Source organism: Hydra vulgaris, chromosome 05 (genome assembly GCF_038396675.1).
Source record: "Hydra vulgaris chromosome 05, alternate assembly HydraT2T_AEP".
Taxonomy (NCBI): domain Eukaryota; kingdom Metazoa; phylum Cnidaria; class Hydrozoa; order Anthoathecata; family Hydridae; genus Hydra; species Hydra vulgaris.
Window position 1 is genome coordinate 6,270,329 of NC_088924.1, and position 68,618 is coordinate 6,338,946.

Here is a 68,618-nt window from a genome sequence, read left to right on the forward strand (position 1 = left end):
ACGGCTGATTAATAAAAAATATATATAGTTATATATATTTTTTAGCTTGATACCTACCAGTAATGTCAATTATATAAATGACATTACTGCTAGTTATCAAGCTTTAGGCAACATCAATCAGTTGTAGTTTTTGTGGAAAAAATGTTGCTAATATTATAATTGACATCATGCAAAATCTATACTAAAAAAATATATTTACATATACAAACATCACAACAGCAATATTTCAAAACTATGCTAGCAGTTTGTAATTCACTAAGCCAATCATATGTTTTTATAATATAACAAAAAGAGAAAGACAATTATTGTTTACTTTTCGCAAGCTCTAAAACTGCAGATAAAGCAACAAATAATCTCCAATGAAGATAATTCCTCGCTTTATTGCATAATAGCATAAAGTAAATATATAATAGCATAAATAAATATATAATAGCATAAATATATAATAGCATAAAGTAAATATATAATAGCAGCATAAATGGTTAATAGCTTTCTGAATGGGTACAAGTATATCTAATTTCGAGCTTTTGATGTATGGTTCTGAACAGAAATTTTGCTTAAAATGAATGCAGGTTTTCTTTATACAAAAAACATAAAAAATCTACTTCATAAGACAACTTCTTTCAAATTATGAAACTACGTCGTTTTTCTCTAAAACAATTCGTATATTATAACAAATGTTAGACATCATTAGTCAAAATTATTATTTAGTTTACCGGCTTGTTTATCCACTTTTTTGATAAACAAGCCGGTAAACTAAAAAAAAGTTGCACAATTAATTTCCAGACTTTTTATACCTAGATTCTGATCAGATTAGGCTGATTGACCACTTAGTTCCATACTACATTAAGCATAATTTAACTTTCGTTAATTAGAGTCAATTGAATCCATACCTAGTACCAAGATCAGATTAGGCAAAGCTTATTTCGCCTAATGCATGAAATAGCCAATATGTCTAATCATAATCACCTTGATGAAGATCCCCAAGTTAGAATGATAAACAAAATTACTAATTCGCCATTACATATATTTATGGGTTTTAATATATTCTCAACAACCTAGTCACCACATTGTTCCTTTTGGTGAAAAAATTCAAGGTGACCTAACCAGGTTTGCAGAACAAACTGGAGAAGCCACTCACACTAAGTTTTAACCAACTTAGACAAGATATAAAAGAAATGTAAGTTACTAAGACAATAAAGAAAACATGCATAAGCCAGTTTCAGACGACTCATCAAAATGAAAATAACTTTGAATAACTATAAAATAATTTTGAAAAAAATTATTTATAAATAATAAGTAGCAGTTTAGTTATATAAAAATTTTTATTTTAGCATTATCGAAGTTTTAATATTTAGATTTATAAAAATTGTCATAAAACTTTTCTTCTTCTGCCCGCAAACCACTGAGAGCCTAATAATATACCATTGGATGCACTTCTAGTGATAACTTATTAGGATTTGATGAAATTAATATTTGAAAAAAAGGTAAAAGATTAAACATTTTCTTGTAGGAAAAGCGTAAAGATATTCTAAAAAGTTTCCCTTAGGCCTAAAAGTGCACCCCAGGATTTTTAAAAAGGTCTAATTTTAAATTTCGAACCAAATATCTAAATGATGGCTGATTTTATTTTAAGTTGGTTAAAATAAAGCTTGTGGGTCAATTTAAGACGCAGTAAAAATCACATATCAATAAATTTCTCAAAAAACAATGGAGTACAAAATGAATTTTTAACAAATAACAGGATGCTGAAATTGCTTCTTGCTTTTGCCATTTTTTACCATCATTTTTTAAAATGATCCAATTTTTAAAAAACTTGCAGATGCATTTATCTATGTAATCGAAACCAAAACAAAATAAAGTAAATAAACACGATTATCAAATATCAAATGTTATTCAATACTTTGTTTTTTTCTTTTAAGGGTTTTTATAGAAGAGGTTAGCTCGCTTTTTGGTTCGCTTTGAAATGCTGCAAGTTGCTTTCATAGGATTGTTTTTCTCTATTTCAGGTAAAAACAAAAATTATATAAAAATATATTAATTTTTTTTGGCTAATTAATATTGTATTTTACTTTGACTTCGGTATATATTTATTTTACTACCGTTAGCATATTGCTTTGGTAAATTTTTAGTGGTTACAATAAATTAATAGATTGATGGTTATTCTTTTTTACTTATGATCGCAACTAAACAAAGTAAGTTATTTCACAACTAAATCCAGTGAGTTATTTCATAACTAAATCCAGTGAGTTGTATCGCAAATTACTAAGAACATTTTGTAAAAAATGAAAAAAAAATTATTTTTTTTATAAAATTAACTCTTATTAGCTGCCGCCAGATCTTTTTAATTTAAGTTTGTGTGTAAAGCATTTATTAAATTTTATATATAAGATAAACAAAAATGGCAGAAACATATTTAAAAATTTTTGCTAGTTATACTATGTAACATATAATGCAGACTCGCAGACCTAGACCTTGACGTCAATTTGTGTTAAATATATAAAGAATATTATTGTTTACCTTTGAGCTTAAAAATGTTTGTTGATTTTTTCAAGTATTTTTCATACACACACGCAGATACAAATACACAAACACACACTTATACACACACTTACATATATTCATTTTTTAAAACTGATTTAAAGTTTACGCAATTATGCAAAACGTTACTGCATTAAATAAAATTTAAGTTTAGATTTGGGGGATATATGATGCTGTTATTGAATTAATTTATTTATAAGTGTGTGAAATATCAATAAAAATCTTTGTAACCATAGGGTATTTTGGGGGTATTCAGCTGAAAAATGCCCAAAAGCAAAAATGGCCTTACGTCAACGACGTAGTTATTTAATTTTTTTTTTTTAAAAAACGTCAACGACGTGGTTAATTAGTTGTAGTTTTTTTTTTAACCGTTCATTTAATTCTACTTTACAGCTGTAGAGTTTTGTTAAAAAAAGTGAAAATCGGTTGTATGCAAATCTTTATGAGAAGTCATTTGTATCATGAGGCATCTAAATCTACTCTGTTTTATATAACATACCCAGTTATGTAAATAAGAATCGCTTGACACATATAGGTAATATACATTGTAAGAGCTGGAATGATAATATAGATTTCTAGCTAATACCAAAATTTTTTTCTTAGTTTAAATAAACACTACACCTTTCATGCTCTGCTGTGATATTGTAAAGTCAAGACTGTTACCATTTTTACCTTGTTGAAAAAGTAGTTTTGTCTTAACAACACCAAATTTCCTTAGTTTTAATTGTATAGTAATAAAAAATACCACCTCACCATTCACTGAGTTTTCCAAACTACTTTAGGATTAGTGGTAAATGTTTGTGAAAAGCATATATGAATTGTTGACCAGAAAAACTCCACAAGAGCCATTATAAGTATGACGCTTTTAAAAGTACCTTTTGTGAATCTTTAAAAAAAAACATTTTAAGAGTTAATAATGTTCATAGCACTTATGTTTGTGTACGAAAGAATATTCTCGTCAACATCTTTTATGTCTGCCGACTCTGAATTTTTTCTATTCCCTAAAAGATTCTTATCAAATATTTTTAAAAAAGTAATTTTAAGTTCACGTCTAATAAGAGGTGTCATAAAAATGGCTTTTTATGTGCACCCAGAAGCCTAAAAGGGTGGAGTGGGTGTGTGCTAGATAAAATATTTTTCATATTTTTATTTTTTGGAATCTTATTGAATATATTCATAAGAATCATATGTAAAACATTTACTGGTACCCCCTAAATTTTCTGGAACTTTAACAACTTTTTTCGTTTTGGTTTTGGTTTGGTTTAGGTTAGAAAGTTTAACCTTTTTAAACTTTAAAATACTTTCAGAATCAAGATTTCTACGAGTTGTTTTAAATGATACTTTGTTTTCAAACAAAATCTGTCAATATGTTTAACTATATAACTTTTTATTACTTTTACTATTCGATTAACTATATATATATATATATATATATATATATATATATATATATATATATATATATATATATATATATATATATATATATATATATATATATATATATATTCTGTGTATTATGTATATGTAACATAACTCTTACTATAATATGGTTAAACATACTTTGTTGTTTTATCTTTTCTCTTGAAATGTTTAATTGTTTAAAAATCTACGTTAATTTACTGAAAGAGAAGATAAGATAAAGCCTTATTTAATTATTTATCCTAATAATTATTATTCTTATACTATTAAAAACTCGCATACACAACTAATCAATTTTTTAATAATTTATACTCATGTTCTTAAACATATAGGCCTATTAGTGCCAGTTCAAAATTATGAGAATCATGGCCAAGAAAAGTTACAAATATTACTAAAAGTTTAGATTTGTGTTTGTGCTGGGCTTGTTCCAGAAATGTTTTGTAATAGACTTTCACCAGTATTTAATGAACTTAACTAAGGTTATATTATTTACATATATAATCAAATTACAAAAAAAATGTTGCATAAAATATATTTTTACCACACACCCACCCCACCCTTTTTAGAGATTTGTGTGAACATAAAATGCAACTTTTCAGACGCTTCTTGATAGATGTGAATTTGAATTTTTATTTCTCTACAAACATTTGGTAGGTATCTTCATAGGAAGCAAAAAAAATTCAGAGTTGGCGGACAAAAAATCTGGTGGTCAATTTAGCACACTGTGTCAAGATGGTATTTTCAGGCACATTATTCTATTAAGCGGGACTATTTTTGGTAATAGTCGCGCTTTACAGAAGTATTACAAGCTTTTGGAGAACCGGCAGTCAGCTCAGATTGCCGCTAAAAAACTAGTTGCGAAACGGCTGCAGGAAATCACAGCTGACCTAAAGCTTTGATTTAACATAAACTAAAACATCGACCCATGATGAGCAGATGACTTAACTTGGCTATGAAATAGAATTTTTGGCAAAGCGTATGATAATTGTAAAATCACGATGAACTTTTAACATTAAGTAAAACTAAAAAATGATTAAAAAAATAATAGTTATTAAAAAAATCCTTTATTAAAAAAGTTCTTCAACTGGACTAAAAAGGAAAAAAATAATTTTTACTTAAGATTTTATTCATTTGAGCATAATTTTATAAAACTGTTCCTTGAAATGTCTAAAATTTTAACTTCTTTTAAATTTATTGAAACCCAAAAACACTGAAATGGTCGGGCTTACAGGTTTGCTGTGGAAAAAATATAACAAATTAGGACGTAAAACAATTTATAGGAAAAAAGCCCCACCTTGACAGTGTTCTTGCGTTTCAATAAATTTAGAAGATTTAAAAATAATTTTCTCCTTTATAGTCCAATTGAAGAAAAGGTGTATTTTTTTAAAACATCTTTTTAATAATTTTTGTTTTCTACTCTTTAGTTCAAATGAAGAAAAGCTGTACTTTTTAAAAAAGATTTTTTGATAATTATTATTTTTTTAGAAAGCTTTACATTCTTAGAGATCTCATGAGGGTGGTAAGGTGAAAAAAAAGCTTTACATTTCTACTTTCTCTAGCTTATTAATTTTTCACTTTACTCATTTTATTATCAAATTAATTCACGATATTTCCGTATAATGTTATTTTCTTAATCAGTTAGCCAAAATTTCTTAAACAAGTTTAGTTTTGAAATGATTTGTTTAGTTGCAAAGTATTATAATGCTATATTGTAACGCGCATTTTTAAAACACAATTTGTCAATATTTTAAATTTGCTAATAGCTAATCTATTTACAATTATCAAATCGCTTTGAGTATATTTAATGAAACACTTTAATATATAAGTTTATTTAATCTAGACAGAATGAAAAAAAAAGTTTATTAAATTATTTCTTGTGATCCAAGTACTCGAGTAGATCAAATAATGAAAACAAAAGTTTATTAAATTATTTCTTCTGATCCAAGTACTCTAGTAGCTTATAAATCGCATTTACACAAAATGTTAGGCGGATCAAGTAATGAAAAAAAAAATTCAGGTCTCTACGATCGGTATGAAGGTGCTCAAATAAGCCTTTGAATCTGAAAACATTTTTGTCATTGCAGTTTGGACATATTTACAACGCAGTGAAATAAGCAAAGGTTTAAAAAAAGATTGTAGGACAACTTGGCACGTGACCTAAAAGAGACATCTTTTGAACACTCAAAAGACTGTGCCATAGAATATCTATCAGACGCTTATTTTGAAAACGAACCGGACACACTCTGTCGATGATAGACGACGTAATAGTAATAATATAAAAATAATAGTAATATTTACGATGATAATAATATAATAACATTATAACAATTTGCTTTAAAAAACCAAAACAAGAAAAGAGTATTTTCAATATTAATTTAGAAGAATCTGTTTATTAATCCTAATCAGTAAATGTTAGGTTTGTTGCATAATTGTTATTTAAATCTGACCCGATCATGAAATTATGTAAAATAACAGTATTAGAAATAAAAAAGTGGGTATTAGCTTACACACTTGTGCATGCTTTTAATTTAAATTCGTTTTTAAAAACACGGATGATAATAGGGGCGCCTAATTGCTGCTATGCCCCGGATGTCATTAAACTCTTGGCGGCACTGTCTGGTTTACCCTGTTATCATCATAAACTATAAATGCAACATGGCCACCGGCTGCTTTTATGGCAGACAAAAGAAAGTTAAACTGTTTAAAAATAAAATTTGCATATATTTCCCACACAGGAAGCTAAATAGGAAGCATCCTAAATGAAAATTAACCAAACAAAGTAACTAATAAAAGAATTTCTTATGTTTAATAACTTAAAAACTAGAAAAAAGCTTTCTGTAGATTCTTACAAATAGATTTCACTTTTTATTTTAGTCTTGGAAATATTGTAGAGTCTGAAGAGAGTACTGGTGAGATTCTCTGAGCCTCTGAGATTATTATGTGTAGGACAATTATATGTAGAATGTGACATTGCATATTACTCATGCACGCAAAGTATGCTGTAATCATTGCTTAAACAAAATACATTTTTTAAATTACAAATTTATCATTCATTGAAAAAAAATTTTAATAAAAAATAAAAAAGTTTAATAACACTTTTTAATTTTTTTTCTAATTAGTATTTAAAAACTGAACTGCTTCTCCAAACTATTTGCTTACCGAAAAGTACTATTTGCTAACCGTATGGTGCGATTCGTTTTCTTGAGACATTGTTTTTTTTTTTTTTATCGCAAAACTTTCGTACAATAGGTTTGCTTTATTGTCACTTTTTTGAGGTTGATATGGGTAAAAACCGTTCAAACTTTAATTTAAAAGCACATGTTTAAGATATTTGGAAACTGAAAAGTTTTTGCATTGCATTTTAATTTTAGATTGTCGTTCCTGAGATATTAAAAAAAAGTACCCCAAATTAATTTTTTTTAGGGTTAATAATAAGTTCAGTTGAAAAACTAAGAGATTCCACTAGAAAACATGGTAATTTTAACATTTTCTGATTGATAGGTGTACAGTGGGTTGCCAAATTGTTAGGGACACTTTACTTTTTAAGTAATTGTAAAGTTTAAATGATTTTTGCTAGCAAATAAGTTGTTTTTAAATAATTTTTTTTTTGTATTTTAGTTGTTAATATAATTATCTTTGTTTTTAAATTGTGGCGATTGTGTCAGTCCGCCCTATCTGTCAAAAAGTTAGCCTATTACTCAATTAGCTATCAATTGTTAAAAAGTGTGTTTGGAGCAAGTTCAAAATTGATTTCAATTATTTATTTTTGGAACAATTTTTTAGAAGTTTTTCGAATTCAGAACTATTGAAAACTAAGTATTGGTTAATAGTTTAATTAGTTACGGTTAATAATTTATAATTTTTGATGACTTTACTGCATAATGACTTGTAGACACCTCTTATTGATTTTTTTAGTATGGGCAAGTCTTCAGACTTAACCCCAAGAAAAAATATATAGGGAAGTAAAAACCATATTTCTTCATTCTACACATTCTCAGAGAGAGAGAGATAGCAGCAATTGTAAGTGTTTCAAATTCAGTAGTGAGCCAAATTTAAAAATAAACCGATACAAATATGATGGAAATGTAGATCAAAATGTGTATTTAAACATTCTGAAAAATAATCTGGAAGAAAGTGCCCACAAATTGGGACTTACTAGGTCATTTATTTTTCAGCAGACAACCTCGAGACCTCGAGAACCAAAAAAATTGTTGGCAAAAGTGGCAGAAAAAGATTCGCTACTTCACGTTGTGACATCAATTCGGAACATCTGTCTTAAAAACAGAAAAAAATGCGTGGCTCAACTGCCTACAATGATAAATTATAAAGGAATTAACGTCTCCAAAAGGATGGTTCAGAGAAGGGTGACTGAAGAGAATTTAATGGTTTGTCGTCCAACCAAAACCCACATTTAACTGAAGTCATGAATAAAACGCGACTGGAATGGGCTAGAAAATACCAGGATATGGTGTTTGGATTAGATTGGAGTAGAGTAAATAACATTTATAAACTGTAAGAAACCAGAAAATTTATAGGTTTATAATTTAAAATATCTTTGTAATGTTTTACAGGTCTGCTTCTCGGACGAATTAACATTTTAAATTTTGATGGGTAAAAGCTCATTTGTTTGACGACGCCCAGGAGAAAAATTTCACCAGGACTGCCTTTTGGAAAAGGTTAAACCTCCTGTGAATGTAACGGTGTGGCCTGTGATCTCAGCCAAAGGCTGCCTCTACATAGTGGAAAAGGATCATGAGACAGGATTAGTACAAACGAGTACTGGAAAACAGACTCCTGCTGTCATTAAAGTCAGAAATGGCAAAAGCTATTAAGCGACTTGTAAACAATTACATCTACCAGTCAAATTTACACACATTAATGATGTTTGTTTTGCTGTGATTTCATATATTAATATTTACAGAAGACTTTATTTAAGATATATAGTTGTTAAAATATTACCAAGGTCATATGTATATATATATATATATATATATATATATATATATATATATATATATATATATATATATATATATATATATATATATATATATATATATATATATATATATATATGTACATTATGTTAGTGTATTTTACAAATAGAGTGCTCAATGTTCTTAAAGAACAGAGCAATAATAAATTAGTAAAAAACACTTATCTAACTTTTATCTTCGACTTGAAGTTTCACCATTGCTGGATCATCAGGAAGAGTTCCTGATGATCTCCTGAGGAACTCTTCCTGATGATCCAGCAATGGTGAAACTTCAAGTCGAAGATAAAAGTTAGATAAGTGTTTTTTACTAATTTATATATATATATATATATATATATATATACACATTTGTTTTATTTTTTTATTTTGTACCAAATAATGTTTATATAACATTTGTAGTTATAAAAATAACCATTTTTTTGTTTAAGATTTTATAATGATTTTTTTAATTTTTATTATTGGTTTGAAAGTTCAGTGGTTCCTTATTGCATTATACCTAATATTATTTAAAAATGGGTTACCCTTTCTCCTTCCTATGGCTCGATAGTAATCATCTAATGAATCTTGTCATAGTTATTGTCACAGTTAGAATGAGATAATGCCTCAGGTCCCTGGTTGTGAAGAGTTTATGTTCATGCATGACTCACCACCGTGCCATCAAGCTAGAAGTGTTACAGCTTTCCTAACTGAAAAAAATATGCGTGTTTTTTCATGGCCGGAGAATTCCCATTATAAACCCATAAAAAATCTACGGGAGTTCACAAAACGGGAAATTGCCAAAAAAATCATCATTATCAAGCAGCAATTGATAGAAACCCTTATAAGAGAGTGGCATAGCAACCCCAGTCTCCAGCACAATGCAAACGTCTTTAACAATAAAAACTATAAAAAAATAACAAGATACGCATTTATTCATTAACGTAGTTTAACGTTTAAAATTACTAAAAATGTAAAGTGTCCCTAATAATTTGGCAACCAATTGATGTATGTGAAAGAATAAAAAAAAAAACTCGCCCATACTTGCCCCTTTTTACTATATTTAACTTTTTTTTTTAATAATTTTCAATACTTATTCTTTATTTACTTTAATATTTTTAGTTAACGGTAGAAAAACAACTCATTAAAAAAAACTGCTTTTATCGGAAAAAAAATTAACATATGCTGCTTTTCGCATGAATTCCTTTTGACACCCACTCACGCATGAGAGATTAATAATTTTTAAAATAGTATTAAATAAAACCTGTTAAAATCTCAGTAATAATGTTAATCATTTCTTGTGGATTATTAGGTTGTGATTGTATCCTTCAGAATAAATTTTTCATCACACCAAAAAACTCCTCGATAGGATTAAGTTGAGGGCTGTAAGGTGGTAAAAAACTGGATAGTAAAATTGCTTTCTCGAAATGGGGATTCTACAGTTGATGAAGGTGGAATCGCGCATTGTCCGTTATTACAGCATCTCTTCGATCACTTAAAGCTGGATAACTTAAATCTTGTTCAATCCACTCGTTCATGCTAGCAGTATTAAAGGCCCCAACATTTATTTTAAAACCAATACATCTCGTGACTGAAATGGCGCATATTAAGCTAACATTCCTTCCTCTCTGTGCGGGGACTGTAATAATATAAATTAAAACTGGTTTCATCAGTATAAATCAGAATAGAATTTTGCAGAAAAGAAACATGATTGCAAAACGTGAACCTTGTTGCTTTTACATGAGCTGAACTTCTCGCAACAACAACTGATTTATGCCTTTTACGGGTATATCCCAATTGTTTTAATTCTCTTTTAGTTGTAGTTGTTGAGCATTTATGTTCTTCGGGCATTAATTCTTCAATGTCGATTGTAGTTAATGCATTATTTGCATTAATTAATAATTCAATTTCTCTCTTTCAATATTATCTCGTGCCACACTGCCACGCTTTTTAGACACTGTATTTTGATCTTGTTCAAGTTTTCGTATCCAGTTTTGAATCGTCCTAATTGAAAGACCTGTTGCATTTGCAATAGATCAACTTGATTCGTTGCTATTCATCATTCTTTTTATTGTAGAAATATTTTCTTCGGTTGCAGTTTTGTTTTTTGTTTGTTCTTCTGTTTCGACATTCAAATGATTGATGATTGTATTGTTTTCGTTTGCCATTATATATTTCGTGATAAAAATGCTTAGGTTTTTTTATTACGAAAAAAATTATGGACGCGACGAAAATGATTATGGACGATACTGTAATAAACGAAAGACTTTATAAACGACAAATAAGTTTTTCTTTCTTTCGTTTCTTTCGTTTTTCTCTGTCTTTAGTTTATTACAATATATGATATCTTTATATATTTTATGTACATAATACCTGCAGAACTTTAAAAGTGTTTTATTTTGTATTTTAAAAAATTTAAAAAGATTTTTAAAAAGAGTGCAAATGGTGGGATTCGAAACACGGTGCTTTACATCAGAAGCGCTGCGACCTATCCACTTTGGCTATATAGGTATATTTAGCCCTTTCGCGAATGAGTTAAAAACAGCAATATGACTACGCGTAAAACAACGATCTAGGATCATGATCAATTAAAAAAGTATAAGACAAAAGCTACTTGTCAGAATTTTACAAATAAGACCTTGTTTTTTTTGTCAAAGAATTGGCTTTCAGAAAATTAAAAAACTTAAAAAATTTTTTTATTATCTTAGTAACGTGATCAAAATACTTAATGTTGAAATTAACTAAAATATATAGAATCTCTATGTAACCTTAAACAAATAAAGAAGAAATACATAAACATTTTTGATATTAAATAATAGAGACATTTATAGTGGTGATCACACAAAAAAATCTTTACCACTATCATTGAAAAAAATATCAAAGATCTCATTTATGACAGTATATTTTTTATCTATTTTTGTCATTTTTTAAAATTGATTTTTGAGCGATCTATAAATGCAATTAACAAACGGTTTGAAGTATTAACTTAAGAAACTATTCACATTTCAAAGATAAGTTGAAAGTTTTCCCCAATTGCTATAGATGATTTGAAATATTCAAAATTGTTTATGAACCGCCATGCGGGTCACTCGTCATTTAGAAACAAATTTTATGAACCGCCATACGGGTCATTCGTTACAAAAGAGTTAGGGATTGCAATCCCGCGGGATCCCGGGCGGGATTAGTAGATTTCTTATCCACATTATAAAAGGCAAATTGACAATTTTATTTTTCATTCAAGTATTTCAGAAAAAATATACTCAACTTATTAAATAAAGCCAAAAAACACAATTCATTTGTAAAGCAATATAATTCTTAACATTTAATGAACAAAAAGATAAGCCAAAACACTAAGAACATCTTTTAGCTTTACGTAGAACGCCTATTAGGTTCATTTTTTTAAATATCAAATATGAGAAAATCATTGTAAGAAATGCGCTCTTAAGAAACAGACCCTACTTAAAGTATCATCACTTAATCTACTCCTCAAAGGACTGCATATATAACCACCAGCTGAAAAGGCTCGCTCGGCCTCTACGCTTGTTGGTGGTATGGTCATCAAACAACTATGCGCTATATCTAGAATATCTTGCCGTTTACTCCGTTACTTTCATAGGCAGACGTTTCCTGCTTCAATAATTTATCAAAGTCTAAAGAATCTAAATTTGGTATCTCCTTTACATTTTCTGTCCAGCTTTTCTTGTCTTTCTGTATTTGATTTTCTAATTCTTTTTTCAGCGATAGAATTGTAGGAGTAAGTATTTGGGAATTAATAACACAATCTACAGCTACTTTTTCTTCGAGTTAATTTTCTTCGTCTTCATTTCTTTCAATTGTATAAACTCTTATCAATATTTTTTTAACTTCTTGACGCATAACGGTTCTTTTTGGCATTGAAAAAGTATTTTTTATTTTTTAATTTCTTGTTAATTTTTTATAGGATTTTGTAAGTAAACTAGTAGTCCATCTAAGTTCTTATTACAACATTGTGTAAACCTCTCACGTTGTGCCGCGGCTAAATCTATGCTCAAAACGGACATTCTTCTTGGGTGAAACGAATATCTGACCCAACATCAATTAAGGCTTTTTCAATACACACTTTTAGTCTATAAAATTTTTCTAACATATTGAACATACTGTTCTACCTAGTTTTACAATCAAGAATCGACTGAAGCTTTTTCCCGTGTTCTTGTAGGATATACTACTGTAAATATGTATCATTTTTGACAGGAGAGTTTTTAAATATTTTCACAACCTTTCTCACTTTTTTCATGAGATTTTTGTAATTGCTAACCAATTTAGCAGATGGTCGGTCCAAAATTATTTATAACTTCATCTTCATTAGTGTTACCATATTTATCTTCTTCTTCACAATTTTCATATGTAGTAAACGATTCTTCGACTTCTCCGTTGTTTTTCTTGTATAAGATATCAATAACTGCAAGTTGTATTTCATGAGCATAACATAGTTGTTGATAGCAAGACACAATTTTACCGACTTTCACCATCACACTTGCTCCATCAGTGGTCATGGCGATAATGTCTTTTTGGGGGTCAATATCGAAGCTATTTAGCCTTCCTGCAACTAAATTGACGCATAATCTGCATTACATAATCCATGGATTCGAATCAATCCAAGATTAAAGTGTTTTGCCTCCATATGTACATTTAAGTTTAAGTATCTCTGACTATTTTGTGATGTCCATTCGTCAAACGTTATTGAAAACTTTTGATTTTGCTTTTTTAGTGATATGAATTATTGCATTATATCGGCTTTTACAGAATCTGAGAATGTAACTACGGTCGATCTTATAGTATTAGGTGAAGTAGGGAGCCGTAAACCACTTTGTAAAAATAAATAACGCAAATCTAAAGATGTGCAAAAACTATTAAATGTACAGCCATTTTTAGCAACCATGCGCGATACCATTTATTCCATAGAAATTTCTTTTACGAACAACGTGTCAATTGTTCTGACCTTTTTCGATTGAATTACTTCTTCGTCTTCGCAGTCAAGGTATATTTTAGGCTCTAGTTTAACTGATTCATGCTGTTTTGTAGTTGAAGCTCCGTCTTGTTGTAAAACGTTTGATTTTAAATCGGTGCCACGTTTAGTTTTTAAATGGATTAATAATCCTTTAGATGATCTTTGACTAATTTTTAAAATAGCCGAACATAACATTTACTCGGAATTTTCTTCTTTAACACTTTTTTTTTAAATAAATCCATATAGTTTTTAATTTGCGACATGCTTAGTTGGTACTTTTGTTGATGTAAATAATTTTTAAAGTCTTTTTAAAAAGTAGTTTTTAAAAGTATATTTTTTTAGTATTATGCACGCACGTTTTCAGTTTCACGTTTTCAACATACTCATTAACAAACTCATTAGCGAAAATTTCAACGTAATCGCTAACCAAACAAAAAAAAAAATTTGAACGAGTTCGACTAATGCTTTGCTAAATAATCGTTTATAATTGAATGATTTTTTTATATTTATAGCTAAGAAAAATGTTTTAATAGCTGAAGATATACAGTATCGGACAAAACGAGGGCAACCAAATAATGCTAATTTAGTTTCTTTATATAAAAGTGCTGCATTTTTTCAATTTAGAGAAATGACTATGTAACTGTTTAGAGACAAAGTTCTTCAAGTTTTATTCATCACAACTAGTTCACTACTTGCACACGAAAATTAATAAATTAATCAAAAGCATTAAAAAAAGTTAGTTTCCTTCTGTACAAAACAAGTGCAACTCGACAAAATGTTGACCAAGCTGTATTTCGCTATCAATATTTCGTGGCGAATCCTTTGTTGTCGATCGCAGCCTTGTATCTTCGAGGCATAGATTCGATTAGGTGATCAATGAAACTTTGTGGAATCGCTGCCAAGGTCTTTTGGATTTGTTCAAACAGTTGATCCTTATTACGAACACCTTCACGATTAATTCTGCGGTTGACGATCTCCCACAGGTTCTCGATAGGGTTGAGATCCGGAGATTGAGGGGGCCATCATCATCGATAGGTGGTTGTCTTGAAACCACTGCTTGACTACTTTTGCAGTGTGTTTCGGATCGTTGTCTTGCTCAAAAATCCATTTTATTGGCATATTCCATTCAGCATGAGGTAACATAACATCTTTCAGGATATTTTTATACATGAAACGGTCCATTATTCTATCGTTTCGATGTATTGGACCTAGACCGTTAGCAGAAAAACACCCCCAGACCATTACATTGCCTCCACCATGCTTCACCGTCTTATGGCAGTAACGTAAATCGAAGCGTTTTCCGGCCGGTCGACGTAAACGACAAATGCCATCGCTGCCAATGATGTTGAACTTCGATTCATAACTGAACAGGACAGTTCGCCATTTCTGCACATTCCAATCAATATGAGATGTAGCAAACAGGAGTCTTTTCTTCTGGTTTTTTAGTGAAATCAACGGTTTCTTTGCAGGACGTCGAGAAAAAAATCCGACTTCAACAGCACGTCGTCTGATTGTTCGGTCCGATACAGGCAGCTCTAATTGCTTTTGTATCTCGACTGATGATATCCAGGGATCCTTCTTGACGGATCTGACGATCATGAAATCCTCTCTAGAAGTGGTGGAACGCGGTATTCCACCTTTGTTATCTGCTGCCAACTTCCCCGTAGAACGATATTTGAAACATAGTCTTGATACGGTCCATTTTTTCACGCATTTATCACAAATACTTTTTTGTGACATTCCACTTACGTAATCGCCAATAATTTTCTTTCTTAGTTTCAATCCAAGACTGTCGGGAGCCACTTTTGCACTTGAAGTCAAAAAAATGAAATCATACCGTGTTACATTTACCTTGTGATGAATCAATAATGCTCTGTGGAACACAACGTCTTGGTTGGATGTGGACTGTATTGATGTAATGAAACACTTGTTGTATTTCACTTCTTGTATTGATGTTCTTTGATAAAACACTTTGATTAAACTCACTTCGATAAACTGTCTTGATAATACTGATGATTGACTTCCATATACTGTCTGAATTACATGTGTAAACCTGTTCTGGAAGATTCTAGATGCTTCTTTTCGATGCTTCTGGAAGCTTCTGGATGCGTCTGGATGCTTCTGAATGTTTCTGGATATTTCTGGATGCTACTGGATGCTTCCAGATGCTTCTTCTGGAAACTTCTGGAAGCTTCTGCATGCTTCTGGAAACTTCTGGAAACTTCTGGATACTTCCTTTAATTATTAAAAAACTTCCGTTAACGGAAGTTTTTTAATAATTAAAGAAACGTTAACACACCCAGACTTAACGGAACGTTAACACACCCAGACTTAAGGAAATTAAACAAACCAAAAAAGTTGCACTTGTTTTGTCCGCTGCAATATGGCATTTGTCAACGAAATTCTGCCTGTGTGCAGTCACCTGTCAGCTGATTGCTCATGTCATGGCATGCTATGACTCCAGACTCGTGAACTGTTTGCTGTGGTAGCATAGTTCGTTTCGTTTTTAAGACATGTAAAATTAGGAACACTTTTTAGCATTGTTCGATGTTGGTTGCAAATGTTTTGTCCAATACTGTATATATAGTAGAAGTAAAAATAAAAATGTTGACAAACTTAGACAGTTTCTGATAAATTGCTATTACTTATTTAATAAATAGCACATTGTTTCTCAGACATTTAATAAAACATTTTAAGTAATCCTGACTCAGTATCGTCGTATCCTCATACAGTATAGAAGTTCCTCAGTGTACACTTCATTGTGCATTGTACGACTAGTAAGTTTTTAAATGGATTTGTTTCGCAAATACATTAAACACTTTTAATTTGATATCTTTTTTGTCTTTTTTGTTTAAAAGAATTGACTTTTTTTGATTAGAAGCAATAATTTGAAAATCCCGCAAATCCCGCGAATCCCGCAGTAGTTTTTGCGGGGTCTCGCATGCGCTAAATTAATGCGGGATCCCGCGGGATTGCAAGATCCCGCTATGTAGGATTGCAATCCCTAGGTATATTGTCCTACAAACGATTCAATAGTACTTAATAAACAAAAGACTTTATAAAACAAAAATTAAATGCTATAGGACTTTTTATGTAACAGTTAAAATATTTGTAAAACTTGATATATTTTGTAATGTATGCAGTTCAAATATGTGCATTACCTAGTAAAGCATAAAAAATTATTGGGTGCTGTGAGTACAATGTCAGTCACTCACGAATGAGGATTGGCATGTTGCTCAATATATCACATGATAAAAAATAATATAATAAACTAAATTAAAAAAAAAATTTAAATTTTTTGATCCCAAAAACGCTGATATTGATGTATCTCATGATTATTATTTCTATTATTATTTCTTTTATTATTGTTATTATTATTGTTATTTCTTTTACGAATAAATACAATAAATAGGTATTTATGAGAGTTTAAAAAAACTCTCAAAAGTTTTACTATTCGAGTTGATTTTGGAAGCAGAAATTGCAGCTTATGCAAATTCCTGATATTTCGCACTATAAGTCTAGCTAAAAACAATGCTCAAAAAATGTGATCATTCAATTTTCCTTATTTGAGGTAATTGCCTTCAAGACGCTTTGAGGATTGGTTTGAACTTGGACACTTGTTACATATGATTTCTGCGCGTCTTTCTATGGTCGAAAGGTTTATGAATTAAGAGCTAGAGATACTGCCAAGCGTAAGCCATATGCGAAAAGACAAAGTCAAGATAAGTTTTTGCATATTAAATCTGATGACATTCATATAATGATCCCAGGCGATATAATATAATATAACATCATATAATGATGCCAGGCAATAAATAGCAGACATTCTAGCGCAACATTTCTGATGGATGTTTTTGAAATAAGTTCTCCACTAAAGGTCATTTTGAAATGTTACACCATGGAGTTTAAGCAAGGGTTTGCTTTCTAACTTACTGTCAGCAAGAAATATTGTCAACCACTTAAAATCTTCAAAGGAGAAAACAATCAATTAAGTTTATATTTGATGGTTATATAATTTTTGCCATCTTTTACGTTTTGACTCACAGTGCAGTGCTTAGTTGTGATTTATTATTTATAATTAATTGTGGTCAAATACTTTTACTTACTACCTTATATCTCTTGAATAAAATGTCATATAGACGACATCAAAAGATAATTATTACAAAAGATATAAGTTTTTGCGTAGCGTAAAACTGCTGAACACGTAGGCAAATTGCCTTTTCGCAGGTAAAATACAAGAATGTGTAATGTTTCTTAACTGATTTCGGCCTGATTTTATTGTTATTGGGATTTATCGACTGCTTTTGTTAGTTTATTTATTTGACACTTTTAATATCATTTTTTTGTTGCTTAAATATATTTAAGAACCATTTTGTAATAATATTACAAAATTACTTATTTTATTAAAATATTGTAATACAAGTGTAATATAAATCAAATACAAACAAATAATATACATATAATTTTTGTAATAGTATATAATAGCAGAGGAAGTTAGGTTATTGAGTTACCTTAAGTTAAGTCATAATTCTTTTCTATTTTTTCAGTTTAAGAAGACCTAATGTTTTTTAATTACTATTTTAGGTTTTTTGTCTCCTGTTAACGGCAGTAAAGGTTGTACTTTATTTAATATTTTAGTAATATTTAATTTGTCTTTATATATAATTTATTTATTTTAATTTAAATGCTTTATTTAAAAAAATTTAGTAGTTAAACGCAATCCATGTGATGGAAAACCAAATGGAAATTATTCACTACACGACGTATTTAAATACGTAGTTTGCAAAGATGGGGCATCAAGTTACGTGAAATGTCAAGATAACTTTGTATTTTCTCCTGATGAAAAATATTGTGTTAATATGTCTACTCAATCTCAAAAAAGTTTCTGTAAGTCTAGATCGAATGGCGATTATAATGATCCTTGGAACTGTCATAAGTTTATTAAATGCTCTCATGGTTTGAGTTATCCGTATGAATGTCAAAACCTGGTTTTTAATCCATATATTGACCAATGTGTTTATGAAGATGATTACCCCTGTCATCAAATATTAGGTATTGTTAACTTCTTTATATATATATATATATATATATATATATATATATATATATATATATATATATATATATATATATATATATATATATATACATATATATATATATATATATATATACATATATATATATATATATATATATATTTATATATATATATATATATACATATATATATATATATATATATATATATATATATATATATATATATATATATATACATATATATATATACATATATATATATATATATATATATATATATATACATATATATATATATATATATATATATATATATATATATATATATATATACATATATATATATATATATATTTATATATATATATATATATACATATATATATATATATACATATATATATATATACATATATATATATATATATATATATATATATATATATATATATATATATATATATATATATATATATATACACATATGCTTATATGCATACATATGTTTATAATATATATGCATACATATGTTTAATATATGTATATACTTTTTAATATAAATCTAATAAAAACCAACAAGGCTACAATCAATATTTATTTGAAAATAATAATAAAAAAAAAATAATAAAAATAAAAACAGAAATAAAGCTGGCTTAACTATTTTTATGAGACAACTTTAATAGTTGATTTTGCAACGGATTTATATGTTCTAAATTTCTGAAGATATCAATAGCAACAATATTTGGGTAACGAGTAAAGAGTATAATTGCACAGCGAAATTCTCAAAAAAGTTAGAGACAAATAAGTGGCTTACAAATAAGTTCTATTTAATAATTATTGTTAATAATAAAACCATGAATGTGAAGTTGGATTCTGGAGTCTAAAAGTACCTGTTTTACTTGGATTTTTTTAGTTTTATATCAGCATTCAAATGTTTCCTGAAGAGCTCTTGTTAACTTTTATAAGTTTAATAATTTAAATTTGTTTAGCCAAAGATACGTAACTTTAAATCAGTAAAAGCATGAACACATTAAGTTACGCTGCGAATGGGAAACCCTGCGGCATATAAATTATTTAAAAATGTGTAGCATGTTTATGGCATACATTGCCTATAGCATACCGTATTTAAAGAATATAAGAGGCGAACCACAGCATATGTGGTGTACAAAACCTTTGGTGTGTACTGATAACTAGATGTTGAACTGTGCTTAGGATAGAACTGTCATTGCCCCGGTTTTTCCGTAGTAAAAACCAGGATAATCGCAATCCTAGCTTAGGCATAAATATTTATACACTCAAATCTGCATCGATGCCAAAGTATAAAATAGTATTTTTCTAACGCGTTTTTCTAATGATATTGTTTAAATTAGGAAATATATTTTTACTTATAAAAAAGTTTGATAAAGTCATATTTTTAAATCATCCATAAACTACGTCACGCTCTTGGGGAGAAGGGGGCTAGTGGTTTTGTATAGAGTCGTACAGGATTTGTTACTAAAGAGTTACAGCATATTTGAAACTTTATATAGTCTACTCTAGCATTTCAGGGACTATTTTAACCCTAAAGACTCTGGTTACTTCTCTCAAAAAAGTTATTTATATAAAAAATAAATTTGAAACCCGGAGTCCCTTTATTTGATCCCGGAGTCGAGAGTTCAAGAGGCCCATAAAATCAACAAGAATTTGCATCCCTGAATACAACACGTATTTAAGCAGTGTTTAATGTGAATATTTGAGGTTTGTAAAAAAATGTAAATTGTTTTTTAATTTGTAAAAAGTTAGTTTGATTACATGATAAAAAAACGGGATTGATTCATTGTTGTGCTTCTTGCGAGTAAAACTACAAGCTAACCAGGTTTAGAAAATCAGGCTAAAAAATGTAGATTGTAAAACGAAGATTGTAAAACAAAAATTGTAGAAAGGATACAAAGATTGTTGAACGAAGACCATTGAACATAGAATGAAGATCAAAGATCGAAAAATAAATAACAAAGATCATAACGTCTAGGCAAAGAATGTTAGAAAGAACAGAATGTTAGAAAGAACATTTATAAATCTGAAATGGTAGGTAAAGCTTAAATAGTTATGACTGATGAGTTTAAATAAATGGTGATGCAGACAAAATGAAAGATGTAGAGAAATGTGGAGAAAACGAAAAAAAGTTAATAAATGGGCAATAATGTTTTGATAAAATTGATAATAAATAAATAATAATAATAATAATAATAATAATAATATATGATATATGATAATAAATGATATAATTGATAAACCTTGATCAATATTTGTGTTATCTTTGAAGATCAAGGAGTGCAATTATATTGCAGGAACCTTAAAAATGCTCATGGATTTGCAAAAGAACTAGAAAGAGATTTTATTATAAAAAATAATAAGAGTAAATCTGTGTCAGACGATAGACAACAAGAAAGAATGGAACAAAAGATGATAATCAAAAGTAAATATACGAGTAGTTAAAATATTTAGTTAAACCTTTCACGACAAAGATATTTAAAAAAACAATTATTTAAGTCCTTTGTGTAATGATCGAGTTGATTAAGCCTTGTATTTTTTTAAAGCTAATTTTCTGATGGAATTGTCATCCATTTTTTCAAGCAATACATAATCCTGCTTTCTAATATGTCATCATTTTACTTATTAATTTTTTTTTTTTTTTTAATTTTTATTTTAGGTGCTCCAAGAAGTCCTAACGGTCTTGTCACAGAGCACCGCGGAAATGCATTTAACCAGGAAGTTCACGCCTCCTTCCTTACCGTGACGCGAAAATTTGTCCAGAGCTCGTTTCGAACCTGGATCTCCTGCTTACAAAGCAAGCGCTCTAACCACTGCGCCACGGCCGCACGATTAATTAAGATTTTTTATTTAGGAATTCCGCAAAATCAATAGGATATACTTTGATACAAGTGATATCTTTTGCGTCTCTAGCTAACTTGTGACAGATATTGCATATTGTGATTTAGCTTAATTAAACCAAAATATATTTTTACATTACTGCCATGTTATTGAATGAATAGGACCAACCACCTAATTAAAGACCTGCTAAGGTACATGTTTTAGTTAATGGTCTATTCATTTAATCTAATATGGATTTTACTTACACCATTAAATGAAATATAAAAAGCCAAACATGTTTTGTAGTTCGCGACAAAATTAGAACCTTTTATATTTCAAGTATAAAATATTTCCCAGTTAATTTTGTGGTTACCGTCAAACCTTTATTAGGACTTTCATTATTGGGACATTATTAAACTCTTTAATTTGTGATTAAACATTTTTGAAAGTTAACCCCTATTCTTTATAGTTTTAATTTTCATAAAAATCTGCACAAAAAGGAAGTAGGTGAAGTTAACTATTTTCTTTTTGTCTCTAAACTGGCTTAAAATATGTATACCGAAAAATTACTTGGAAGATCAATAATACTGAACAAAGAGTATTTATTATATATTTGTGTTTTTTTTTCAGCCTCTCTGAGAATAGTCTTTCCTAGAATGTTTGCCTATAAAGTCTTATACAATACAGTAGCTGGAGGTAGTTTATATTAGATCAAAAATTATTAATTTTTATCAAATTACCTTCTCTACCCTTCCCAAACAACAGTATGGTCTTATATCAAAGTTTACTTTAAAGAAAACTTTGATATAAAACTTTTCTAATGATATTGGGGAGAAGGGGGCTAGTGGTTTTGTATGGGGTTGTACAGGATTTGTTACTAAAGAGTTACAGCATATTTGAAACTTTATATAGTCTACTCTAGCATTTCAGGGACTATTTTAACCCTAAAGACTCTGGCTAGTTCTCTCAAAAAAGTTATTTATATAAAAAATAGATTTGAAGCCCGGAGTCCCTTAGCTTTTGCTTTAAACAAAATCTTATTATACAGCAATAATATTTCTAACCAATCTAATTTTTTAACAATCATCATTTAATACAGAAAATATATTCTAGGCCTAAATCCAATTTGTATTCCTCGCATTGCAGGTTAAAACCATTTTATAAATTATGTCGTATAGTAAACACGCAAGTGCAGTACATAAGCTTCTAGCAAAATTTTTTTCAAAAACTAAGGATGACAAGGTAAAAAAAGTTAATGAAGCTGAGATACCATTTTTTTTTATTGCATTATTACACATTTTTAATCATTTGTAATAATGTAATTTGTAATAATGTGTACCTCTACACAAAAAACCATTTCCAAACAATCTTAACATTCAAAGGTTTAAAAATAATGTCATTGGTACCACTAAGTGATTATTAATGTTCCAGTTCAGTTTCTATTGCTGTTAATGAAATTAACTAGTGTTTTATTTTAGAGTTTGAATAAGTGACACGTGAACAATCATATTTCAAAATAATTTTATTAGTTCTTCAATACTTTTCATTATCGGGAACACTATAAAGGTTATAATGTATTGGTATAACACAGGTGAAGTTATATAAAGGTTTTAATACAATTATATATAAGAGGGTTAAATTACTTAAACTCTGAGTATTAAAAAAAGGTTAAATGTTCACAATTAACGTTTTTTAATACACAGGGTAAATGTTAAATGTTCATAACGCATGTTATGTATATAAAGGTTAAATATCTCAAACTCTGAAATAAAAAAATAAAAAAATGCATGAAAACAAAAGACTGAATCTTGTTCAAGTTTGAAACCATATCCTTTAAGATGTTAATTTGTATTTAAGAAGTTGTATGGCATTTACCAGAAATAAAGCTAATGTCTTTTTCTGTAATCATATGAGACCATATGATTACAGAATAAAACATTAGATGTGCGAGGTTGTTAACCAAGTAGGTTAACAACCTCGCAACCTTACAAAGTTAACAACCTTACGATCTTACAAAGTTAAAATTAAAATGCAATGCATAATATTCCAAAAAAAGTTTTTTTGGAATATCATTCATTGGATTGTATTGTACTATTGTAATGTAATATTAGTTTTTCAGCCCTTGTAACTAGAAAAAATAAGATTTTTTCAACTATTCTTTGTCGACATCAAGTTGACACAAATTTTTAACACAAAGGTTTCACCATAATAACATAGAAGAAGGTTGGCAAAAAATCAGGCTTAAGGCACTTTTAGATCAGCATTGCTAATGCCAACCCTATTTCTGAGGGCTATTGTTTTTAAGTAAAAAAATGTATAGTTAAAAAGTTTAAAACAAATAAATGTGCTTATATTATATGTAGATATTAAATATAATAAACAAAGTTAAATTATGTTAAAAATTACTGTTGAAGTTTAAAATTATGGTTGAACAAAATCATTTAATTTAAACTCGTTTTTTGTTTTATAAACTGTAGCAAAGCAAGATCCTTGTACTGGAAAAAGAGATGGAAATTATCCTATTCAAGATGTTTTTAAATACATATTTTGCAAAGATGGTGTGTCATATAGCCAAACATGCCAAGATAATTTTGTATACTGGCCTGGCGCAAATCAATGTGTCAATATATCAAGTCTATCTAAAAGTAATTTTTGTAAATCTCGAGCAGATGGTGATTATAATAATCCTTGGGATTGTCATAAATTTTTTAAATGTTTTCAAGAATATAGTTATCAGTTTGATTGTCAAAATCTGGTTTTTAATCCATATACTGACCAATGTGTTTATAAAAGTGATTATGTTTGCCGTGAAGTATCAGGTACTTGTTATTTATTCTTTAAATATATTTGTGTTTGAGAAAAACTTATACATCATCTATAAGTCCTAGTAAATAGTTACTCTAAGATTTTTAAAAATCATTTAAGTTTTAAAACAACTTGAAAAATAAATAGTATAAAAACTTTATAGTCAGAGGTCCCAAAAGAGGTATTTGTCCCAAAACCATCAGTCTCAGCAATTACTTAACAATATTCGATGAAAATCAGTATTTACAGTGTTATACTATTTTAAATTTTATTCAAAATTTATTTTTATACCCTGCAATACTATAAAAAATACTATAGTAACTTAATACTAAAGTATAAAGATACCGAAACTCTCTATTTCATTAAAATACTGCTGAACGAATAAGTAATAAGCAAAAAATTTTAAAGTAATTTAAAAAACTTTTTATTGGATATTGAAAATCCGCATGAAAAAAAAAAAAAAGAAAAATTGCTTTTAAACTGTAATTTGCACTGAACAGCAATAATCTTAAAATTGGATTTTTCAAAAGATTTATTCAAAGCAGTCATTTTATTATTGATAATAGTAAAACAATGCTAAGACAAGATAACAAATAATTTCTTAGTATATAACATTGATATACTAAATGTAGACACAATACATTATATAAACCGCTGTAAAAAAATGAATTTTGCTTGATGTCATGACCCAGAAAAATCCTTTAAGGGTGTGATTGCACTATCATTCGTGGTTACTGGGATATAAGTCCTTAAATCTGGTTACACCGTCCGTGAATAAATATCCATTCTCAAATTTGCATAAAACCGCATTTAAAAAACTGCAATAGATTCAACTCTAGAGCAATAAAACTTAATTTTTTATAACTTTTACTTTCATTCACTTTATTTAATTTTGATAGATTGTGTTAACTAAGTTGAAGAAAATTAAAAAAATTGGAGATTTTCTTTAATTTAAAAAAGAATATACGAGTTATTTATACTAAAAAAAGTTATAAAAAAGAAAAATCAAAATTGCTTATTATCAACTATTATAACAAAATTCTCAGAAAAAGCTTGAGCATTAGTTATACAACCCATTTTTTTCGTAGATTTAGTATCTAAATTAACAAAATATATGCCAAATCAAGCAAAAATTCACAAGGAAAACATAAAGACTGTTTGCTTCTTGTGTCATGGCAAGGCTAGTCTCATTTTTACCAGCTTCATGACAGAATAAATGCAACAAATTCTGAAGCAGCCAATTGACTTTAATGATCCGAAAATCCCAACTGACATTTGTGAGTGCTGCAGCTCCAACCTTAGAGTCTTCTGATTGTTTGATTTGCGCAGTTGGCAAAGCAAAGCACAATTCTTCACATCCAATCTTGGCAACCCAAAAACCTAAAGCAAACCAGAACTTAGTTGAAAGAAGATGTTCTCAATGATTTTCAATATTTAGCAAGGGTCTCCCACACAGTTACTCTAAGTCTACCTTGCGAAAGAATTTAGCAGAAGTTGTGTCAAAGGACTCTGTTGCAGCTTAAAGAGTTGCAGCGTCTGTCATTGCCAGCAAGGAAGTTTCACTCCATGGTACAGTTCATTTTAGTAGACCAGAGGGAATAGGAGGCCACTCTATTCCAGTTCAGGTAACATTGTATTAGATATTTAAAATTTTAGCTTCATATTTTAAGTCTATGTAATGCATAATAATGCAAAATTTCTCCAATTTTGATCAATTGAGCAAAAACTTGAAAGTCACTTTACCAAAACTTGGATCAAAGTTGCAACTGACAAGGGCACAAATTAGGTGGAAAAACTTTTCATTAACTGCAAAGAACTGAAAGCTCTTTGTCAGCAAGTTCTTGAAACTAGAAACCTTTCTGATGACTACATTATGAAGCTGGGAGTGGATGGCGGTGGTGGTTTTCTAAAAGTAAGCTTTGGAATCCTGCAAAAAGTTTCAGCTTTATAATCTCCGCCATCAAAACGACTAATCACCAATTATCTCGCCAAAGATTCTTGTGTTAAGCGTCAGTTACTAATTGCCATTTTTTAAGATCTCCAGGAAAACTATAGCAATGTCAAGCAAGTTTTTGATCTGCTGAATATTGAAAAATTTCCATTTATTTTGTCCTGTCATATGAAGCTGGAAATTATCATTTGTGGTCTACAAGCACATTCTAGTGCACACCCACGCTCTTAGTATGAAATTTCATCAAAAAAACTTGCTAAGTATGGATCTCTAAGAACTTTTGGATCAATCAGAAGAGATTATAAGGCATTTAATTTGGAAGGTGCTAACATCAAGAAAGCAAGTTCATTCAGAAACTCTGTTCATGAACCTATCATCAATTCCTCAGATAAATCTTTTGTCCTTGATGTTCTTCCACCCATGGAGCTTCATCTGTTGCTTGGTGTCGTAAATCATCGTCTAAAATCTCTCTCAAAGATTTGGACCCACGCTCCTGGATCGCTGGCATTACTTCATATTCAACAGCAGCCATTTCATGATGGACAAGTGGCTGGAAATGAGTGCAGGAAGCTCTATAAGAATGTGTATGTTTAGGAGAGATTGGCCAAGCAGTACTCCTTCTTTCCAGCTGTTCCCTTTATTGACAAACTAAGAAAATTCAATGGTGTTGTCCATGCTTGTTTTGGCAATGCTCTTGATTACGGCTATGCAGAAAAAAATTGAGCAGAGTCTCCTATTTACAGGACACCACCATCACTCGCTAGTTTCATGCTGTCATTCACTATGTACCACAGTTCATCCAATGGCACAATAGATCTTCGGGAATTTATTCAGAGCAAGCAACTGAAACACTCCATTATCTTTTCAGTAACAATTGGCAAAGGTACAAGAGACCAAGCAACCACCTAGAATATGAAGACAGGTTGCAAAGATGCATTACAGACTTCAACAGCAAAAAATGTGTTCAGGAATATAACAAACCAGTTTAGACGTTTATCTCAAGAAATAAAAATTAGAATTGAAATTTACTTTAAAAGAATTGAAGAAAATTATCCGTGAACTTACTGCATAAATATTTTTGCTATGTTTTTGGGATGAATAAAAATTTTTAAAACTAACTTTGTTAGTTACTTATCAGCTATGTATTTAATGGGATTTTATACAAAATCTGAAAATGGATTTTCTTCCACGGATGGTATAACCAGATTTAGGGACTTCTTACTTAGTATCCACCAATGATACAATCATACCCCTAAGGGTAGGATTTTTCTGGGTCATGACATCAAGCAATATTTCATTTTTTTACAACAGCGATAATTGTATAGAGTTTTAGTACTTGCAGATCTGCAAATACTAGAACTCCATAAAATTTATTGTGTCAAAATTTAATATATCAATGTGAATCTGATATATATTTATATATATATATATATATATATATATATATATATATATATATATATATTTATATATATATATATATATATATATATATATATATATATATATATATATATATATATATATATATATATATGCATATATACAGTGCCGGTTTTAGCACAATTAGCGCCCTGGGCGAGATTTCTACGGCGCCCCTAGCTCAATTTAACCCCATTCAAAAAATAGGCAAAGGGTAAAATAACCAATTAGTTTCGCCCCTTTATATTCGGCGCCCTGGGCCATCGCCCAACCAGGTCCTACCCTAACGCCGCCACTGCATATATATATATATATATGCAGTGGCGGCGTTATACATTATGCATTATACATTTTTCAATTGTACGAGTTTTGCAAAACTAAAGACAAATCAATTACATTTTTATAATTTCTACAAACTTTGTCTCTACATTTGTTACTTATATTAGCTGACAACTTGCATTTGCATCTGATAAAAGATTGTCAGAAGCAACATCTGTATTGGTGTTTATTTTTAATTTTCTTTTTTCAGTCTTTATTGAAAAAGATATTTCATAAGTTATAGGTTGATAGTAAGTTACGCAGTTCTACTAATTTTAGGAGGAAGATTTTCTGGTTTTACATCAATACGTTGTTTGCAAATTTTCAGCTTTTTTCTGTTTTTTTGATAGTTCCTATTAGCTCCCTATTTTCTCTTATTTGAAATTTAAAGAAATTTCTTTTGCAAATAAAATCCTTTTATCTTTAATTAACCTTTAAAATGAATTGTTTTGATTTAAATATTTTTTGATTCGTTATTTAGAAACAAACTATTGATATTGCAAACTCATTTAGTTACTTAATTATTTGCAAGAGATTGCACAATTTTGCTAATTTTTGTTGTTTGTCAAAATAATGTTTAGTTCTTTTATATTAATGTTACAACATTAGTATAAAAGAATGTTAGTTTGGTGTGTTGGTTAGAGTTGATTTTGTTTCTAAACACTCTTAAAATGCCACCAAAAAGTTGACACGTGAATATGCAAAAAAAAAAATCAAGCAAAAAATGCAAAAAAAGATAATACAATAAGAAATAAAATTAGACAAGAAAGATAAACTTTGATTAACAATCTTGAAGGAAGAATTAATGAATTGGAAAATAAATTAGGCTGAGATAAATCAAAAGATCTATATACTTGGAATGAAGTCGTAAAAAGAAAAAAAGTTAGAAGTTAAAAGTTAAAACAAATCAAGGCCAAAATGATATTATAAACACGGTTCTATATGAAGAAAACAAGTGTAACAAAAAAAAAAAAAAATGTTTGACTTAAATGTTTGACTGATAAGCATAAAATAAAAAAAAGTAACTCAAAACAAGAGAACTAAAAATACCTCCAGTTATTATTAGTTTAATGTATCAAGGACTTCAAATTTACCTAGATATAATGTTATTTACAACAACCGATATACAGCTAACTCAATTAAGTACCTTGGTTGGAGCTAACTCAACTAAATGTCATAGTTAGAGCTATCTATGCTAAAAACAAATACATTGCCTATGCTCCGTATGATCTAGCATCTAAAAGAATGACAGTAGAAAAAGTCTGGTATGTCATTAAAACAAAAAATGAGAATATTTTAATTGGTAATGTATATCGTCGACCAGATGCTACAGAAAACAGAACTAACACAAAAAAAAAATCAATAACATAATAATTTAATAAATATAGCTGAGAAAAATGTTAATAGCAACAAATATTGAGGTCTACTCTGACCTGGAGACCTCAGTTACTAAAATACAAAAGGAACTGATGATATTGAAATAGTGTTAAGTATTATACCCAAATAGTGTTGAAGACAGGCAAAAGTATTTTTGGACAATTTAAATGACTACTTTTTGTTATTCTATAGCAGAATTTGATTGGACCTATATCGGCATTTTGAGCGGACCACAGTAGTTTTGCTCATTGGTTACTTAGTGGACCATTAGTGGCAGGAATTATGAATTATAAAACAATTATATAATTGTTGGATAATTTGTGATATTTATTTTTAATATGATATATATACATAAGTGCAAAAACACATAGCTTTGAAACCATGGATTGACATACATAATACACAATACATAAAGAGTGAAATCTGATATAAAAAACTTTAGCAAATTAATATCAAATAACTTTAAGTTACCCAATTTGGGTCAACATTACAAAATGAAAAGTAAATTAGTCAAAAACACGATGAGATTAAAATTGAATACAAAAAAAGAATCAGTAAATCATCAAAATAAAATCGTTGAGTAAACAACTACCAGAACTCTGGAAATTATAATTATTTCTATAATTATAAAAATAATTATAAATTACGAAATTATATCTATCATTATAATTATTTCCAGAGTTCTGATAATTGCACAATGAAAAAATTTTCACAACAGCAGCATTTTCTCAACAACAGCATCAACCTTGAGATAGCAAAGATTGCGTATAATAAAAATACAAAAATAATTCGTTTTGAAATATCAACCGGTAAGTTGTGAACACAATTTGTTTTGAAATATCAACCGGTAAGTTGTGAAAACTTTTTTTGAATCTTTGAAGTTAAAAAACTAGTTTCATTAATAAAGGATCTTTAACATAATTTTCTTGCATTTAGAATCTCTTCAGATTTTTGAGTATCTGCATGCGGTATTCTTTTGATGAATTTCTGCATTAGCCACGATGTCAAAAATCGATAGTCAGATCGAAAATAGATCAATAGTTAAATCGATAATAGATCAATAATATTGAACCAATTCTAAATATAATCGACAACTGTTGAATAAAGCGTAAAAAGTTCTTTTCCTATTTTTTTTTTTTTTTTTTTTTTTTTTTTTTTTTTTTTTTTAGTATTGTATTTGCCGATTGAAAATAATTTACACTCGTAATTTATAAAAACAAATATTTACATGACTGGGGCTTGAAGAAGACAAAATTCATCTTATCATTAAGCCCCCCCCAAAAAAATGCATATTCATCAAATAAAATGTTTTAACAAAATGCAAAAAATAAAATATATAACGTTTAAAATATTTAGTAATTCAAAGAGTATTTATGTTTAAGAACTGATTAGTAAAATAAGATGATATATAAGTATTAATATTACAAAAAGAATTTACAATAACTTTTTTTAATAAAAATTGAAATTATAAAATTTTACAATATTTTTAGTAATTAGTATTTCAAATAATAAAACTTAAAAAAATCGTTTGTAAATTCAAAACTTATAAGATAAGAAATACATTTACAATAGCAGACTATTGTTTAGAATATTAAATATAGTATTAAAGAGTAATTAGTAGGTTAATTTTTGTTTTTGTTTGCTAGTTTAAAAAGCTTTTTAGAAGAACTTTAATTCATTTTCATGTATCATCAGTAATTGCTTAAGTTTTGTTTTAAACTGGTTTAAAGAATAATTAGATTTCAGCTCATTATTTAATATTGTATTTTACAGCTTAGGACCTCGGTTAGCAATTGAGAATTTGGTTGCTGAATAATGTGTTTTGGATTGAATGTAATTGTTTTTTGAAAATCTGGTAGGGTATATGTGGTTTATTTTTTCAAAAAGTGAATTAAATAACATTGGTGATATTTTTTTATCAAGTTTAAACATGAAGATAAGAATATGGTAAAGGTTTAGTTTATATACATTTAGAATATTAAGTTTATTAAATAATGTTTGAGTGTGAGAGAAACGGTCTACGTTTGTAATTATCCTTATAGCCTGTTTTTGTTTACTAAACAGTTTTTTTACTTTTGTTGCGTTTGTGCTGCACCAAGCAACGTTTGCATAATTTAAGTAGCAATGAATTAAAGAAAAATATAAGTTTTTTAAACAAGATAGATTTAAAAACTGCTTGGCTTTATACAAAATACCTATATTTTTTGATATTTTATTTTCAATTAGACCTATGTGGTCCCTCCAGGTTAAATTTTCATCCAGAACCACACCTAAAAATTTTATTGATTGCTCTCTTTTTAATAATGCGTTATCAATAAAAAGATCAGGAAGTTTTAATGGAATATCTTGTTTTTTATGAAGATGATGGAACAAAGTGTATTTGGATTTATTGATGTTCAAAGATAGTTTGTTTGATTTGAACCATTGGGTTAATTTTTCAAGTTCTTTGTTTACTGTTTGAAATAATTTACTGATATCTTTACTAGAATAAAACAAGTTTGTATCATCTGCAAACAAAATTAAGTTTAAAATGTTAGAAAATTTATATAAGTCGTTAATATAAACGAGAAATAAAAGTGGTCCTAAAATTGATCCTTGAGGAACACCACAGGTGATTGACTTATATTCCGTTTTTCCGCTATCATATGAAATAAACTGCTTTCTATTAGACAAGTAACTATCAAACCAGGACAAATTAGTATTTATTATACCATAACTTTTCAGTTTGGATAGAAGGATTTGATGATTGACAGTGTCAAAAGCTTTACTTAAATCGATAAATACACCTAGGGTATACTTGTCTTCATCAAACCCTTTAAATATATCATGAACAAGGTGAGTGATTGCATGATCAGTTGAATGACCAGATTTAAATCCAAACTGTTTATGAAAAAGAATATTATTACCATTTAAAAAGGAATATAGTCTATTATACATAACCCGCTCTAATATTTTAGAAAAACAAGAAAGAATTGAGATTGGTCTATAATTCGTAACATCGGAAGGATCACCTGATTTTAACACTGGAATGACTTTTGCAATTTTTAGGTTATCTGGAAAAACGCCTTGTTTTAGAGATAAATTAAAAATATGTAGTAATGGAATTGTAATTTGTTTTATTGATTTGATAATGACATTACTACTTATATCATCAAATCCTAAACTTTTATTGGGTTTTAATAAAGAGACTGCGTCTAGTAATTCTTTTTCTAGAAGTTTATAATTAGACATAACATTAAGGTTGGTTGAGGTTAAGTACGAACTAAAGTGTGATTGAGTAGTTGCTATATTAGATGATAAAGTAGGACCTATATTTACAAAAAACTGGTTAAGTGTTTCAGCGACTAAGGATTTATTTACAATTTGTTTGTTATTAAATTTAAGATTTAGAGGAAGTAAGTTTCTGTATAAGCTTTTTTTTCCAATTACCTCCTTAATAATATGCCAAGTTTTTTTAGAATCATTTTTGTGCTTTATTAATTGTTCAGAATAGTAACGTTTCTTTGAGCGTTTTAAAATTGACTCAAATAGCCGTTTATAGTTTTTATAGGTAGTTTCATTTTTAAGAGTTCTTTTTTTAAGAAACTTGTTATATAAGCGTTGTTTTTTTTTTGAAGATTTAAGAATGCCCTTCGTGATCCAAGGGTTTAAAAGTGTTTTTGTTTTGATTACTTTAGTAACTTCTGGGAATGCCTTGTTATAAAGATTAAGAAACTCTGTTAGAAAAATATCATACGCTTTATTGGCGTTTAGATTTAGTTTTAGGGTGTCCCAGTTAACACAGGATAGAAGCTTATAAAAATGACTAATAGAAGTTAATGAGCTGAATCAGAACCTTCAATTTATTGCAGCTTAGATAGAGTTATGGCTCATAAAAATTTCTTTTGAACCCATTCAGTGAACATTTGTGATAGATTTTTGACAGATTCTATCAATTCAGAAAGCACAAGATCTTTCTTTTAAAGTATCAGCAACGTTTTCTCAAACACCCGCAATGAATTATGTAGTAACCAAAAGTAGATTTTATTTGAAACATAAAAGAAAAAATTCTCCGGAACTTTTTGAATGTTCGTCAATAAAGCTAATGATTTTAAGCCATTCTTTAACTTCTAAATTTGTTCGACAAATAGAAGAATGCTTAACCGCCCCGTGCGCGAATACGTTGGAAATTTAGAACAAATAAATTTCAGAAGTTCACAAAACCTTTTTGTCGTAGCGTAGATTCATTGAAATAGCAAAAGATTTTTTACAACAACAATTTAATCAGGCCGGTTAAGTCTCCCCCATTTAGCGGGAGTATCCCGAATTTTAAAAAGACAATTTATCTCCTTCCCGCATTTGCAAAAAATTAGAAAAGCTCCCTTTTTTCTTGTTAGCGAGTTTTGACTAGATTTCTCTTTTTTTTCCATTTTAAATGCTTTATCAGTCTGATTTGTGTTTTTAAAGCGTGTCTAATTTGTGTTCTAGTAGTATTTTTATCTGCCGTGGAGAATGTTTCAATTGAAACAAAAATAGGATTAGTTTATATATCGGACGCCCTTGGTGTACTTCTTACTCCATAAACGATGACGGAAACATATTATAAAACTTTATCAATTTTTTTTTTTTGCTTGTTTACATTTGTCGTACTTTACAAACAAACAAACAAGGCATCTGAAAGAAGATCATAATGATCTTATCATCAGAAACCTTTACAGCTTTAGAAATTTTACAGCAAAACAAAAATGAATAAAAAAATTTCAATAAACAGTGTAAATAAATCTGACGATGCTATATAAATAAAATAAAATTTCGTGTAAATAAATCTGACGTTACTATATATAAAATCTATATCATTTATATATAAGATAAAAACAAAAATTAAAATATCATATCAAAGTTATCATACATCATGGTGGGTCAATATCATAAAATTTCCCATTTTTCATACCCATTTTGAAAACTTGACAACCTTGTTTCAATATCAATTGAAAAACTTTCATAACAATTTTTGACTGCTTTATGGAGAATGTAAGCTGGGTAGACTTCAATATAGCCAAACAGGGTGGTCAACACCCTGTTTGGCTCCACCAAAGTTCTCCAGGCAAGTTTGACAATTCCAACATTTAAATTTTGATCCTTCACGCAAAAAATACTGAATAATGATAGAAAATTTTTTTTTTTAATTTGATGAATCTGTTCCAATAAAGATTGGCTCGCTGCCTGATTCAGACAAAAGATTCTAAATTGCTTTTGATGCCAATATGATTGTAATGATTGCATGCGTTATTGTTTGAGCAGTCAAAAATTTCTGAGTTTTCAAATCAGTAAAAACAGTTAAAACCGAATGATTTGTACAATCTTCAGTTTTAAATAATTATCAGCAAACAGCGACATGATATACAAATGCTCCTGCTGATGCAGCCATTTTTCTTTTTACTAGTGAATCATATCTGTGAAAGAAAATTCATATCCCGGAAGTAGATATTTTGCTTTTCACATTTGGTTTTCGATCCGATTAAGTTCTATTGATTTATTCTTATTTTTTTTTTTTTTTACTTTTATCTATGTTTTTTTCTTTCCTTAAAATTTATTTACTAATTTTTCTTTTTTTTTTCTTTCAAAAAATTTTGTTAAGTTAATTTAACTTCTTTAGGTTATTTCGTTTTTTGATTTATTGGTTTTCAATTATCAGGTTTTTTTTAATTTGTTCTTATTTCTTTTTTTACTTCTATATTCTTTTCTTTAAATCTATCTACTATTTCTTTCTTTTTTTCTTACAAAACTTTTATTAAGTTGGTTTTTTTTTCTTTTTCTTAAAAATTACTTCTTAAAAAAATAGCTACCACCATACTGGAAGCTTCTTCAAAAGTCATATATCAGTGATATTATACATTCGGAATAAAGAATAAACATAAAATAATAAAAGCAATCACTAGGTTCATTTGTGTAAAGATTTTGAAACAATATTTTTCAATGTAAGAGAAACAATAAAAAAAAGAACAGGTTTCAAAAAAAAAATAATGATGCGAAAAATAGAACTGCTCTCTTTAAAAAAGGCATATGGAGACTCTAATGTCTGCTTTGTCCTAAAAGCTACATTGGTAAGAAAGAAAAAATTTAACTTTATATTTTTTATTTTCAACATCTTCACTTCCAAATAGGCTTCAAGCAACCACTATTAGAGTTAGAAGTTACTGCAGGAGAATATATGAAGTGTATCGAACAAGATAACGATTAACAGACGACAAAAAAGATTAAAAGCTATATATCAAGAAAAAAAAGAGAAAGGAGCTAATTCAAAAGAACTGATGTTCAAGGAAAAAAACTGAGCAAATAAGAATTTTTGGAGCACTTAGAAACAGTCACAGTAAAAGGATGAGACTTCATTGAATGACGAGTAACGCGAGAATCTGTTTTAGTAAATAGCACAAGAGACTCTTTGGAGCAGTGCCTGTATAGTATTTATAGGAAAGAGAAAGAGAAGCAACATTAAGACTATGTGATAATGGTTGGAGGTTGGCTGCAAGAGCAAGACCAACTATGTTTACAATGCGTTTTTGCACCTTGTCCAAAAGAGGTAGCACATCATTGGAAGATCTGCCCCAGATATGGTTTAAATGTTAAATCAGTTTTCTAAACAGTTAGATGCTTTTCTGTGTTGCTATGCAATAAAACTGTTTTCTTGAAACTCAAGAAAAAAGAAATCAACCAAAAACACAGATATTTAAATGCTTCATGAATGATAATCACATAATTAAGCTTAAAAACTAAAATCATTATTATTGCTTTTTATTTAAAAAATTTTTTTGAGTTGCAAATTTTAAGACTCTTAACTTAAGGTTTATAAAACTTTATTTATCCTTAAAATGTTTCTATTTTGTAAATTGAGAAATTAACATATTATTTAAAAAAATTGTATTATTGTTGGTGCATCATAATTGGTGAGTAAAAAGATTAATGTTGACATATTTTTTATGTAGGTTTACAGGATAAAAAAGAAATCGTCGAAGAGCAAGATGACAATGATGATGATAACAACGAGCAAGGTTATAAATTTAAACTTTTGTTTAACTTTTATTCCATTTTATTCCTATTTTTATTATTATTCTAGTCTAACTTCTATTCTATTTATATTATTTTCCTACTATCAATTAGAGAATCTTCCGCATTCAAACTAATCTTTATTAAGAGCTCTATATCTTTTGTATACCACTACATCGAATATAAAATGTCTTTTATACCTCGAAATTTGTTTTGTAAAGAAAATAAGTTTGCTCTTTCTTTTTTTTTACACATTCTACATTTTCTTTTCAATGTTTTCTGCTTTCTCATTAGACATATTTTACAATAAATAAACTTTGAATTATTTTTGTTTGTTTTGAGATCTTTTACTTTCATTACATCTTTTCAGCATTAAACTATTAGTACTTTATTTGTCTTTGTTACTTCATATGTCTCTGCAATCAAGCATCTTTTGTTACTCTGTTGAAATTTTTTAAAGACCAACATATTCCATCACTGATCTTTTTCCTTTTCTAAAACTTTTTCTAAAACTTGCAGCACATTAAATAATGTTGTCATAAAATATAAAACTATTTTATTTTGGTAGCAGTAGTTTTTGCTAAAATATTCATTACATAAACGTGCTGTTTTATTACTTGAAATAAACTACATTTTATTTTAACTCAATAGCAATGATAACCAAATGTAACATCATGCACTGATAACCAAATGTAACATCATGCACTGATAACCAAATGTAACATCATGCACTGATAACCAAATGTAACATCATGCACTGATAACCAAATGTAACATCATGCACTGATAACCAAATGTAACATCATGCACTGATAACCAAATGTAACATCATGCACTGATAACCAAATGTAACATCATGCACTGATAACCAAATGTAACATCATGCACTGATAACCAAATGTAACATCACGCACTGATAACCAAATGTAACATCATGCACTGATAACCAAATGTAACATCATGCACTGATAACCAAATGTAACATCATGCACTGATAACCAAATGTAACATCATGCACTGATAACCAAATGTAACATCATGCACTGATAACCAAATGTAACATCATGCACTGATAACCAAATGTAACATCATGCACTGATAACCAAATGTAACATCATGCACTGATAACCAAATGTAACATCACGCACTGATAACCAAATGTAACATCATGCACTGATAACCAAATGTAACATCAAGCACTGATAACCAAATGTAACATCATGCACTGATAACCAAATGTAACATCATGCACTGATAACCAAATGTAACATCATGCACTGATAACCAAATGTAACATCATGCACTGATAACCAAATGTAACATCATGCACTGATAACCAAATGTAACATCATGCACTGATAACCAAATGTAACATCATGCACTGATAACCAAATGTAACATCACGCACTGATAACCAAATGTAACATCATGCACTGATAACCAAATGTAACATCAAGCACTGATAACCAAATGTAACATCATGCACTGATAACCAAATGTAACATCATGCACTGATAACCAAATGTAACATCATGCACTGATAACCAAATGTAACATCATGCACTGATAACCAAATGTAACATCATGCACTGATAACCAAATGTAACATCACGCACTGATAACCAAATGTAACATCATGCACTGATAACCAAATGTAACATCATGCACTGATAACCAAATGTAACATCACGCACTGATAACCAAATGTAACATCATGCACTGATAACCAAATGTAACATCACGCACTGATAACCAAATGTAACATCATGCACTGATAACCAAATGTAACATCAAGCACTGATAACCAAATGTAACATCATGCACTGATAACCAAATGTAACATCATGCACTGATAACCAAATGTAACATCATGCACTGATAACCAAATGTAACATCATGCACTGATAACCAAATGTAACATCATGCACTGATAACCAAATGTAACATCACGCACTGATAACCAAATGTAACATCATGAGAAAACAACAACACAATAGCTTCTTTGTCAAAACCAATTAGAAAAACTGTTAAATAGTTTTAGCCCCCCATTGATCAATAATTAAATTAACTATTGATCAAAGATTACTAAAATTCACTGTGCTGAACATATCTGATAGAGTGCTAAATTTCATTGAAAGGGTGCATATATATATTTATATATATATATATGTATATATATATATATATATATATATATATAATATATATATATATATATATATATATATATATACATATATATATACAGTATTGGACAAAACATTTGCAACCAACATCGAACTATGCTAACAAATGTTCCTAATTTTACATGTCTTTAAAACGAAACGAACTATGCTACCACAGCAAACAGTTCACGAGTCTGGAGTCATAGCATGCCATGACATGAGCAATCAGCTGACAGGTGACTGCACACAGGCAGAATTTCGTTGACAAGTGCCATATTGCAGCGGACAAAACAAGTGCAACTTTTTTGGTTTGTTTAGTTTTCTTAAGTCTGGTCTGTGTTAACGTCACGGAAGCTTTTTAATAATTAAAGGAAGTATCCAGAAGTTTCCAGAAGTTTCCAGAAGCATGCAGAAGCTTCCAGAAGAAGCATCTGGAAGCATCCAGTAGCATCCAGAATTATCCAGAAACATTCAGAAGCATTCAGACGCATCCAGAAGCTTCCAGAAGCATCGAAAAGAAGCATCTAGAATCTTCCGGAACAGGTTCGCACAGGTTCATTTTACTATATAAGAGACATGTAAATCGACATGTAATTCAGTCAGCATATGGAAGTCAATCAGTCAGTACTGTCAAGACAGTTTGTCGGAGTGAGTTTTATCAAAGCGTTTTATCGAAGAACATCAATACAAGAAGTGAAATACAACAAGTGTTTCATTACATCAATACAGTCCACATCCAATTTGCCGTTTACGTTGACTGGCCGGAAAACGCCTCGATTTACGTTACTGCCATAAGACGGTGAAGCATGGTGGAGGCGATGTAATGGTCTGGGGGTGTTTTTCTGCTAACGGTCTAGGTCCAATACATCGAAAGGATGGAATAATGGACCGTTTCATGTATAAAAATATCCTGAAAGATGTTATTTTACCTCATGCTGAATGGAATATGCTAATAAAATGGGTTTTTCAGCAAGACAACGATCCGAAACACACTGCAAAAGTAGTCAAGCAGTGGTTTCAGGAAAACCACCTATCGGTGATGGAATGGCCCCCTCAATCTCCGGATCTCAACCCTATCGAGAACCTGTGGGAGATCGTCAACCGCAGAATCAATCGTGAAGGTGTTCGTAATAAGGATCAACTGTTTGAACAAATCCAAAAGACCTTGGCAGCGATTCCACAAAGTTTCATTGATCACCTGATCGATTCTATGCTTCGAAGATGCAAGGCTGTGATCGACAACAAAGGATTCGCCACGAAATATTGATAGCGAAATACAGCTTGGTCAACATTTTGTCGAGTTGCACTGTTTTGTCCAGAAGGAAATTAACTTTTTTTAATGCTTTTGATTAATTTATTAATTTTCGTGTACAAGTAGTGAACTAGTTGTGATGAATAAAACTTGAAGAACTTTGTCTCTAAACAGTTACATAGTCATTTCTCTAAATTGAAAAAATGCAGCACTTTTATATAAAGAAACTAAATTAGCATTACTTGGTTGCACTCGTTTTGTCCGATACTGTATTTATATATATATATATATATATATATATATATATATATATATATATATATTTATATATATATATATATATATATATATATATATATGTATATATATATATATATTTATATATATATATACATATGTATATACATATATATATACATATAAATATACATATATATATATATATTTATATATATATATATATATATAATGCATATGTACATATATTTATTTATATATATATATATATATATATATACATATAAATATATATATATATACATGTAAATATATATATATATATTTATATTTATATTTATATTTATATATGTATGTATAAATTCTTAATCAATCTCAAAAAGGTTGTAAGCTACCACTATATAGTTGGAAATCACTAGAAAACAACAAATACCGTTAAAGACCAAGGAGAAGAGCAAAAGACATGAAAAGTTGTAGGTTGTATAAGTTAGAAAAACATGAAGAAGAGAAAGAAAGTTGAAGTGCGAGGAAAAAAAATTTAAGAATAGATGCAGTAAAAAAATGAGACTTTACTGAATAATAAGTCAAGCGAGAATGAGTTTTGGTTGATGCTCCCTTGCGCAGTGACAATGTCAGTATTTGTAGAATAGAAAAAAAAATGCAGCTTTACGAAAATGGGAGAGAAACTCAAGCTTCGCAGGTAAAGCAGGTCTAATTATGTTCACAATGTGTTTTTGGATCTTTTCTAAAAGAGGAAGAGCATCATTAGAAGATTCAGCCCAAAAATGACAATAGAACTTTGTAAAGGGACAAACAAGAGATTTGTAGAGGTAAAAATCTACAAATCTCTTGTTTTCAAGATTTGTAGATTTTTACCTTTACAAATGTAGAGAATCTACATTTGTAGAGTTGGAATCAAGGGTAAGAGAAAGTGAGAACAAAAAAGAGAGCAACCTTAGCAGATGCCAACTTTGCCATCGGTTATATATATAGTTTTCATGAGAGATTAGTAAGTGAAAGTTCAAGAAAACGAAAATAATACTCAGTGAGAACCCTCTCACTGAGTATTATTAATTACCATTTATTAATTTAGGAATGCTGACAGTATTACAATATTTATTTGCAGTAAATAACTGTTTTATAGCAAATGTAGTTTTGTTGAAGTTAAAACTCACAAGCCACTGTAAGCCCCAAGATCAAATTCAAGATCGGCTGCCTGTTCTACAGGTCAAAAAGTGAAGAGTTTTTGTCAAGACTGGAATATAAAGTGAGTCATCAGTAAATAGAGCCACTTTGGATGTAAGGTTGTTATGAAGATCATTAATTTAGATAGACACAAAACAGTAACAAGGATAAAACCTTAAAATAACAAAAAAATTATTGGAAATAAAGAATAATAAAAATAAATAAAAATAAAAATGGAAGAAATAAATAAAAACTAATAATAAATTTATGATAGTAAATGTAATAATGAAATGTTAATAACAAAATGAAAATTTAATTAAATTAAAAGATGTCAAATAAAAAAAATAAAAAATTATAATAGTAATGGGTATTTAAAATGTAATAAATTGTAAATAACATTTTATATTTGTAATATTTTTTTTACACGCACTATTATACACTATTCTTCACCCAACACATCTTTTGATGGTTTGTTTCTTCCAAAAGATTAACAACTTCAGTCAAAAATGATTACTTTTAAATTACAGAATATGCTTTAATAATTGATATTGATGGATCTAAAGATATGAGTAACATTTTAACAAGATTTTCGTTGCTTTATTTTTTTTCATTTTTTTCTCTGCAAAAGCTCACAATTTTGCTGTCTTAACTTCAAGCTTGTTTTGTATTGTCAAGTTATACGACGGATGTTGTAAGGACTCATTAAAGTGTATGCAGATGTTTGATGAAAATAAGCTAAGATTTTAACTTTATAGTATATAAGACCTCGTTTATAGTTCTTCAATACCATTGAAATAAGAGAATAAGGTTATACATTATAACTTACTATATTACTATGTAATATAAAAGTACGTTTTTAACAATATAGTTTTAATTGAAGAAAGAGTATTGCACAGGTTTCTGTCTACCATAGTTTTTTCCAGACCATGTTGAGCTGTAAATATTTTTTAAAATATATATTTGCACCTCATGTAAATAAGCTTTCTCCATTAGATTATATTACGATTGTCATTTGCAATTAGAAGGGAACTAAAGATCTCATAATTATATAAAAACCATCTGAATCTTACCCTTTAAATTATTGCTTAAATATATTTTGGCTTTCACTTCCATCACCACTCTTCTTAAAATATAATTTCTAAATGTAATTTACCTTTGTACAATTACACAAGTCTGTGCAATTGAAAAATTATTTTCAATAATTTCTAAATGTTCACCATTGTAAGTATGCATTGTAAGTAAATGTAATTCACCATTGTAAGTAGGGGAGAACCGGGGCTAGTTGGTAGCAGGGGTAAGTTGATAAACTGCGTTTATTTTCAAAGCCTTTCATCAGCTTGTGATAAAAATTATACAGAACCTTCCTAATTGACTATTACATCATTACCCATAGAATTGTTAGGATTTGCGCATGCGCATGAGAGATATTAAGATTTATATTTTTTTTTGGACAAAAATGTAACATTTGGAACATCGCTTCCTTTTTACTTTACAAAGAAAATAATTAGTCGCATGATAAACAAGTTGTTGTAAAAGTTTCAGCCACAATTGGTTTTCTATTTCCAGTCAGACTTTCAAAGTTGCCGTTTTTAAGGGTCTATATACTGTTTATTGAAAAAAACTCAAAGCATTTACAATGGAATAAAAATATATTTAATTAAAATTATTTTCTTTTTTTTTAATTTTTAAAAATATTATACAAATTTATTCTTACAAAAAGATAAAAAAAAATTTTTAATAGGTTTTTTTTTTCACAGATAAAAAGTGGGCTACTGTTTTGGCTGTTATACGTACTAATATTTGATACCAGCTAAAAGTAATATTAATATTTTGGCTTAAAATTGTTGCCAAAATTAATAGTATAAAAATATTGTAGTAATTTTCTCTTAATAGTACATTAATATTCATTTTTAAAGTTTTTTTTTTTTGAGAGCCCAGGAAGGCTCCAAGAATTTCTTTTGTAAATGAATGCAATTTTTGTAAGTTACCCAAATTTATACTTATTGAGACTAGACTTTATTATTCTCAAAAAAATGTGCTGTTAAGGCTACAGAGCTCATTGAGTGAAAACCGTGTCAACTAGCGCCGGTCTTCCCTATGCATTTTAAGTAAATTTAATTCAGCATTGTAAGTATGCATTGCAAATAATTAACAAGATCAAAGTCTGTGTCGTAACCAAGAAGACATTTTTTGCAAAATTTCTCATAGAAATCAAGTTTAAATAAGTTTATAATTTTTATACAATATATGAAATGAAAAATGATATGATATAATTTAATATATGATAATTATCTGCAATGAGGAAAAACTACATTTCTCATGAAGTCTGTCAGCAGACTTTAATAGATGCCTGTTGAACTCTTCAAATTGATTCTTGAATCCATTGACGCTTCTTGTAATGATTGTTACGCCGACAATTCCTGGACAATAGTTTCTAACAATCGTTCGGAATAATGAATAGCGGATGCGGAATAAGTAATTTCTTTTGAAGAATTACTTCAGATAGTTGCTAAAGTATTCCCAAAGAGGCTAATTCCGCACGAGGAACTCTCATTTAAAAGCCGTAGCGCTAAACTCAATAGAGGTAGAAATAACAACATAAGAAGACTACGTACAATTGTTACAACTAATTATTGCATTAATAATTAGTTGTAACAATTCAATATATAGATATAGAAAAAAATGTCAAACAAATATTAAAGCAATTCTCTTTCCTGTAAATAAGAATAGGAAACATTACATGGTACCAGAAGTGGACTGAAGAATTTTACAAAAATATTTTGGAAAGTGTTTTCCTATAAAAAGAAAAATGAAAATACTGAATACTGATTTAAATAATCTGACTCAAACATATGAATTTGAAAGTATTCAAAATGGTCTCATAATATCTCACATATTGGTCTCATACCAAATAACTGACGCAATCAAATCAGACAAAATCCAAAATAATCTACTTCGTAAAGGAGCGGATTTCACATTAACAAAAGTAATTAGCATATCCAGAGCTGAAGAAGTTGTAAATATAGAAATGAAATCAATAACACACGAAAAAGATATTGATTTAGTAAAGAAACTCATAAAGCCGAAAAAAGCAAATGCGAAAATCAGACAAATACCAAAATGGAGAAATTTCGCAAATAACGAAAATGTATCTAAGCAAAACAGACTGGGTTGAATCAAATAAACAAAACTGGAAACAAATAAATAATGGTTCAAATACAAAACAACAACAAAGGCAGTGCAAGAAATGCAGTAGAATACATGAACCAAAACTCTGTCCGGCATTTGGTCAAAAATACCACAAAAGTAACAAAAAAATGATTGCTGTTTCTCAAAAACATACATAAAAATTACGCTGTTGAATACTATGCTGGACCTATATCATCTGGTAAAATGAATTTTAAAAAAGAAGCTTTAATAATTTTCAAAATTATTAATAAATTTAGTCTGAACCGACAATGGCACACAATTCACATCTTCAGAATTCCGAAAAGTTAGTAAAGAATGGGAGTTTAAACATATAACAAATAGCCCACAGTACCAACAATCAAACGGAATGGCTAAGAGACATGTACAAATAGCAAAAAACTTGCTGATCAAAGCAAAAAGATCAAATCAAGATCTGTACATAGCTCTAATAGAAGTAGAAAATACTCCTGTTGACGGTTTTGCATCACCTGCTCAACTCATCAGTGAAAGAAGATTGATAGCAACAATTCCAACGTCTCCGTCACAACTTTAAGTAAATCCAGTTGACGTAAATAAATTTAAAAACAATCGTGAAAAAGTTCAAAATATACAGGAGAACTATTACGACAAAATTGCTGAAACATCGGAAAACATAGGCGAGCGAGAAAGTGTTCATATCCATAATGGAAATAAATGGCAACCAGGAAAATTTGTTGAGAGCAAACGACTACAAAGTTTTAATGTAAAAACCTTAAATGGAAATGTTATTAGAAGAATCAGAAGACATCTACTAAAAACAAAGGAAGAAGTAAATTAGGATGTTAATTTATCAGATGGTGACAGCGATACTAATGAATTAAAAGACGTGTTCATGGGTAAAAGAAAACTGTCAAAAAACACAAAAAGTTATCGAAATACAAATCAAGCTGAATCAAAAAACCACAACATTGCTATCACACGATCAGGATTAGGAAGAATTTCACAAGATCAGGAAGAATTTTGAGGAAACCTAAATATCATATTGATTACGACATGCATTTGTAAAAGAAGAAAGGTGTAATGATTGTACCGCAAACAACTCATCCGGTACAATAATTTCTAACAATCGTTCAAATTAACGAATAGCGATTACGGAATAAGTAATTGTTTTTAGAGAATTGCACGCAAAATGGTTGCTAAAGTATTCCCTAAGAGACTAATTCCTCACGAAGAATTAGACTACACACAGTTGATATAGTAATTAGTTGTAACAATTTAATATATAAATATTGAAACAAATATAAAACAAATACTAAGTCAATTCTCTTTTCTTATAATAAATAAGAGGACAAAACATTACACTTCTTGAATTAATGACTTGCTTAGGTAACTTATTTCATTAGATTAAAATCCTGTTTGTAAAAAAATTAAATCTCATTCGGTTTCTTGTGAACAGTCTTAACAGTCTTAATTTAGAGCCTCTAACATTACTTGCTGGTTCTTGTGCTGATAAGGATGTAGGTAGAGCGTTTATATGAAGCTTATTAACTTCATTAAACCTCATGACTGCTTTAAAATTTTGTATCAAATCCCAACTTTCTCTTCTTTGTTCTAGAGTTTGTAGATTGAGGTAAGCTATATAGGCTTTGTAATATAAGCTTCTTGCTGCTAGCACAAGATTAGTTGCTCTTTTCTGGACGCCTTTATGAATTTTTTTTAAAAAAGATTTTAAACAAATGCGCAGTATTTCAAATGAAACAAATCCGAGTAAAGGTTGTAAACAATCTAATAAAAATAGACCCTGTCCAAGATTTGAATGATTGTTAAGACTACATATGCTTTATTAATTACATGTATGGTGTGGTAATTCTATTTTAAATTATTGTTAAAAGTTACAACAAAATATCTCTCTCTTTTTTTTGTTTTTTTTTAATATTAAAATAAACTAAAAAACTCCCCCCCCCCCCCAAAAAAAAAAAAAAAAAAAAATCATCTTTGTATGCAAATTTTAAACTACATTTGTGGCACGTTCGACCAAATGCCGGATTGTTTTTGGTTCATGTATATGAACCATTATTATTCATTTATTTCCAGTTTTTTTTATACGATTCAATTCAGTCTGTCTTGCTTTTTGAACTTTTTATTCACTTTTGTTAAAGTTAAATCTGCTTCTTTTCGAAGTTGATTATTTTGGATTTTGTCTGATTTGATTCAGTTAATTAATTGGTTTAATATAAAATAATTTTGAATACTTTCAAATTCACATGTTTGAGCCAGATTATTTAAATTAGTAACAAAAAATCAAATGGTTCATTGACATCTTGTTTTCGTAAGAAAAACTTTCTTCTTTCCAGAGAAGATTATATATTAGAGCAATTATATATTAGTAGAAAATCACTTTACAAAATTTTTTTCCATTTAACACTGTGTTTCATCAACAAAGATTCATCAGAAATGCATTTCTGATGAATCTTTGTTAAATGGAAAAAATTTTTGTTAAGTGATTTTCTACTAATATATATATATATATCATTATTATTATTGTTATTACCATTATTATTATTATTATTATTATTACGATTGTTACGCAAACAATTCCTTCTGAACAATAATTTCTAACAATCGTTCGGAATAACGATTAGCGATTGCAGAGTAAGTCATTATATAATATATATGTATAATACAATAATATATATGTATGTATTCCATTTTTATATTGCACATTAAAATATTTTTCGTATTTTTACAAATAATAATAATATGTGCATATATATAAATTCACATAAAATTATTCATAAGTGTTTTCTTTGCATAGGCTTTGATGAAGACGAAGTTATTAGAAGTGATATTGAAAAAGAAATTTTGGATGATCTTGAGGATATTGATGTTGAATTAGATGATAATTTTCAAGGTGATTTATTCTTTTTTAAATTTTTCTTATAATTGAAACGCTCTCTAGCAAATGGACATTTTTTAGCTCTTATGAAAAGACGCTATTTTAAATAATATTTGAAAGAACTATTTAAAATGAAAAAACATACAAGACAAACTAACTAAATAAAACAAAATAAATACACACAATATAAAATAAAACTGATAAATATATCTACTCTAAAATTTCTAGAATAGGTCAAGTTCAGGCAACTTCATTAAAGATTTTCAAGAAGATTATAAAGTAAGCTTTATTTGCTGCTATGTTGCACTGTTGAGGGTGTTTAAGATTCTCATAAAATAGAGTTAAAGATCTTTTTTTGGAATTAGTAATTTATGAAACCACTCTGTTAACTGTGACACTCTTTTTGATTTTGTCATTAAAGTAGTCATATTTTATTGGTGCAGAATTAACATGCATGACTGCACTGTTTTTTTACATATAAATCTTTTATCAAGATTTACATTCATTTGATATTATTGCCCAAGTTGATAGTTTTCATCAAACAAGTTACATGAGCTTTGTTTTCATCTGTGTAAATATTGAAAATAGCTGATTTGGTATGAGTTAATAGGTCGTTAATAAAAATAACAAAAAACATCACTCCTAAAACAGAATTTTCTAGGAATTTTTAAGTGACATTTACTCAGTAATTGAAGTCAGTAATTTAAGTTTCAAGTAACATACGCTCCTTGGGAAGTGATGTATAAATACAAGTAAAAAAAAAAATTGATTAACCTACAGACCAATTAGAGTCACATGCCACAGAGCAAATTGTTGATTGGGTATTTTTCTTAATAAAATATTCAAACTGTATGCCAATATCCCAAGAGCATGAACTTTAGATTTCAACAAAACTGAAGTTGCTAACATGGAATGATTTATGCCTTTAAACACATTTTGCCACCCAAAGATTAAGCAGCAATCATAACCAAATTTCCCTGTCAACATTATTGTCAAAGATAATTGAGTCTCCACATGATTTATCTCAGTATATTATGTTAAGTATAAAAATTTTAGTGTATGTACAGAAAATTTACTGAAAAACCAAGTCTAGAATTAGAGGGCAGAGAAATTTGGTTATCAACAATATGCTCTGTGACATGTAGATCTATTTGATTTAACATAGGATTGATAATTTTGTTAAAGATTTGTTTTTGCATGATTACTACGTAGCCGTTGAGAGCAGATATTTCCCGTTGCCCATAAATGTATCCCATGAAACTGATTGTCTGTAGGTAGATCAATTTTTTTTCTGGTGTTTTTAAATCACTTTCCATGAGAATAAATAGTATTTTCCAAATCAAAAGCTAATTTCTTAAGGTTTTTTTTAAATTTTGCGGAAACCAAAAAACAAGTTGACCTAACTTTTCTTGACTTAAAGGCCTTCAATAAAGTTCCACATTTTAACTGCGGCAAAAGCTTTAAATGTATGGTATGATAACAGATAACTTATAAACTTATATAAAATATTTTTGACAAACCACATAGAACGTACATTACTTGGAACTTCAATTTCTGACTTCAATGTCACTGTAACTAAAATTTTTTTTGAAAATTCTGTTTTATATCTGATGCTTTTGTTATTTTTATTAAAGACTTATTAACTCATACCAAACCAGCTATTTTCAATAAGTACACAGATAAAAACAAAACTCGTGTAAGTTGTTTAGTGAAAGCTATCAATCTGGACAATATTATCAAATGAGCGTAAACCTTGATAAAATATTTAAAAATAAAAAAAAAACAATGCAGCCATGCATATTAATTCTGCACCAATAAAATATGTCTATTTTAATGACAAAATCAAAGAGGATGTCCCAGTCAACGGAGTAGTTTCATAAATTCACTAATTCCAAAAAATGTCTTGCAACTCTAATTAATGAGAATCTTAAAAACCCTCTGTGCAACATACCAGCACATGAAACTGAAACATTGGTTTGTATCAAGATAAACTGTCATTATCTCTGAATCAAAATACTAAAATTAAAACTTAGCCTGTTCTTTCTAAAAATTGTTTGCAAATATTTTTAAAAGCTTTTTTCTACCACTATAAATGTTTCTGTACCAATGCTAATAACCCGACATTTATAATGCGTAAATTCATCATAAAAAACGAAGACGTGCTCAATGCTCAGAAAAAATTACAAAATGGTGATACTTCCAACAAAAATGCTAATACGCAAAAGCAGCGTCATAAGTTTATTCCTCAAACTGTAGCTGATTTTTTTTTTATTTATTCATACAAAACTATCTGCAAACTATTGTCTCGTGTCATTATACCACATGGCGGGCAAACCGATTTTGACATGGTCTAAACATAAAATAGAATTTATGTTTAAAAAATGTCTAAATTCTTCTAATTCAAATAGCGGTTACACCAACAACGGGCCAATGGACACATTTTATATTTTTGTAATTGCAAATGCATTTTATTTTGAGTCCAACGGAAAGAGACTGTCAGTTATATAACTCGTGGACATAAGACTAAGATCAATATTCTGTTATAAAATTTTATTATACTTTTTAGCATTAATTAGCATCTCAATGCTAAAAAAAATATAATTTAGTAGATAATCTTTAATCCACAATTAAAAGCAAAATAGATTTTGATTTATAAGTACAGGCCTCGGTTAAGCATTGGTTCAGGGTCCCCACAAAATTAGGTGCCCCAAAAACTAAACATAAAAAAACTGATTTGTGTTATGTAATGCACACTGTGCGCAGTAAAACCAAAAAATCAACTGCAATTTCCACAATAAATAACTTAGCAAGCTAACTGCATCAGCTGTCATGCACAACATCTGAACGAGACCTAGGAGTTGTTATGACTAACAATCTGAAGGTTAAAAAACAAGTTTTCCCGGCTCCATCAGCTGACACCTTATATTAAGGTACCATAATAATGCTAAACTTTTAAAGCTTTCTTGAGCCTGTTATTTTGGGAATAAAAGGCTCAAGAAAGCTTTTTAAGGCATAAGGGCTCCACCGGGGTAAATTCGGTCCTTGACTATCAAACGATAGAGTATTAAAATTAGTTTTTATTTCCCATAATTTAGATCTTTAAAATTATATATGTGATGCAGAATAATCTATGGTTCAAAGTTAAAGACAAGAATTTATTCTGGACAATGTTACTGAACGGAGTTACTGAACCAACGTTACTAAACACTCTGTATGTTAAGTTAGGCTCTTTCAGTTACCTGTTGTTTAAAAACAATTTATATTAAATTTTCGACAATTATTTGAAAATTTTGTATTAATTGTTGACATCATAATGAATTTCAATATAACATGTAATAAGTTTTCTTAAGTTAAAAAATCTAAAATTCAAAAAAAGTAAATAAAAGAAACAGATTTAAAAAAATGCAAAAATAATATCCACAAATTATCAGAAGTCGTTAAAAAACTTAATCATTACAAAGTTTATTGCTTAGAGCAACATATAGAACTTTATCCAAATCAATATTGTTTTCTATTTAAAAAAAAATGGTGTTAATGAGCTGTGTTGTTCTGGAAGAATTTAGTTTATTTTTTTGTTGAAAATATTTTTTAAGTGACATTTTTTATGTAGATGATGATGATGTTGAAAACGAAATTTTTGAAGATCACATGGACGACGATAATACACAAGATTACTTTTAACGTTAAAGTTTAAAAAAAAATTTCATTTTAGCATATCTGACATTATATTATTTAATCTAATTTTCATTCTATTTTATTGTAAAATTGATTGTAAATAAAATAAAGTACAATTGATTTAAAAATAGTTACAAAATTTAAAATAGAAATAAAGTAATTAGAAAAACTTCTAGTTTTATTTTTATAAATTTGTTTCGACTTATAAAAAATATACAAAAACTGTCATGCCTGAAAAGCGTTCACCCTTCATGGATCTAATATCTGCTAAGCGTAAGAAACTCTCTCATCGCCGCAAGGTTTTATCTCTTTTTCTTTTCTAGACAAAAAAAAATCACGGTAGTTGCTTAAAGAAACTATTTTCTCTAGTTCCATTAACCAAAATTCATTCTTGCTACATTCATCATTCAGCCATGTCTTATACTTCTACTGTATCTGCAATTTTTTATAAGCACAAATTAAAAGAAAAAATTATCTTATAAATATAAAAATAACACAAAAATCAGTTTTAATTTAAGATCATAAACAAAAAATACAAAATAATTATGAAAATAAAATAAACAAAATAAAAACAAACTTTATGAAAGTTATTATAATTAATTATTTTTAAAAAAGTTTTTTAAAAAGCACAAATAATTAATAGAGTTATCACTTAATGATGACCGCATTTTTGTGACAAATAGACCAGCAGCAGAAAAAGCTCTTTCAGATTCAACCGAAGTCGATGGGATGGTCATCAAAGCATTAAATAATTTGTCCAAATTACTGGTGCGCTTTCCGGTAATTTCGAAAATATTCATTTCTTTTATGATGTTTTTAACATCATAGGAAATGTATTCTGCACTCTCGATTCGCGTTACATTCAAAATTGCATCATCCAATTTCTGTTGGAGGTTAGAAGACCTAGTTAAGTGAATTGGCTCTTCCAACATTAAAGCACCAGCCTCATCATCACTACTATTAATTATTTCTTCGCAGCAGAAGTACTTCTTGCGCCAGTATCCGAATCCGAAATAAAAAGTTTAGCAAATAATTTCTTAGCTGTAGAATATAATGCAGATTTAGAAGGCAATGTCATTACCGAATCTATTTCCGATGGATATTGATAATTTTTCGGATTATTTAAATATTTTACTAAACCAACTAATTTTTTATTCCGTCGTTCGACTACTCTCTGTCGCACAGATTGAAGCATTTTAGAAGAAAAACTATTTTTATTCTTGCTCAAGTCATACACCCTCTGCTTCAAGTAGTGTGGCGTTTCTTCGGCCAAGTCTTTCAATGTCAATTTTTAGTGGTTGCAACGCCGTTATTACAACGTTAATTAGTAAATATTCTTGCTCCGAAATGTTGTCAATATTAAGAGTTCGCAATTTTAAGTCCATTAAGGCTTTCAATATACAAGTTTTTAAGGCAATAAATCGTTCGAGCATTGCAAGAAGGCTGTTCCACCTTGTTTTCACATCCAGTATCAACTTAAGTTCTTTATTGTACTCAATTCTAACGTATTTTTGGAGAATTTCATTTTTAAGTGATGATTTACGAAACATTCGCACCATTTTTCGGACTTTCTGAATTATTTGAGCAATACTAACATTATCTTGTAGCTCATCATTGAATTCTACGTTTCTTAAATTAAATAAATCGCCGTATTGACTTGATTGACAATCAAATAAAGTTACATACTTGCTGTCGATCTCTTCATTCTCGTTCTCACTCTCATCATCTTCACTATTATTGTCTTCTTCCAGATTTTGACTATCAAATTCGTTATGCTCACTATCTGATGCATCTAAAATTCTAGCTTTTTTGTAGAGAACATCACAAACTGATAAATGCAGACCATGTGCATAACATAATTGGTGCTCAATACCGCTTAATCTTCCAAATTTTTTCATAACTGGTGCACCGTCAGTTACACTAGAAATTATATGGTTCTTTGTAGATAAATTAAATTCCGATAATTTAGTTTCAACCATATCAACTATTTTTTCCGCAGGAAGTGCACCGAATATTCTAATCATGCCCAGGTTCCAAAACTTAGTTAAGGAATGCACATTTATATTCATATAGCGACGGTTTTTTAACGAAGTGTATTCGTCCATCGAAATAGAGAATCTTGCGCCATCTGAAATTAGCATAGTCATTTCCTTAATCACAACTTGTTTTGCTAAATGGTATTGGCTTTTTACATACTCATAAAATATGAAGGGTTTTTAGGTAATATCATACCTTTATCAGATAAAGTTTTTCTTATATATTCGGATTTTGTAATGCTATTAATAGAAAATCTATCGACAGCAGCCATCTTTGAAACAATTTCTTTAATAGATTTCTCTTTTACAAACGAAGTGATTTTACGTTGGACATTTCCTAATTTAAAAGCTGTGTTTTCTTCATGTGGTCTTTTCTTATTAACTTCAATTTCAATTTTATTGTGAACATTTTTTAAATGACGAAGAAGTCCACTTGTAGAGAATCCTTTACACATTATTGTTGATTTGCATTTATTGCAAATAGCTGATTCTGTTTTTTTTTTGCGTGAAAAATATTTCCAAGCTTTAGATCCACTTTCACTTGCCATGATAGGGTTATCTAATTTGATATTTTACATTATAGCAATGAAAAATGAATTAAATACTGCATTATAAAAAATTTGTTATAAAAAATTTAACAACTTACAATTTGCTTTCTGATCCTGAAACTTCGATTAAATCAATAAATCAAGGCCAATAAATCAATTAATTCTATCTAGCTAATATATAAACCTTAACGAAAATTTATTGCCATCTATATTATGTTTTTTAATTAAGCGAAAATCCCGGGAAATTTGGGTCGAAATCCCGGGATTGCGGGATGCAATTTTACTACCGGGATCCCGGGAAAACGGGATCCTGGGATCCCGTTTGAGAAGCCGTAGTCCTCAAGCAAACCGATTTTCTTGTTAAAGTAATTTTTTCTTCTTCTAAAACTAAAAGATTTTCAGCAATGTACTGAATTCTTAGTGGGCGGCAGAATCGCATTGAAGAAGGCGCTTGATTTTCCCAAATTGTCATAACACCATACGATAACTTAAGTGGCACTAGGCAAGTAGAAAATAAGCTTTGATCAGACATTAAATCATTACATTTATCATTATTACTTTGTTTATACTGTTTTGGCTACATGCACCGTCAAAGCCCCATTTGCAATACAAAGTCATTCCTAAAAAGGATTTAAGGGAATCAAGTTGAGATATTTTATTTTTAACAGTAGTTAGTTGCAGCATTCGATAAACTGTATGGTGTAACAATTCTTTCAGTGGAACTTCGCCTCTCATTCCATTTTCAGCGATATAAATACCATCAGGATAATTCATTTTTTTTTCGTCGCGAATGTTGCTATATGTAGGAAATGTATTCGCACTACACTTAATTGAGTTATTTCGCATAACTTAATCTTGCGTCATCGATAGATTCATAGCTGTCATTAATGCTAATCCCTCTAGTGGCGTATTAGGTACAATTTGCTTGTTTTTGTCCCAAATAAAACATTTTGTTTTATTTGCCGAATCTATATTTGATAAACATTCTTTTAATACGTAGAGCAAAATATATCGCTTTTTCTTTTTTAACCCCATTTCTGCTGCTTGTAAGATTTTGTCATGATTATGATTTACTAACAAAATGGATGTTTGCCGACGTTTACTTCGGTAGAACATGTCTTCGTATTTCTGACATGGTAAGTATCTAAAATTTAGTGAAAATTTATTCATTAAACTTTATTACTTTCGGAGCATAATTGCAATCAAATCGCTGCAATAATTAACTAATTTGTCTTCAATTTCATATAAACTTCAAATTTCCAGACAAATAAATTTTTACACGTCACATGCGTTGTAAAGTAAGAATTAAATTAGCCTAAAGTTTTGAAATTTCAAAATCGATTTCAAGTCTAAATAGTGGCTAGTCGCAGCTGATTTGATTTAATAGTATTAAATAACCTGTATACTTCCTAAATATAATTATGTCCAATTTCAAGAGAGCGGCATTTGGTTGGAATCGAATACTTAAATATTTAATTTTTATCTATTTTATTGTAAAACGATTTTTTTTTCTCCTTTTTTTGAAAACACTAAAATAATAAAAATTATTTTAAACAAACGGTTCGATGTGTTTTATAAAAAAAAAAGACTATATCTAGGGTTGTTCGCCGTAAACAAAAACTTACGAAAAATTCACATTTCACTTCCGTATTTCAAGCTGCTATTGCGGAAGTGGTACTTGCGCAAATTCACCTTCCGCAACGCATTATACGAAAAAGATAAATAATATTAATTCCATAATAACCATTTACGAAAAGAAACTTGCAAAACAAATCATTTCGAAAGAGTACTTGCGAAACAGTTCCTTACGGGAGGAGCGTTTCGGAATGTGCACTTACGGAATAGACTCGAAAGCATTCATTAAACTGTTATACAAAAAAGTGTTATTACTTTTTATTTGAATAGAACAATGTTGCTAAATGATTCTTCAATAGTTTATAAATATATATCTGGTATACATATATATCTGGTATATATATATATCTGGTATATATATATATATATATATATATATATATATATATATATATATATATATATATATATATATATATATATATATATATATATATATATATATATATATATATATATATATATATATATATATATATATATATATATATATATATATATATATATACAGTGACCAAGAAAGGTTAAGAAAGTTAGGATGCGGGAGGAGGGGGTGAATATGATATGATATGGGACTGAAACAGAAATTAAGAGGCCTAACGCAGCTAAAATTTAAATAGAAAAAACTGAAATTTTGAGTTAGTTTTGAGGGAAAGGGCAACGCTTTCTCCGCAACATGTCTCTATACCAGTGTTTATATATATTTATATTTATCAAGTACCGACTCGGTTGTTTATTGCCTTTGGCTAAGCAGAAATGGAGGTTTACTATTTATATTCTCATATATAAAACTTAATAAAATATTTAGTTCCATTACAAATTTTAATTGAACTTTAAGTGTTGTTTGGCCGTTGTCAGTTCTTACTAAATCTTGCAATTAACTTATCACTACCTCTCAGACTAGCAACAGCTCTGAATCTTTCAGCGTTTGTATAGTTCTGGTGAGCTTCTATGTTAAATTTTTTTTTCCCTGGGCGAAGACCTGGGGAAGGATCACATTGTACGTGGCCGTTTTTTTTGCTACAAAATCTTGCAACTAATTTCTTACTGCTCCCCGAAACAGCTAGAGCTTTAAAACTTTCAGCAGTTGTATAGTCCCAATAACGTTGGGATGTTGAAAATCAAAGCATTTTCTAAGGCTAATGGTACAAGGCGCGACAAATGCCTTTCCCACCATCCAACCCTACCACCCCGGCTTTATTTATTTATTAAGAAAAACATTTAAGAAAAAATTATTGAGGTGTTCAATCAAGGATGTGTTTAAATTTTTTTTAAACTTACTTGTTGTTATTAAGTTAATAAAAGCAAAAGCTCATATAACAGAGCACCTCAAAAATAAAAAATTGAAACTGATTAAACATAATATTATACTATTTAAAAACAAGTAAAAGCTATTTTTAGGCATTTTATTATATATCTAAGTTTTAGCATTCATCACTTTAATTAGGTCTTTTTTTGATTTCATCAAAGGCATTGTTTCCCGATTTCGCAATTGCATTCGTATGTTAACGTTGTTCAAGTTATCTTTCTTATTTAATTCTTATTCATTAAATGACATTCTAAAAAGTATATTTTATGAAAGTCTTGGTACTTTAATAGAAATTTAAAACTGAAACTTATCAATATCATATAAAAAAAATAGTATTTTAACTACTTAGTAAATTTTACGTGTTTGATTCATAAAGTGTAATTAAATATACTTATTATGCCGCGTTTTGTAAGTTTTTTTCGAAAAAAACTGTTTCGCAAGTTGCAGTGTTAAAGAGTTTCGTTTCGAAACAAATTTATTTTTTTATCATTATTTTAAAAAATAAAACGTTAAAATGTTCATAAGCTGCAATAATAAAAATAAAATTTTATTATAAACATTTTGGTATATAAAAACTTTTTTTTTTCACAATTATATCCGTTTGACCAACGAAATTTTTTTATAGACTTCGAAACGTCGTTTAGTGAAAAAGCTCGTTTCGCAAACGCGACTTCCGTTAGCACTACTTTCGTATATAGCAAAATAGTTTTATTTCGTGATTCAACTTGCGAAAGGCTACATTTCGTAAGTAGCATTTGCGAAATGAACATCGACGGCTAAGGAAAATAAACTTGTTTTTATTAATACTATATATTTAACTTTCGTTACATCACTTACGGTCACCTCTGATAAATTTTTATATATTTTTTAAAGTAGTATAAAGTTCTCAACATCTTGTGAAAGTTTCTAATACAAATCGTTTTGCTGATTTGCAGAAATCTGACCTAAAAGTAGAAGCCATTTTTTTACCTTGTTTTCCGTGTAACGTAGGTTAAGTGGTATTTTCAGTAATAAGTTTGCTCTCTTTCAAAACTTTTTAGCTAATTTTACTCTTAAGACAACTTTCATACAAAATAGCTAAAAGTTTAATTCACGTTTAAATAAGCAAATATTTGATAAAGTTGTTGCGCGTGTATTGTAAGTTAAAAATGGCATTGCCCATATATGTATTATAATATCGAAACTCTTAGAAAGTAATGACTAAAAAATTAAATTTTCCTTTTTAAACAATTTTTGGCTTTATAAGTTTCCATTTAGTTTTATAATAAATGATATAAGCTGAACATATATAAAATTTATTTTCAGCTTGTATGTGAATTCAATTAAATAAAATGAAACAATTAAAATTATCAACTTTATAACAAACACGTGATAAGGGGTGTTTTACAACAAGCACATTGTAAAATCTCTATGCTGCAGCCAAAGTCACAGCATAAATTTTTGTCTTCCGCCCTTTAATGATTATTTTACAAAAAGATGATCTTAAAAAGATAAATTTTTAGTTAAATATATCAAGGGCTACTTAACAAAAAACAATTTTGATATTTCTAACTTATTTGTGCCTTTCAAATCCATATTTTTTAATTACATAATCATACACGGTATGATTGTATGATATCACTGTAAAATATGTAAACAGTCCTGTATTACAGGGTAACAACAAAATATGGATTGGGTAGGCAATAAAGGTTTCTATATGCTCTAATACAAAGCCCTGTAGAGGCTACATAGAACTTTTTTTGTTGAAACCATACTAAGCATAATTAGAAGAATTTGGGCGCAATTTTTTACAAAGATATCCTTGTTTAATTGTGTGTACCACTTTATATTAAATATTATTTAAGAGTTATTCTTAAATATTTTTGAAATATTAATTTTTTTTTTGGTCTTTTGAGAATATTTAAATACTATAGGTAAAAACATGAATAACATTTTTTGCACGTTTTCTACTAAAGATTCATTTTAGCCTGAGAAAAGTTCATTTTAAAAGTTTTTTTTTTGTTTTAGCCTAAGAAAAGCTCATTTTAAAAAAGAAAAATCTTTTTAGCCTAAGAGAAGTTCTTTAACCTTCTTTTTTAACCTAACCCTATATTCATCTTTAACATAAGAAAAGTTCATTTCAAAATATTTCTTAAATAATAAGTTAATAATTTGTCAATTTCTTTAACAGAAAGACAGTACAAGGAGCACAGTAACATAACTCATTTTGGAGTTAATGCATAGTTTAAACACTAGGAGAATAAAACCTCAACTTTAGTACGAAAAAGGAGGTCACAATTTATTGAAATGTGTCGCAATAAATTTACTCGGTTTTGATATTTGAATCCGTTTTTAAAATTTGAAGAAAGTACAGTTATAAGAAAATGTGTAATCCATAAGAGTTGAATTCTTGAGCATAAAATTTAAAAAAATTTAACTGTGTTAAGTTGATACAAGCTCTTTGAATTTTTCTCATAGCGTGCTTTAATTAAATTTAAAAAATTTTACAGCAATCATTATTTGAAAAATCACCAGCTGCGAATCACCAAATAAACAAAATTATCATCTGTTGACATCGCAACGTTTAGATGCGGTGACAAAAACAGCAGGAAAAGTAGTTAACGGAGCTGGCTAACGGAAAAATTTTAACTGATGAATTATCGGAGCGGTTAATAAACGGAAGGATTAGAATACCATTTACTTTTCTCCGTTTTATAACCGGTCGTTTAGAGTTTTTTTCTTAACGGCGCTCAAGTTCTCCTTTAGTTTAACGGAGAGATGTGAATACAGCTGCAGGGCTCAGATGCATAATTCCAGCTTCGATTCCTACCACGGAGGCTTTTTTTTTTTTTTAATCTTAATTTTAATCCTAATTTAATATTGAAATTAAAATTAAAAAAAAAAAGCTAGCTGATGATTTGAACTTGCCACGCGGCGACCTTAACTTTTTAAAAACAGTTGGGGGGTTTAAAAAATAAGATTTTATCAAGAGCATAATTAAACATTAAAATTTTTTTTCTAAAATAAACCATTTTACTCAATTTATAATTTTAAATTTAGTAAATGGTTTGTTTGTAATAAAAAGTTAAAAATACCTAATAATAAGATACTAAGAAAGTTTAACCTTTTACAGCTATTTTGCCATTCCCCCGTTAAACATACTAAACCGAGTGCGCTACTATGTCAGAATTTAGATCAAAATTTTAAGCTCTCTTATCAAACCTCTATTCCGACGGTCTCCTTTAAGTCCGCCAACACGAAAAGAATAATCTTTTAGTTCAAGACAACCTGCCCAAATGCAAACCTTCAGTCGATGAAAGCACACTCTCTATGTCTATGGCTATATAAATCAGTCAATGTATGTGTACTGCGATGCACTTACCCCTATATTTCTTAAATTGCCTATCCCCTAAAAATTTCGGTTTTCGAACGTCAAGGATGCTCAACGTCGGAATAGGGGCTTGAAAAGAGAGACAACCCATAAAAAATAGTATTATACTCCGTAAAATAAATACTGGAATAGTCAGCTCGATCGCTTTTAAATAATTATGCACGAGGCATTGTAGATGTGCACGCTGTAAGTTTTATGTATTGCATATTTAACTTTTATAAAATTCTAAAATATCTTTGAATCTTCTATTATCATTATCATAAATGATATAATTATTGAATACACTTTTATTTGTAAATAGTATGCATTTTTTGATTTTTTTAATCTGTTTTTAAAGTTACTAAAGTTTAACTTTTTAATGTTTTACTTATTCACAAATGTTCTATTTTAGAACTGATGTATTGAAATTGGATCTTGACAAGATGTTAATTTTATAGATCCCAAAGTCGACCTTATTTAGTATTTTTGTAGTGGGTTAATCTACCAATGGTTAATTGATGATGCAGATGTAGTTAAATTTTTTTTGTAAAAAAAACAAAATTTTTAATATTTTGTTTTGTTATTATATATAAATAAACTAGGGATCGCCGGTACCGTATACTTGGTAAACTAAAAATTAGTATACCGTTTAGTATACCTGTTTAGTGTTTTTTGTGAACTTTTTTTGAATTGACTTGATAACTTAATAATTTATTATTAAATTAGTATAAGATTATCTTAATAAATTAAATTGCTATATCATATTTATAGTATGACTTATCTCGTGATTAAAGTATTTTTATTTTTAATTGGTTTTTTTAATGTAGCAAGATAACAATCCATTATCAAGTGGTTGCTGATTTTGATCAAAGAACTCAACCTTTTTATTTATTGAGTAAAAATATATAAATAGTGGTTAAAAGTATAATAAAACACACAAACAAAACATTAAATAAAAAACAAACAGAATTTTTTTACGTAAACCGTTAACACTTTTTTACAAACTTGTATTACGGTTTTGCCAAAAATTTTTTGTCTACGGTGTACTTTACAGTATAAAGCGTATTGAAAGTCTAAACAAAGAATGAAATCATAAAAAATCAGCAATAAGCAAAAAGAACATACATGGATACATTCAAGTATCTACAACATCCATGAATGCATCCAAGATGCATGAATATATCAACATTCAAAAATCTTTTAATTTAGAGGAATGCTTATTGCATTGTTATTTAATGCCACACAAACACACATATACACACAGATATATATGTATATATATATATATATATATATATATATATATATATATATATATATATATATATATATATATATATATATATATATATATATATATATATATTTAAAAAAATTTAAAGTGATAAGAGAATGGGAACAAGAAACCCTAATAACTTAGCCCCCCTGCCCCAAACGTGAGAGCAACAAGCTGATGAAATATTTTTTGTACTATTTTCAACTAGACTTATATTTATCGAGAAAGGAGTATGTCCTACTCTAATATCTTTTGGCTCATATCTACGCCAAGCTGATCGTTCTAAGATTTTTACACTAATGAATCGTTAGTGTCTTGAGGATTATCTATTAAAAAATCTAAGCCCGATCAGCTTGGCGTCATAGTTGTCTGGTTATATATATACGATGACTTATTCGAACATGGAGCAATTCTACTAATTAACAAACCTACTAGAGTAACCTCAACTTCAGCTACCTTAATTGACAACATTATAACAACCGATATCTTTAATGAAACTCTTAAAAAAGGTATAATAAAAAGTGACGTTTCTGACCACTTCCCTATTTTTTTCTCTATTAATGTTGACAACAAATTAATACAACAACATAAAAAAGTCATTATCAAACGTTTTATCACCGATGCAAATCTAGCATCGTTTAAGGATCAATTATCTTTAATAAATTGGAACCCTATTAACAGTTCATTTGAAGCTAATGAAGTATACGATACATTCTTTCAAACTTTCTATGAAATATATGATGAAAATTTTCCAAAACGTGAATTTATTATAACCAATAAAAGTTTAAAGTCACCATGAGTCAATAAAAATCTTAGGAAATCCTCAAAAATAAAGCAAAAACTGTATATAAAGTACTTAAAAAAACCAACACCAGAAAATAAAGTTATTTATAAAAATTACGCTAAAATGTTTGAAAGTCAAAGAAAAAAAGTTAAAAAACGATATTACTATAATTTACTAGAAAAATATAAATATAATTCAAAATGCACATGGCAAATTATAAGTCAAATTACTGGAAATAATAAATTAAAATTGTGCTCTGTGCCTAACACTATAAAAGTTGATGGCGTATTTTTATATGAACTCAAACAAATAGCAAGAGAATTAAATAATCCAATAAATGAATAATCCAATAAATGATTACGTGTTTCCATTAATCTCTAGTTTAGATAAATTTGAAGTATCTTCTTAAGAATTTGAAAGTGCTTTTAAAATGCTTAAAACTATTAAAGCAGTTGGTCCTGATGATATTAATTGTAATATAGTCATAGATTCACGAGATACCATAAAACGTATTCTTTTTAAAGTTTTTAAATGTTCTATAAATCAAGGAATTTTTCCCGATCAACTGAAAATAGCCAAAATAAAGCCTATATTTAAAGGAGGTGAACCATCAAATGTCAGTAATTACCGACCAATATCTATCCTCTCTGTTTTTCAAAACTTTTGAAAGAATTCTGTTCAACCAAATATCTAATCATCTTGCTGTTAATAATATACTTTACAAAAATCAATACGGTTTTAAAAGAAATAACTCTACTGAACATGCAATAATTCATCTTACTCGTAGTATAACTGATTCATTCAAAAAGTCAGAGTTTACTTTAGGCGTCTTTATAGACCTATCTAAGGCTTTCGATACAATTGACCATGAAATACTGTTTAAAAAACTTGAACATAATGGTATCACCGGTAATGCTTTAAAACTACTAAAAAGCTATTTAAAACATCGCAAACAATTTGTCTATGTCGACGGATCTTCTTCACAAGATTATCTAAATATAACCTGTGGTGTTCCACAGGGATCTATATTAGGGCCCTTATTATTTCTGATTTATGTTAACGATCTCCATGAAGTCTCAAAATTAACAACTATAATGTTTGCTGATGATACAAACCTATTCCTATCTAATAATAACATCAATAAACTTTTTTATGATATGAACATTGAGCTATCAAAAATATCAGACTGGTTCAAGTCAAATAAACTTAAACTCAACATTGATAAGACTAAATGGATTTTCTTTCATCCACAATTTAAAAAACATTTACATCCAAGTAATATGCCTCTTCTTCATATTGATAATATTCAAATAAAAAGAATAATTCTCACAAATTTCTTAGGTATCATTGTAGATGAAAATCTATCATGGAAGAATCACATCGGACATTTATGCAACAAAATTGCAAATAGCATTGGAGTTTTATATAAAGCAAGAAGTGTTTTAAACAAACATTCATAAACTCAACTATATTACTCTTTTATACACTGTCATATTAATTATGCCAATATTGCTTGGGGTAGTACCCATAAAAGTAAATTAAAGCCACTTTATTGTCAGCAGAAGCATATTGCACGTCTTATAAATTTCAAAAATCCTTTTACTCACTCAAGGCCAGTTTTATTTAACGTGAATGTTTTTAATATATATCAAGTAAATGTTTATAATGTTCTTTGTTTTATGTTTAAATGTAAAACCAACTCATCTCCAGCTTCCTTTTTTGATTTATATTCTTTAAAAGAAAAAAATTAATATTCTTTAAGAAATGATAATTTTATTAAACAACCAAAATTTCAAACAAACTTTGGTAAATTTTGCATTTCTTTTCGTGGAGCTTTTTTATGGAACCAAATAATTTTAAAAAATTTTGATTTTTCTCATGAATGGAATTATTATATGTTCAAAAGAAAACTAAAAAAAGTAATTTTCTCAATTGAAAATATTTTTATATACTTTTAATTGTACCCAGTTTTGCCATCACTCATTTACATTTTACTTTTATACAATATTGATATAAAGTTTATGTGAGAAACTATATTTAAACACCATTATTTGAATTTTGTTAAAAGTTGCACTGACATTATTTGTACAGTAGTCATTTATTATTTACTTGTTTACTTTAATTTTTATTTTAATTCGTAATATTTGTAAATAATTTGTATCACGAACGGAAAAGTTTAAAATTTGTATTTATTTATTTTATTTATAAGTTCTAAGTTACTAAGTTCAAAGTTCTTCAACAGCGGTTCTCGGTGACAAGACCTGTATGGTCTTCTTTGAGTTTCCGCGTTCTTTATCTTTATTATTTTTATTTATTTATTTTTAACGATTTCTTTGCATGTAATTGTTCTTATTGATATGTTTGTAAATATTGTGTTAAATATTGTAATAATATATATATATATATATATATATATATATATATATATATATATATATATATATATATATATATACAAAGTTTTTTGAGTTCAAAATTATTTTTTTAGGTTGTAAAGAGTAGTTTTATATTATTGAGCGTAAATATGTGTTTTGATTTAAATAAATATATATATATATATATATATATATATATATATATATATATATATATATATATATATATATATATATAAATATATATATATATATATATATATATATATAAATTCATTTGACCTGCGTACTAATGATGCTCAAGTAATTTAAATCTTGGTTAAATCATTAATTTTATGATAGACAAAGTGAACTATAAACAACTTACTAGGTACACAGACGCGAAAATAAAAAATAATATAATATTCCAACATACTTTTAAAGTAAAAATAGCATAAATAATTATGATAGATTTATTTTTATTTGCTGTGTAAAATTGGCTTTAAAAGCGATTATTTAAGACTAAATAAAACCGGAATAAAAAAATAGATCGGTCATTGCAGATCGGTTTGTGGCTTAGCCACGAACAACCTGATTTTACGGCATAGATTGACTATATTATGGTTTTTTTTATAGTAATAATTTTTATTGTAAACTCGTTTGCCGTCAACACTCGATGTCCGTTGCTAGATTGTTTTTTGCTGTTCCAAATGCAATTCATACTTCTCACATTCAAAAGATAAAATGTTGCAAAAATAATTGTTTGCAAAACTAAATGGTTTAAATATCTCACCAGTTTAATATATTGATACCTTTTGGCTAGAAGTTGCCATGATATAAATGTTTTTATACCATCTTTTGGTATGGATCAAGGTTTTGTAGCTTAAAGGTATACTTTTTAAATATGTTTTCACGAACTATATTTAAAATAAAAAGATAACATGCTTTTTATAACTGCAACTATGTTTGTTTATATACAACTGTTGCTTAGATACAACTGTTGCTTAGATACAACTGTTTCTCTGCTTATTGTTTATATACAACTGTTTCTCTGCTTATTGTTATAACATTCTTATACCATTTAACTTTTACATTCTTATTTTATTCAACAGGTTAATACTATTAATAAAATTTTTGCCACAGAGCTGTATAAACAATTTCTATTTTCATTTGCTATAAATGCAAACAATTAAAATATCACATATTTGTTTTTTGAAAAAAATTTTAATCTTCAAATTTAAGCTTCAATTAAAGAGGATCTTATTAGTTGATTCTATTGTCAGTAGAATTAACTATAATATAATATAGGAGAATCTCCTATAATATTGAAGAGTCCTCAAAAAGTAAAATTGTAGGAAACATTTTTGAAGTACCTAATTTTGAATTTTATGCAGGTGACACTCTCTTAGTAGATTATTTAACATCAGCCCCTAAAAATGCCATATACATTTCTGAAACACACAAAATCAACTTATAGAGTGTTGTGGGAAGGCTTTTGAGGAAATTTTTATTTCTGAAACTAATAAAAGCAAGTATTTTTCAATTTTAGTTAATAAAACATCTAATAGTGCTACTTTTAAACAGATGTATATTGTTATTAGGTATATAGACTGAATTTTCTTTCAATGAAACATTAGTTTTAACAAAAATTTGATGAATTGAATTTTTTAGATTACAACTAGGTTCCAAGATAAGCAATATGGTATATCTCAAATATCAGAGTCTTAAAATTGACAATTGAAAAAAATAAGCTTCAAGAAATTGAATTTGGTATTGATTTATATCACTATAAGTGGTTTAACATTGCTTTTTAATTAGCTTTGGCTTTAAATGTAAAAGAACTAAAGCCTAGAAAATATGGAAAGCAAATCAATCATGATAATCGTTATCTTTAATTTCTTATTGTTTTAAGCTTTTTATCACTTTACGTCTACTGAACCATCTTATTAGTGATTTTATTAATTGTATAAGATTAAGAAAGCGGTTAGTTTGAAAAATGTTGGTTTGTATGTGGCGTTTGCAGTTCTAACCTAACTAAGCAAATCAAAAGCAAAAAAAAGATAAGCAAATCTACTTTAAGGGAATATCTGGATGACTATCATTTCTATCTTCACACCAAACCTCTATTCATGCAGAGTTAGATTTATGGGAGCCTTTTTTGGAAAAATCAATCAAAACACCCATCTAGTATTTCTTAAACAAAAGTTATGACAATGACTGGTTTCCCCAACATTTTTGAACTTTTTTAACAATTCAATTCTAAATACAATACCTAGAAATTAAAAAATTATTCGAGAAGTAGGTTGTTAGTGATTTAATGACCTTAGCTTAATGTCAATTTATACAGAAACTGTTTCAAATGTAGGCAGGGTTGTCAGTATATTTTCAGCTTCTGGAGAGAGAAGCTTACAACATGTTTATAACTTTCTCCGAGAGCATCTTATTATTTATTTGTTTTAAATGTTTAATAAATAAATTTATTTTCTTTTATGTGTACATTTTATTATCTTTGACTGATAAAATGTTAAATGTTTTAAAAAGTGCTTTAAACTGTATACAATGTAAACCACTAGACAAAAAATTTAAATATGCGTGTAAATTTTGTTAGTGTATATTTCAAAAAGAGTGCTGGATATTCATAAAAACAAAGATACAATAAATGAGCTTCTTGAGGATCTTATTGATTGTGAGACTGTTCAAATCCTTTTTTTTCAATATATATTTATATGTAGCAGCATAAAATAAGTAAATATTTTTAAAAATAATACAATATAATAATATCATGATATTTTTGAATATATGAAGATATTATCATAATGTTATTACAACAATTATTACAGTTATGCAGTTAGTAACAAAAATACAAAGGAAAGAGTCCAGAAATGCAGGGCTTTTTTTTTGTCAACAATAACAATACTTTTAGATTTACGTCTAATAAAAATAGGAAAGAATTGGAGAATTGACGTCTATTTAAAATAGGAAAGAAATGGAGAGCTAACCTTAGACAGCATTACAACTTACATTTGGGGTACAAAGTCATACGGCTTACCTTCTAGTTAATGCACTTTGTTAAGTAAGTTAGGCATAAAATGTCTAACTTACGAACAAAATAACCAAGGCAAAATTTATATTTTATCATTAATTATTTTACTAGAATTATTGAAAGAAAATGAAAAATATATGTCTACAAAAAGTGTAGACATATATTTATACACCGCAGAAGCTGTTCAACCCTTAAATTTAAGACGTTCAGATAAAAAAAAATGTCTGGGAGCGTCTACATGACGTAATTATCGGACCTCTTTTTGATGTAGACTAACCGACTTAATAAATAGTTGCAATTATGACGTAATTTCACAAATTTTTAGCTACTCCCATATAAAATTCTAGATCCGCCCCTGGTACATCGTCATCTTCATCTTTAATTTGGAGCATTAACATTACCTAGCAATTTTATAGCTTCCAACTTCCAGAAAATATTTTATAAACTCTTGCCAGCCAGCCTCTGGTTATGCCTATTTACACTGAAGCCCTCGATTTACCCTGAATCAGTAGGCGTCATAGTAATTTTAATAAATATATTACAACTAAACCTATATTTATCCAAATCTTTACAGTTTATTGCGTTATAGTATAAAATGGCGAATAAATTTATATTGCATACAGAATTTATAGTGATAATTTAAAAAATGTAGTTCAATTATTAGTATGATAAAGTTCGAATTTATTGATTTTAGTAAAATATTGATTTTATAAAATAAACTTTTTAAGAAAATATGTTTCGTTTATTTGATAAGCCTTTGTAATCGATATTTATTAATTAGATTTATAAACCTTAGTAAACAGATATTATTATATAGCTATATAGTAAAACTATAAGTTAAAATGATATTATTAATAATATAACTATAATATATATATAAAATAAAATAAAATAATATAACTATAACTAAAAGTTAAAATTTGATAACTTCCACAAAATAATTGAGTTTTTTAGCATAAAAATTGACAATTTTAAAACTATGTTCTTTAACCATT

General features: G+C 28.5%; 1 protein-coding gene across 2 annotated transcripts; it reads left to right on the top strand.

Annotated features, from left to right (window-relative positions):
- Positions 1 to 1,885: 1,885 nt before the first annotated feature.
- Positions 1,886 to 51,458, top strand: LOC136080493 (uncharacterized). Of its 2 annotated transcripts, none has more exons than XM_065797221.1 (7): positions 1,886 to 2,009; positions 18,507 to 18,536; positions 18,630 to 18,974; positions 24,293 to 24,634; positions 36,651 to 36,716; positions 47,534 to 47,629; positions 51,225 to 51,458. In XM_065797221.1, the coding sequence occupies exons 1-7, from the start codon at positions 1,967 to 1,969 to the stop codon at positions 51,293 to 51,295; spliced, it is 993 nt and encodes a 330-aa protein (XP_065653293.1). In that variant the 5' UTR covers positions 1,886 to 1,966; the 3' UTR covers positions 51,296 to 51,458. The 2 variants fall into 2 exon arrangements, with proteins under 2 accessions (XP_065653293.1, XP_065653294.1); XM_065797222.1 differs by having other exon boundaries at positions 1,888 to 2,009; positions 18,633 to 18,974.
- Positions 51,459 to 68,618: the final 17,160 nt, after the last annotated feature.

Bases quoted from the DNA above. Each gene is read 5' to 3' on its own strand.
- LOC136080493 (XM_065797221.1), top strand. From the start codon at position 1,967: ATGCTGCAAGTTGCTTTCATAGGATTGTTTTTCTCTATTTCAG. The intron at 36,717-47,533 runs GTTATAAATTTA...TTCTTTGCATAG, and splicing joins TGATGATAACAACGAGCAAG to GCTTTGATGAAGACGAAGTT. The intron at 47,630-51,224 runs GTGATTTATTCT...TTTTTTATGTAG, and splicing joins ATTAGATGATAATTTTCAAG to ATGATGATGATGTTGAAAAC.